We start from the raw sequence: 72,089 nt of genomic DNA on the forward strand, positions 1-72,089 counted from the left end.
TACATGCCATTATTTCATGGGTTTTCCAAATTAATTCATCTGGCTAAGAAGTGACCTGTCTAAAGGCAAATGCCAGCATCAACTCTATTTCCAAAGCAGCGTCCCTACTATGATACGGTATAAAACTGTATTTCTTAATAAAATTAATTTCAAGTCCCTGATGGTCTTATGAATTTGGTGACAACTTCAATTACTTCAGTAACCTGAAAGTTTAATTGAAGTTGTGCACAAGTACAAATGGGAATTGTAGCTAACTTATCACAAACCCTTGTGATTCTGAGACTAACCATAGTGAACTAAGCTCTCATTAGGAAAGGCTTGATTTTGCATAGCTAAACTTGGAAGAAGCTCCTGCTCCATCTTGCATGCTGAAACACAGGAGTTTTTCTGCATACTAATTAAGGCACAGCTCCAACATTCAGCCTGACTGAAGTATCTTCATCCTGAAAATTCTTGAGACAACCAGGAAATTTTTAGTCCCCTGGTGAGATTAAAAATTTACCTGGACATAACTGGCTACAACAGTGCCAGGGAAGCACCTTAAAGCTGATGCTGTGGGGGTTGTCCTCCTGCTGAACATCAGCAGCATGGAAATCCGTGTCCCTCCCTGCTTCAGAGCAGACACCCAGGCAAGCACCTGGATAGCCCACACTATGGGCTACCTGGAGGCTCAGCCCATCAGATACATCACACCTGTGTGGTATGACATGTGGCATGAAGCGCCTGCTTCAGCAGTGAAGACCACTGTTGCACGACAGGCATGGATCGACTAATGTAACACAGAGCTGCTTGGAGCCCCAGGCTCATCGCCAGCCCATCAGCTTTCCTTAAAGCTCAGGGCTGGAGAGGGTCTCTTCAGCTGTCACAGACCCATCTCAGGCTACTGCCTGCTGAACAGAAGATAAGCCCAGTCAGAAGTTCACAAAACACTATTCCTTAGTTAACCGAACTGTGCTCACTCCTGATGGCTGTTCCTGAAATTTTTTCAGCAACAAACAAAAGCCTCCATCTTTTAAAGGATGATGCTCTGTTCATGCAGTCACATGCTAACATACCTTTAGAACTAAATAAAACTATTCCTTCACTCCTAATGGAATCGGAAAAAAATCCAGACTTGTTCAGTACTTAAGATGAATCTTTTCAGGGTATCTTGCATTACTATCATTTTTGAGGCACAAGATACTACAAAATACAGGTAAAAGCCTGACGTCCCCTTCACACCAAGGCTGGAAGCATCTTGGCAGTCTATTAGGGTGCAGAAGGAAATGCTCAAAAGAGGCATTTGTCACTTGTCAAATGAGACAATACTGAGATGCCCAAAATATTTTCTCATTAACATATTAAGGACACTCTGAGGGGAGAGCACCAGCATCCTGGCATCAGACTGCTACCTTGGAGAAGGAGTCTTCCGGCTCACTCGAGAGAGGTATTTGAGTGACACGTAAGTACACCCAAGTTTCTGAGGTAAGTTTTGTAGACCTAAAATACACTGAACACTGCTGAAAGACTAAGTGAGGGTGAAAGACATTCTGCATGTGCCTAGAGCCCAGAAAAAGAGAACTTAAATGGCATTTTCCCCACTTTGACAAACCTTTCAAGCAACACAAGGCTGACTGAAGCTTCTGTAGGGCAGGAGACCAGCCTGCAGCTACAAGACTTCAGGATTTATTTATTTTAAACCTTATCAAATGCTGCCGCTGGACAATTAGGGCATTTATAACACCATTAAGGAGATAAGGTTTCAATACAGTGGCATTTTGAGGGAGGCGGTATATATTTAAATGGGAAATCTGTCAGATATAAAGTACTTACATCGTACCTGAAAATGATTCTTTGAAAAACAACTTATGCTTTAAAAGGCCAATACAATTATGTATTATTTTAATCTTAACGCTAAAGGAAGACAGAAAAAACATATTTACAATGTTAACACTTCAGCGAGAGAACTTTGTATTGCTATCCAATTACGTGGTCTGCCCAGCTTTCGGACCTATATAAAAAACCCAACATGAATCTTAACACACTTGTCCGCTGGGCATAACCACCACCCAGAGCCACATCAGCATAAACCAAGTTATAGGTATATAGCTTAATAGTATTAGACTATCGACATAGTACATACCACACAGAAGTATCATGATGTGGTTCACACTTGTAACAAAACCCTCAAGGCACTCTGCAAATCTTGTTCTCACCGCCTACAGTAAAAGACACTCCAAACCTGAAGGAACAGGCAAGCACTGTTGTCAACCGCCCCCCTGAGTAGCAGGGTATCTTCTGTTCTCCTTTTCAAGAACATGTAATGAGGTGAACATTCAAGGTGGCATGCCAAGTGCCACCGTGAAATCAAAGACCAGAAGACAGCCAGCACCCTTCCCTCCCAGCAAGTTTCAGTCCCCATGTCCAGGCCATCTTGCATCAGCTTGCAAGGGGTGGCGGGGGGAACATCGCTGGACCCCACATCACTCCAGTTCACTTCTAGAGAGTTTTATGTACCTGTAACCCTCAAATTATGCTGTACTACAATGTTTTCTAATAAAATAACTTAATATCCAATTTATCAAAGCAAGAAAATCACTTGTTTTCTTTTTCAGTGGACCATGGTGAAAAAAGGTCACTGTTTTATTCAGCATCATAGTTACATAACAGTTGTCTGTTTCTATTACTAGAAAGAATTTATTAAAATAGTCCTGAAAGACATCTTTTCTTTCTCCAATGGTTTCAAAACTATGCCTTTTAATGCCAATTCCACACAGCCATGGGTTTGATCGGTAGTAGTCAGTTATAGCAATTGTCAAGGCACAAGCTCAGCTCTGCACATCCGCTGCAGCTTGTATTATAAAAGAGATATGCCGGTTATGTCTTCACTTAAAAACGCATAATCCCTTTATCATATATTGCAACAGGAGAAATTAACATTAAACACAGACTACGAAAGGTAAAGGATTTATTTCTGATATGATTTGTAGAGTTAAATTAAAAACCTACTGAATACTTTATGTAGTAGATGAACATAACCTTAGTACTTACTTTCTAACAGTTTATTTAATGTCTGGAAGTGTACAACATGAAGTAGGCCTTACGTTTAATATTGTTCAATTTTGCTTATTGTTAGATGAGATTAAAATACAGTAGCCATCCCTTTAGATTATGCTGCAACACTGATCATGTGCCTTGATAAATAGGAACGATGATTCATTAAATAAATGGTGATGACATAACATGTAGGGAAGACTTTGGATTGTCTATTTAAAATGTCAACATAATAGGCAATTAAGAATAAAACTTCATTTTAAGTGCACTTCCACATGCTTTGTTTATAATATAGCAAAAACTTCCTATCTTTTTTCAAAACACTTCACTCCCTACTCTAAAGCTGTTCAGTTGAAAATGCACTTTCCCCAGTAAACTTCTTTTTTAAAAAAGTAACTACATTTTCTACCCTTTCATATGCTAAGAAATGTTTCCTAATTAAAAACACAATTTATTACAACACATGTGAAGACAACATATAGTGAAATGAATTTTAATTGTTGTGCTGTGACTAAAGTAAAGTTCTCAAGGCTGCAATTTAACATTCCGAGTTCTCCCTTCCATCTTTATTGATTCTTAAGATTTTGCACAGAAACTCTTTGGGGGCTAGAACAGCAGTAATTGCATCACACTGTTTTCCAAGACTTCAAGTTTCAAAAGCAAACTCTTCAAAAAGTACAGTTCTTGATTTGATTAGATACAGGGACAAAAATATAGCACATACTTGAAGGTTACATGGTCTACAAATGATGGCAATATTTTCCTTGGGAGAGTACAGTTTGTTTTCTTGTAAATACTCAAAAAGGCTCAACTTCAAGCAGTAATAAACACAAGCAAAAGTGATTTAACCCTTAAAATAAATATTCAGGAAAACCTCTCTGTACATACAAGTGAAAGAATATGTAACACTTTCACGCTAAAAGAAAAAATAAAGATTTTGTTCATATAAGCAGCTGAAATCTGCTGTTCCAGCCCAATGTCCCCAGTAAAGAAGGGAGGCACAAACACAGGTGACTACTGTAGCTCACTATCTTATGGCCTTTTTGGACAGGGACATCATCACCATCATTTTTTTAATCCCTTTTGTTATATTTATTACAGCATGCCAAATCCTTTGGCATATGTGATGGCCTTCAATAATCTTTCTTTAAGCTTTTCTTTGCTCGAGTACTCCGGAAGCAAAAGTACATTAAAGCATGTGTGAGATGTAGGTAACCTGTAGGGAAAACAGAAAAGAAGAATTCAGATCCAGGAACATGCAGTACATGCAAAGAAACACATCGCTATTTCACAAATCCAAAATAATGAATTTAAAGACAATCTACTTTGCTGAAAGATTCAACTTTCAGATTTAACTAAGTTAATAAATTAAAATCACAGAACTTGCTTCCATTTATAAACAAACAAGCAAAATGCAGACTATTTTTTTTTACCTCTCTGTATCTGGGCCATTTTTGGCTATGATCATCTTTAACTTTCCAAGTCCTCCCACAGGGGCTCTGTCTGTGCCTGTTGTAAACTGTAAGAATAACCTTTTCTGTTCATCTGTAAATGAATGGACTATTTCCCAGAATTCCCTATCAAGGAAGAAATCAAGAAGTAAGTAAACTGAAAACTTTCTCTGGTATAAATGAGACTTTCAAAAGTAATTGAACTTTGAAGGTTTAATAATTCTAGGCAGTCTTAACATCAGTTTACCAGTTGCATTCATAAAAACCAAAACTAACAGTAACGTATTTACCAATCGCTGAGAATCAGAAGTAAAAATCAGAAATATTACCAAAATACCACCGTTTAACTGTTTAAGTGTTAATTCAGCTGATAAGTGATCTGCAGATATTCTTCCTTTATTTTATTATTCCTGTTTCCTATGGAATTACACTGGTTCCACTACACTGTCCATTTCTACCACCTTCTTAAACACCACAGTAAACAAATGCAGCTGCCGTCAAAGGCTTTTTACCCTAGCAGGAACTAGTTAAGTAGCTGACAAAGTCTAGAGGACCGAAGATGCTCTGACCCTTGTCTTCAGAGTTCTCTAGTCAAAGGGGACAAGAAGGCAAAAACATTAAAACCATTTTCCCCTCATTGAATTTACTTGATTTCTAATTAGAGAACAAAGTTCTTCACATGTGACATATTCAAACAATTCAGTGTTTGTGAATTTTTTTTTTTTAAAAAAACAGAGCAGTGGTAATTTATTGAAACAGCCCTGCTTAGACTGGGGATTATTTAACTATATGGTAGAAGAGAAAGACAAAAACCCAGGGAAAAATCCCTTTTAAGCTTTACCAAAGTTCACTGGAAGCTAAAGACAATGCTTATACTATCTGCTCTTTTCTAACGACTGTACTTGAGTAAAGTGAAATTACACATAAGACACTTTCATCTCCAGTACTCCAAAAATACTAAATCTTACAATATTAAGTTCATTATGAAGAAACAGGCATATAAATTGCTTTTAACCTTTAAGAAATGAGAAAAAATTACCTAATAATAAGAGACTCTCTTGTATAGCCACCATCATACTCTGTAGTTTCTTCTAGTGCTTGAAAATCTAAATTCTGTAAGAAGATGACATTTTAAAAAATTACCACTAATTATATACTTAGGATCAAAAAAGTTCCACTTTTTCTGGTGTAAATTCAGGATTCTTACCCTACTTCCACAAATAAGTAATTCAATTTCCTCTGGTCTAAATAAATATTTCAAAGGAGATTCATTGGTCACCATATGGAATCCTCTCCGAAAGGCCTTGAACTGCTTTTCTACTGATTTATTGAGTATATAGTCAGCATACAGATTGACAAATTCCTGTAAGGAAACAACCCCCAAAAAAACCTTAGTACTTCGACACATGCCACTTGAAGTATCTCCCAAAAATAAGACCCCGAAATACATTTAACTCTATAATTCTACGTAGATTATCTGGGCTCAGCTTCTACTCTGCAATAATAAAGAGCAAGTCTCAAATATTTCTCAAACTGGTCAAACACCACACCCAGAAGCTACGTATGCATGTATCGATGCTTTCTTTAAAAGAGAAGCCTTTTCTGCTTACAACTACACTGTGCTATGGCAGTTTTAAAAGGCTTTTAAACTTAAATTGTAAGTGAGACCAAACTTTGTATATACAATCCTACATAATTCTGCACAGATTTTCTAAAAATTACAGATTACGTTAAAAAATTACTTGAGCGTACCTTTCTATTTTCATTCGTAATAGGAATTTTATCACCGTTTTCCTTTAAATCATGCATCATTGGATTGCCAAAGAGATCCGTATGAGATATTTGAAACGTTATCATCATATCATCTTCCACACTTCCTTCATACTCTAGTAAGTCTCTCAAACTCTGGTAAAGAACCTAACAGAATAAGAAATACATGTCTGTCATAAATAAGTTTCAATGGATTTTACTGAGTAATACCAGAAGACACAAAATAATCTGCCTCAAAAAGGGTTGTTACATTCTATAATGCAAGTCACCTAAGATCCCCCATAACAGTCCAAACAAAGGTACGTTAAGCTTAGTGTTTGTAAAAACAACCAATAGCAGATATTAAGGAAAGACAAAAAAGAAACATGGCAATGAGTGATAATTCCCTTAGAAGAGCCTACCAGCACCCAGGAATCTTCCTAAACGCAATGGTCAGACCTCTAGCTTAAGAGCCGCTGATTACCTTAGCCTCTTAACTCTTTTGAAACTGTATTTACTTTTGGCATCCAGGACATGTTACACTAGTAAGTTGAACATATATGTGTTAAAAATCAAAGAAAATGCTGTATTTTGTATCAGATAAAAGCCTGCTGCCTGAATTTTATCTCCTACATATTGATTTAAAACCCAAACAAACTAGGAACTAATCTTGAAGCAACACAGATAGGGTGGTCATTAAAGCAAAGAAAACATTTATGCACAAAAAAAATAATCACAAGCTAGGTCAGAATTTGCCAAGTGGAAAATGAAATTCCCTGTAAGAGTTTGCTCTACTCAAAAGAGCAACCAGCCTTCCGCCCTGCTATGCCTTAGGAAAAGCCCAAGACTCTCTTGGAAACCAAAGGTTATGCAGAAAAGGAACAATTCTTTGGCTGAGACAGAGGTGTAGGACTCAAGAATGCAAAGTGAAGGTAAAAGCAACAATTGAGTGCAACTATATTTTTATAGTGAAGTAGAAGTAATAAATTTCCCCTCAATGTTTTAATTATTGAAAGTTTACATGTAAGCCTCATCCTCTCACTATCTGCATCCTTTTGATTCTTCCACAGCACCTTTAAAAATATCTTGCATTGACAATGATTGGACATGGAACTGTTGGTGGTGAGGGCTGGTGAACACCCTATCCTCCATGTTCTATAACATTAGAAAAGGCATTGGGAGGCTTGACTACTCTAAATTTCATTTGATTTAAATTTCATTCACTTACTCTGAAGTAAGTGCTTAAGTCATATTACAATACGAAGAGTTTTAAACAGATTATTTTAAGAGAAGTCAGTGTAGGTGTCAGAGGAGAAATGTAAGAGTAGGAGAGAAAAATTAAGAAATGTCCTGCCTTGTTCCACAGAAATAAATCCACTTTTTCTGTCATAAAAAATTGTGAGTATGTAATAAAAAAATACAGGAAACTGGAAGCACTGTGTATTTCTCAACATTGTTTTACAGAGAAACTGTTTTATTGGTCAAAGCTGGCACGCTGTTATATACAGCCATCCAAAGCAGGCCGGATAACCTATTTTTCTGATTAATCAGAAAATGAGGTATGTGTAAACAAAAATAAAAGCTAAGTTCTTTTTAAACAGTATCATTTTACTCATCTTTTTTGAATAGCTGAAGATTTCGCATAACTGCTTATGAAAAGGGAAATGTCCCACCATTTGAAATGAAGTATACTAATATACCAGATAGCATGAGGGAAAGCTACTGGTGATCTTTGATAGATACTGGAGCAGGGCCAAGATACCCTGCATATATGCTTCCATGCTCTATCTACTAAAGCACGTGCACAGCTTAGTGTTTTGGTATAGCCACTGGCTGAGGAGGGGTGGGGTAAGATGGACACTAATCACTGCTCCCAAACTGTAGGGATAGTCATGAACTGCCTCATCTGTCTTTTGCTTTAGACAAAAACCATTATGAGCATCACACCTTTGCACATCTACTGCTACTTTCACATTTTTTGTGAAAACTACTTCTACAAATAGGTATAAACAGCCTAATTTTAGAAGTCTCTCTGGGAAGATACTATTAGTAATAGTTTATGCTTAATAGTGCTTAGTGATATTAAGCAACTGACTTGACAATTCTGCCTCCTCTAAACCAGATGTAGTAACAGGTTTTATCGCTTATGAATTTATTTTAACAAACACAGACTCTTCACACAAGTCTCTGGTTATTTCACTTCCACTTCTGACAGTGATCTTGTGCTTAATTTAAATCTAGATCAAGTTATCACATGGAAAATGCATTAATAAACTCAAAGAACATAATGAACTTACAGGATGAGAGTCTGCCAGATCACGGAAAGTTCCTTTTTTGCCCATTAGCTTCCTGTAGACAACCATGGGAAAATGTACATCCAGTATACAGTTATTGTAAATAGCCAGACCCAGTACTATGCCAATCAGTGTAAACTGACCCTCAGTTTCAAAAGAGGACGGATTAAACCAAAACAGTTTTGTAGATTCATCATATGTGAACATCCCTGTAAAAAAATTATGTTGAACAATTATGGTTACATTTCAATACAAATGACATGTAAAACATACCATTATAAAACCATTTGCATTGGATTGCCTCTAAAACATGTTTAATTTAACATTATACTGAATTTAATGCCAAAGAGAAGCTACTTACCTTAGGATAATTTGAGCTGCTCAAAATACTGTTACATTACCACTAAAAGCACGCAGGAGACCTGTGATACAACATCCTGCAGTGCTCACTGAAGCTGTGCATACACAACCTTTCATTCCCTTCCATTACTAAGGAAGCAGCAGCACATTGTCATCATAGATTGTAACTTTGATAAATGCAACAGTGCAAGAAAAGAACACAATAAAAAACCACGTGGATGAAATACTCACAAAGAACTCCAATTACTATAAAGTGATAGCCTTTCCTCAAAGGCTTTTCCAGGCCAGTTCCAGCAAAGGAACAGGACTAGATGCAGCCCTATTACTGAATTGGAAGCTATGATAATGGAGCAGGGATTAACCATCACATATGGACTTAAGAGTTAGATGCCTAACAGATTTTTTTGTTTGTTTAAAAATACTCAAAGTCCACTGAGTTGCTGCAGCTATCACATACATCCTAACTTGAGGGTAAAATCTAACGTGGGACTGTCATTTCACAGGAGGGGCTGCAATTGTAACTGCTGAAAGGGAGAGGTTTTACTTTGGTCCCCTACCCCTTCACCTGACTCAGCTCACTATTTCAGGTGACCAATTTCCTGCCAAGTTCACCAGCTGACTACCTTCACAGAAGGCTTGGACAAACAGCTGAACTGGCACATGCCAGCAGCTGGAGGAAGCAGATAGAACTGTACGGACAAAAGAAAGGCAAAGATTTCCTTACCCTTTTGGCTGTAGCAAGTCACTGGATTAGCTCTTGTTTATGAAACCAGAGTTTGTGTACAGGCTATAAACTTAAATGAGTCCCACGTTAAAATCCATTGCTTACCTGACTACATACTGAAGCAAGATAAATGCAAAACCCATAGACTTAAGGAGAGGGAGAGAGACCACCCTGGACAAGCATAGTCCCAGTGACTTGTTGCTTGTACAGCTAAGTCTCATGATTTCCAGCAGAACCTAAGAAAAAGTGCCAGGCTCCTTCCTCCCCACACACGAGAAGTTAGATGCATGTGGTCAAGAACATGAACTACCTTTGCCACAAGGACTTATCTTGTCAGCTCTTAAAAGATATGCTTATTTATTTATAGCCTATGGAGATGTACAAACTGATTACAAAGTCACATGAACAGAGCCACAAAATGACTCATCTGAAAATAAGATGTCACCTTCAGCCAAGAGGTAAAGCCTGAATTCTCATTAAATGTAAGGAAACCAACTGCAAACTCATTCAAGAGACTCTGGCTATTCCCCAAAACTGAAGATTATTTATCTCAGTAAGGTACTAGGACAGGGTCAGCTATTAGGGAAGCACACAAATAACAGACTAACACATCAGGTAAGGCAACTGGAAATCAGAAATGGATGAGGAATACAAGCATATAAAAGAGAAACATTAAATAGAAGCCTGCATTCCATTTTCTGAATTGACTGAAGTAACTTCTGGATTACTGGCACAATAAAAGCAGTAACTTGTACTTTCTGGAAGATGATGAAAAAGTTAAACAGTCAAAACAAACAAGTCCAGCAAATGTCTCATTATGAGGGACTAACAGTTTACCCAGATCCACATGTGGAAACATTTTAATGCAAAATACAATATTGTATTCACTGACCAAAATTAAGAATATACTACATTAAAATCATAATAAAATGCCAGAAGAAACTGGAAGCTGCAATAAGGGAAAACAATTGTACAGTGTTGCTAGGAATATTATATGAAGTTATTCCATCCTTCCTTTTACCATGGTGACTGTTGGTGATAAATCTATTATTTTTGTCTGAGTTATTGTCTCCTTTGAGTAAGACATTAAGATAGTTTAATATGAAAACACTTGAAATGTAATGACAAAGAAACTATTACAGCAATGAACATTATTCCACACATATATATCAGAGGACAGACATTTTAAGTTCCATTTACAGAATTTCCTTCATTTTCTCTGGTAAATAAAGTATTTACAAATCAACAAAAGTCACACTTGGTATATATGGTGTATAAACTGTTATAATGCAGTGCATATTAATAGGTGCAAATGAAAAGACAACCGTGAAAGCAAACTACATTTTCTGCTTTTACAAATTTATGCCAGAAGCAAATAAATGCCTTTTTTTTTTTTCCAAAGTTGATATGAATACAAAAAGTGTACTTTTTTTTTTGTATTTTGAATACAGAATACATGCATGCACATCTAATCTATTACCCATCTTTACACACAGGGAGTGTATATACACTGGCTGGATCTTAAATGAATCAGACTTCAATTACTAAATAGGAGTATTTCAATATAGGCACCCCACACAACTTCTCTTTAGATAAACTCACGTCAAAAATGTATTTTGCACTGGAAATACAACTTCGTCAGTCAAAGTACTAAGACTTCCTTATTTTTCCATACTCTTATTCCAAGTAACCTTGCTAATTCAGACTCCAAATCTCCAAGTGAACAGCAGTTTTCAGAGTGAGTAAGACTTGTCTATGGATCTGTATCGCTTGTTACAAGAACTGGCTTGTGTACAGCAACAAGCAAGTGCCAAGGTTCAGATCCTGTTACCGATTCTGGGGACTTCCTCTTTAACCTGGTCAAAATGAATTTCTGTGTTTCTTTCCACAAAACCAAGAACAACAGCCTTCTTTTCTTAAAAGAGTTCAATGAACCCAAATTAACTAATGGCTATAAGCTATTGAGCTTTTTTAACAGAAGCCATTACAGGAACTACAATGTGACATCATATTTCACATATACTACGAAATTAGTATAGGAACCTGGTAGGTCTCATTTCTATTCTAACACAAAGTATTTGTAACATTTTAATCTTTTCAAAGCAGCAGACAAGCTGCATATTAAAAGCAGCACATCCTTGCATGTATAAAAATGGAAGCATAAAAGACTGGTGTAGGGAGCAAGGGAAAAAACAGTAAGATGGAAATGTGAGTGTTAAAACACAAATATAAAACTTTGGCTCCAATATATCAAATTACTCTTAGTTCTTAACTAACTACAGTAAAATTTGACATTACTGCCACACTTTGGATCTGTACCCCTTTTAGATGAAATCATTAGAAAAACTGAGACTATCAGATTTTTTTAAGCTGGAGGAAGGGGAGGAAATAACTCAAAAACTCACCATAGTCCTACTCTGGTTTTACTGCAGAAGCTCTTCCTCTTTGGTTTGATTACTAATTCTAGAAGCTAATCACAAAGCAAAGCGAGGAGAAAGGTGAGAGAACAAACAAAAGGAACCCTGCAAAGAAACCCTATACTACTGATTTATATCTAAACAAGCAATGGTAGCTTTCACTAACTATATACAGTTATTCCTTTCATCATTCCTCCTTAGGAGGATGACTGATGATGAATACTGAGCCTCAGTGGGTCAAGTATTCTCATGATCACCAAGAAACCTGGAGAGCTTCAGAGAGAAGCGGCAGCAGATGTAGAAAGGCACTGCATAAACATAGAACAGCCCAGGTTGGAATTGACCTTGAAAGATCATCTCGTCCAACCTTTCATGGGAAAAATCTGATAAATCAGTAAATTATTAGAACACATACCAATATCTGGATTGAAGATTTCTTCCACAACCAGTTGAAAAAATTCTTTGGAAACACCTCCTTCATCTACCCCTTGCTCTCCTTCAAATTCAACATACAATTGCTTCTTCAAGTCTGCAGGATTTTCCATGGCAATCATCTCTAGCTATTGAGTGAACAGATAGAAATATTTCATTAGCAAGTCTGTTTACTAGAGGAGTCAATTGAGTATCAAATAATGAAATCAAAACTACCCGCCAAACCTAAGAAGAAAGCAAGTATAAATCACAACACTAAGATATCAGAAACCAATAGCAATGCTAAATCACTCTAAGCACGTATTAGAATTTGGGGATTAACACAGCAAAAAAAAAAACTTACCACAGATCTGATCTGTTAGCCAATTAAGTCTGTTGGCCTTTTCCATTTCTTTTCTTTTAAGCATTTATTTAAAATAAGTTAGCATTGCATTGCACAAAATTCACAAAAAAACAGTATGAAAACAGGATGTATTATTGGGATAATTAAATTCATCTAACAATGAAAAGAGACTGCAATCTGATCTACATGTTTGACAACGAACAGGTTTGTGAAGGGATTACACAGATATGTTTTCAGAACCTTCATGTGCTAATTTACAGTGGAAGACAGAAGACAAGCCTTCGACTAGTACTTGCATCTCACAAACAAAGACCTGGGGAAAAAAACCCCAGAAATAAAAAGACACTAATATCAGAGTCAAATCAATCCCCCTTCCTCTTGACTATAATGAATAAGTTTCAGAAATCTCTTGCTCTTATTACTTCAGTGCCTTTAAACAGATCTACTACATTACTTCCACAAAAGTGAAAATTCAGTTAAGGTCAAATAGAAGTTGTGACATTTCATAGGAAAGGGTTTCATGTCTGTATAAAGGCCATTACAGGTTTTCCACTTTTTTCCAACAAAAATGTATCCTTTCAGTAAATCAAAAGTTATGGAAGAATATTCTGCAGCTGACGAGAAATACGCCTCTTAAAAGCATAAACATACTGGTTAAACCTGTGCAGCACGATTACATTAAACGTGTACGTCACAAAGAACTCAACAGCAGTAAAGTAAGGCACAGATGGACCTGTACATTCCTCTGCCAAGACCGTATTACTGGCAAGATTTGCCTCTAATGCAGGCTAGCACAAACTGTATTTACCAGCAGGTGTCCTTAACATGCCGAACCATTTCTTTTTATTTCACTACCCTACCTTATACACAAACACATCAGCACATTGTTTACGTCCTGGAATTTTACTACAGAAGCATAAAGGAAAACAGAAACAGAACAGAGAGGATAAAGGCAGCAATAATGACACCATCAACTCACAAAATGACACCACCAGTAAGATACATTTTCTCCCATTAACCGCCATGTCAGCCAGACATGTTGCAAGCAGCACAGCAGGGGCAGATGGGTGACAGTGCTAAGGCGGCTAGAATAACGGATTTGAAGACTTTGAAGCTCCTCATGCAAAAGGAGCATGTGGGGAAAGAACTACACTAACTGGTATTGAAAACTAGTATCTGGAAGAGAAAGAGTGTAACTCCATAGCTTATAAAGCTCAGTTAAAAAAATGGAGGTAAGCCACGAAGACCCCAAGAATGAGAGCAAGCAAATTCAGATTAGCAGATTGAGATGTATTATTAAATTACAAGATTATGTGGAAAACTTAGTTATGTACTACCTAAAGCAGTCTGCCCATTTGGTATTCTATTGCATATAATTTGCAATGAACTATTTTTGCCCCTAAGGAGGCCAAATAACGTTTATTCTTTGAAATTCACTGTATTTTATCAACAATACTTCTGCAGCAAAAACATGTTGCAGTTCCGCCCCCACTGGTATTCTCATCACACGCCTCCCGTAACAGTGTGGTTTTGCAGCTTGCCTTTCATGTAAATCTTAAAATTATGCATCTTACAGATGTGTAAAAAAATTTTGTTCCTGAATAGGAGGACAATGGAGCTTAAGCCATGTTCCAAATACAACTGAGACTTTTTAAAAACAGAGAAGTAGCATTTATTTTAAGACCGTAACTACAGGTTATATATTCAAGCTGGACAGACAGATGTTCTCCTATTTGAATCCCTTCCACTTACAACTAGCACTAACAATACTTCATTTTTTTCTCCCCAGTCATGACTTTGTTGGCTTTGTAATATTTACCACCAGCAATTTATTATTTTGCAAGTTTTATGAATTTTGATGAGTTCTGAGAAAGCAAGTATTGCCTCTGCATTTCTTTTGGGACAGCAACCCTTTGTCATAGTGTAAAGGCTCTCTTGTGTCACAGAAATAGACTTACCTTAAGGAGAGTGCTCATATTTATACACATAAAGCAATTTAAAAAACTATGTCAAAATGATTTATTGGCCAAGAACTATGCTGCAACAACTGATGTAAAAGAAAAGCAGTATTAAAAAGGGGAAGGAAACACTCTTAGTTGAGCAATGCCAGCTGGGCAGATTGGAATGCTGCACTGATGTCTGAGAGGAAGTCAGATAAAGGATTACCAAAAAGCCCGTATTTTGAGTCAAAGCCTAATGTTCCTTGAAGTAGCTTCTATAACCATGACAATGTTGCTAAGGTGCTCAGCTGAAGGCTGCAAATTTAGCTGCTCCCTTGAACATCCATGTCTCTCAACACTGATGCTTCACAAGAAAACTGGAACTCAGTGGAAAACACAGCATTAGTCACAATCGTAGAGAGGCACTGAATTTTAGCAGAACCGCAGCATTGTTTCTATAGCAAGGAAGTATGAACTTCAGTCCAAAGTTGTTTTTGTTTTTTTTAAATAATCAGAGCTACCCCAATTGTGTCAACACAGATGCTACTAGATAAACGCAATCTATGTGTGTGCACGAATTCCCAAAGTTTTAGAAGCTAATATGTTTTCTGTCATGATGGTTTGACTGGCCAAGCAGATGAAGTAGTCATTGCATTTTTCAGGGACTTCCCAGAAAGCAAGTGTGTAGCGTATCTGGAACAGTAGCATCAAAAATTGAGCATCTAGAATTGAAAAGCTGAAAGCTGATATTATAAAGAAAATCTGTATTTTATTAGCTGAAACATGATATTGTGTCACGGAGTAAGAGATTGTATGATTTACTTCGCTTACAGAATAACATTGTGCTTTCCCGAGAGACAGGAATCTTCCATTGGATAACAGAAATATGACAACATTTAAAAACTTAACATAACACCAATAAATTTGTTACCTTCTTAAAATTGATACTAATTGAAATAATCTCTGTTCACTCAAAAATTATCAAAAACCACCTCAAGTTCTAGCAGTGTAACATAAAAGTTCTCCTTAAGGCAGTGGCAGGAATACTTTCCATACTAGAAAGCAAACATGATACCAACATAACTAATTAAAGTTTGAAATTACCAGTCACACATCAAGACTTAAGTTGGTCACTACATTTTCTGCACAACTGCATGTGAAGTAATACTTAAGTGACTAAGAAGCATCCTTTCAAGCTTTCCAGTTCTTGCATGCATCACCATAGTAAGACATAGTCTGCCTGCAACCAAGGCACACTGGTGCTGAGATTTTCAATTGAACACACATAAACATCGACTTGATCTAAGAGAACCTCAAAGCTCCTGGAGTACTTTGTTGCTAATATACTATGAGAGAATCTGCCTATTGGCTGCATGTGTCACATAAGAGTTTTTGCTCATCAATATATTTAGCAGAGTCATTTACGAGCAGGAGAGGCTTGCTGCCTGCCAGCCTTCTACATTCAACGCTAAATTTGTCAAAGTACGTTTCTAATTCGCAAGCAAATACCAGCCAGACTCTGCTGAAGGAATCCACCACATTTTCACCTGCAGAACTCGTGTGTGATAACTCACACCCTTTAAATTACTGCTACCTGAGAATAAATCCACATACAATCTGTGCAAAAAAATAAGTAAAAAGAGGAAGGGGATGAAAGACATAGCTGTTGCGGAATGAAAAGGCAGAAGAGAGGATTTAAGGATAAACTTCCTTTCATTACCACCATGTTCAGGTAAGGCAAGTACAGTTAACATCTCAAAAGAAACCTGTTAGACACAAAAACACACATTAACTACTTTCAAGAACTGCAAATTCAGCTACCAACTCCCAAATGTAAGGGTTCCTTAATAAAAATGGGGACTAGCACTTTACTATTTGCAACCCCACACCCCCAGTGACTTTTCAGACTAACATACATACAGGTAAGTATACAGTAAGTATGTAATACAGAGAAAGCATGGTTCATTAAGTCTATTTCAATAAAAAAAGAAAAATAAGTTTCTGATGCAAGTTTCACACATGCAGAGAAATCGAGTAATGAATGTATAAATAAAATTTCTGCTTAGATATATTTGTTCCAGGGTGAACTATGATTCTCTTAATAAGCAGCTTTAAACAAGCTATTCCTTCAAAAGTATTTACAAGTTATTGCTTCAAATTCTCAGTAAAAGAAAAAATCCTAAATTAATTAAAAAAAATAAAATCACTTACCAGTGCTCATATTGGTTTTAATGAAGTCTAAAAAGTGAGATGTACATAATGAATTCTAAGAGTTTAAATATTAAATATTGATAAGATAAAAACGGCTTGGTGATAACTTAATTAGCAGAGAAAGACCTGTACTTAGTCCATTTTCAAAAAGAAATTAGGAAGGCTGATCGATATATTTGCTTGAGAAATATCCAGCATCAATAAGGAAAATACGAGTAAGACCATCGCAACCTAATTTTAATCAATATTTCTGAAAATGCTTTTATCACGAAATTATCAGAGTATTGTCAAAAAAGTCTGCAGTGGTTGTTCTGTAAAGACATAGGTCTAGTAACATGAATATGTAATTACTTAGAATTCAAACAAGTCTATAAATACTCAGACCCCAGAAGTAAAAAAGTGCAATGCAAGGGTAAAGATATTGAAATCATAATTACTTACCTGTAATTTAAGCATGTTTGGAAACATTTTGTCACTGAACAGATCTAAGAATACACCTTTACTATTGAAGACTTATCTTGGCAAGATCTTTCTGACAGTTTTCAGTGAGACCCTTCCAAAGCTCAATACTGCACCCAAAACAAGCAATCATCATTAAAGCAAACTCATTCAACGCAGCTTTCTTTCACTTAGGTTTGATGCTGTCAGTGCTACTACAGAAGCACATGGTCCCCATCTTTGACCTGAAGTTCCAACTTTGACTACAATCACAGATAGAGCAAGTCACTGTAAGGATTAGGACATAAGGCTGAAGAGCTTCATCCAGACCAATTACAGGCCAATTAGGAAGTGGAAGCAAATCGTGAAATTTACTAAGAAAAAACCCAAAAACTTTTCAACCTTCCAGGAAGTACCTGTGTAACAGCAGCATGCAACTCTCACAGATCAGGCAGCCACTGAAAAAAGTGCAAGATGACAACGTGGAACAGTATTTTCCCTACGATACTTTTCCAGCTACCAACAGACTTGGCAGCTTAGGGACTTCCTGAGGTTTGTGTGTGGGTCACATCAAAATGCCTGTAATGCCCATTAGCTTTTGATGGATCTTTCTTTCATGAAGAGCTACAAGTTCTGGGTAATGACCTCCATAATTTTAAGGTAGACTGTGTGGAAAAAAATATGTCCTTTTGCTTATGTTAAGCTTATGTTACACTTATGTTACGCTTATGTCCTGATAATATGACTGGGTGCTACCAGTTGAGAAAACCCAGTATTTCCCATTCAACTTCTCCATGCCATCCTTTATGTCCTCTCAGTCATCTTTTTTACTGTTAAGAGGACTTTACAATCTCTCTGAAGAGACTCTGAATTATTGCATCCTTTTTGATATTAAAATGAGAAGAAACAAATGAAAAAAGACATGGGCACACCACAGTAAATAGAGACTTTGCATTGTTTCATTCGCTCCCTTCTTAACTTCTAACACTTCCTCAGGAAAATTTAAAATCTCTTCCTTAAACACTGATACTTCATATCATCAGTGAAAACATATCAATAATTAAAAAGTGACTTCTGTACCCACTACAGATATTTATCAACACAATTTTCTCTAAGTCCACATCATCTCACAACAGCTACTTTGCTGTATCTGTTTAAAGTGGCATGTACAGATCCCCTCCTCCAGCTAGGATGGTGAGTCTTCATTCATCCCTCATTTTACTGAATATAAACTATTTTCCACTTTCAAGAAATGCCTGGGCTGCACTTGCTCTCGTTGACTTACACTACAGTTCAGCTCAGACTGCTTGAATTTAGAACAATTTTTATCTTTTAAACTACCTAAATTTCCAACAGACTAAGAGTGTGCACAGCGATGACTGCTGTGGCCCCGTTGTGATACAGTAGCTGCACCAACCTGATGCTGCCCATGAGCTTTCTAAGCATATTTTTTTCTAAGCATTTTTTTCTAAACATATTTTTTGTCCTCAAAGATTTGAACTTCCTTCCACAACAAGCAACATGTGGAAGAATGCCTTTTCTCATGCTTAAAGATTTTCCTTCCTATCATCAGTATGAGGAGGAAGGTCTGCCTCTTCTCTGACATTAAAACGAACATCTCCCCCAAACTAGCTCTTATCCTCTTTTAGCCCATCCTCTCCTAAAGAGATAATACTGTCCCTCCCTTTTTTCCAGTATTTATGTGTCCCAAAGCCGAACAGAGCTTTGGAAATGGAAATAAACTCCATTACAATAATGTGACAAAACATAACTGGATAGAACTGTAAGTCTGAAAGGTAGTGAAATGACAAAGAGTATTCCTAAATTAGAAAACTGGTACACAGTAGGGTTTAGTCTTAGAACAGTGTATTTCTCATTTGCCTAATATAATAATTGGGTTTACAGACAGAAGCCATTTCTGCATTGCAATTTTATTTTTCCTATTGGGACTGAAGACAAAGGTTTTCCCTGTAAGTCAAAATATCAGCAATTCCCACGAAGCAGCTAACCCATCTGGAAATTCAGAAGTACACAGAAAAATCAAGGTGGGAGCTCATTTAGGGCTCTCACAATTGACCTTCGGTCAAATTTAACTAGAAGTAACAGCTGTGTTGAGAGGCAAAAAGAGGTACTTTCCCCAGAGTCTCTCCAAATACCTGTGTGGCTCTTCAGCAGCAAGCTTTAAAACTATGGTTAAATTTAAAATTTTGCAAACATTGTGCTTTAATAACAGAACACAGAAAAACGAGCTTCTGAAAAATAACAGCTTTAAGCAAAAAATAAAGAAGGGAAGAGTCCTAAAATTAAAGGACATATTTATGAAAAAAGTTCATTGTGAAATGTTCTTTATAGTTTGTATCCTGTATAAATTCTCATCTTCCAAAAATGTGTGAACAAATGGCTTTAAGTTTTACTTTAAGAAGCCAGCATATTCAGAAACAGGCTGCTCTCACAGTTCTCAGGTACTAAGAGGTCTTCTCCTTTCTCAGTCATACCAGTATTTCCACCAAACTGCAACAACGCTTAGAGAAGCGAGAAGTTCTACTTATCATGCAGTCACTCCACACACTTACATCTAGAAGTTCAGAAGTCCAAGAAGAGTACACAACCGAAAGGCTTTAATTCCAACTTCCATTCGAAAAACTCTACTGAGAGAAGATGACCCAAGACAGTCCAGAGGACAAAGAAAAAAGTACTGAAACCAAAGCTGGTCACTCTCACTATTTGAGAGCTGTACAGCACAGAATCTGTTAATAGGAAATAAGAACTATTTGACACTTTAAAACATCTAAGTCTGCAACCACTGTGTAGAAGTGGTTCTGCTGAACATATAAGTCTTCAGCAGCACACTTATAATTCAAACTTAATATGGTAAAGCTATTTGAGTTTCTTCTAGAGGAAATCTAGTACATAAAACTGCATTCACACACAGTCCTTTTCAGTTAGTCAAAGCCCACATAGCTCGCACTAGTCAGAACCAACAAACCTTAAGCTCCATGTTGCTGCATGACTTACCCGGACAAGCGCATCATCTATGATGTGATCACGTCTCACTTTAAGTCGCAAGTACGGGTTGAGCTGCTGCCCTTGAACTAAGCTGTAGAGCACAGTTATGCGTCTTTCACTGTACATCCGGATTCTATTGTCATAGTACAATCCCAGGTTCTTGGTAACAGCATTCAATATGAAGGGACAGGTCATAAAAGAGAATTTATTTTCTGTTTCTACTTTAAAGAAAGTGTAGTCTTTGTCCATTTCTAGAACATCATTCAGTGGTTCATTAATAAATTCTTCAAAAGGGATAAGTGGTTTTCTGCAATCTATAGTTTTAACACCAAGTTCAGTTTCCAGTGGGTCCACTCGAGGACCTTTTTTATTTCTTCTTTCCTCACCCAACAGCTCTTGAAGAGTTAGTTCACTTGATTCTGGGATAGGTTCTTCATCTTCCTCTTCATTATGATCTGTATCCACATCCCCTCCTACTACATTTGCATAGTAAACCATTTTCAAGCACTTTGAAGCAGCAACAACGGCATCATCATCATTCACTAGGTTACGACTATTGAACTCATTGCTTATGACTTTGTAAGTAATAAGCTGCTGAAATGTTTCCATCATTCTCCGAATTTGGTCTGCTCTGTACTTAGACCACAATCTGACCAGTTTTGCTTGAGCTGCAAGGGGTAGTTTGCTCATTGCTTTGCAAAACAATGGTAGAGCCATTTCCAGATATTCTGGGCTATGAAGATTGCCATTCTCCATAACGATAATAAACAAATTCAGATAGTTAGGATCCCGAGAGTACACATTATGGTAAGTCAAGTCACATTCGACATTAGGTGACAAGTACACAAGTGCATTTAAAAAGGCAGTTTCTATTTTTTCATTAGAAAGTAATCTATCATAGACCCGTCTGACTGCTTCAATATCTACAGACACTTCATCTGGGCCTAGTTTTTGGAGGTTATTATCTCCCTGTGTGTTATCACCTATTCTTGATGATGAAGATGACGATGCACCTGAATCTTCTTCCATAGCAGCAGCCGAACAGGCAGCTTTTTCCTTTTCATCTTCATCTTTGTCTTCATCCTTTCCTTGAAGAGACTTGAGCTCCTCCTTGGTGTGCTGCTTGGCTTTTCGGAAACTCTGTACCAATGCTTCAGCACTAGAAAACACTCTTCCAATCACCCGGATTAAAGGGGAATAATCCTCTTTCTCTCGACATAGTTCAAGAATTTCATATATCTTGTCTTCTGTTAGAAAAGTCACATCTATAAGAAGATAAAATATTAATTTTAAGATAAAAATTAAAAACATAAAATACTTTTAATTTGCTCTACTCAGGAAATCTGCATATCATATCACCATTAACACCGGGAAAAACAGTGTCAGTGCTGGATAAACTCAAGACAGGTACTTCATAATTTCATTAGCACGAAGAAACATGATTTCATGATTTTGTAAAATATTTTATTCATGGATGTTAATCAGAGAACACACTCAATGGCAAAACTGTTTTGCAGTCAATTAACTACATTTGGTAGTTAACAGTATTGTACCATCTAAACAAGAGCAACTACATCAATTATTAAGATGTTTAAACTTTAAAAGACTTACTGAATAAGACTGTGTGACAATACAGTCTTCTGGTAAATATGCAGTTAATGCATAAGTCATTAAACGCTACACAAACTAAACTGTATCAACCTCTTTTTTTCAAACATAGCACATGCGTATGGACTTCACACCCTCTTTCTCCCTTAAAAACAGATCTTGAAGAAAAGATTCAATAATTTGTTTTGTTGTATATTAACGGGAATAGAAGATTCCTCATTTCTATTTTTAATGCTTTCTGCAACTGTTCTTATACTAAACCGGTGCCTGAAAATCATCCCCAAACCCCACAATACATGCTCAGAAATTTATGCTGCCTTCTAAATTACACACACAGCTGGGCATGGAGGTTATTTCTTTGCACATTAGGCCTCACTGAGATAAACAACTTGAGTATACTCATCAACATGCTATTCAGGTGAACAAGCTGGTTTACACACATCATCTTCATGGCCTCCAAATGCCTGTCTGTCCCATCCGTGTCCCCCCGCCCCCAAACCCCTGATATGAAATAAGTCATTTGGTGGTCCATTTGTTATTTGAAATCTTCCTCTTTAGAAAAGAGAAGGAGAAAACATTATTTATAGCTTTCTATGCTACTTCTCAAACAGAACTCACAGGTGCTTCCACATCAGATGATGATTTAGGGTAGGATTACCACATGATCAGACCCTGAAAAGATGTTCTACTTTTAGCAGATTCTTCTAAACTGACACATAATTTAGAAATAAAACAGAATCTGTTTAATAGCATCTCTAGAGATCTAAAAAACACACATCACAGCACTGTATTCACTAACCACGCTAGAATAACTACCTCTGCAGAAAGAAGGAAAGCATATCATTTTAATAAAGACAGTTATATGTTAAAGTATTTTGACATGTGATTGCCTACACTAACATTCATTCCAAGCAGTCATTAAATTAAAAATACAAACTAAATGATGCAAAGACAGACAACCTATTGATATTTGCAGAGCCCCAAGCCATTCTTAGAGCACATATAAACCCAGGAAAGATTAAGCTTATGCCATGCCACTGAAATTGACTTCCAACCAATCTGAAGACAGTCAAAAAGCTTCAAAACTAAAATGTCCTGATAAAAACAACAGCACTGAAAATATTATGAAACATTTAAGCTTAGTGGAACATTTAATATTTTTATCTGTTGCAGTGCATGCTCAAGAAGCAAACTTGCCTAAAAGAAATTTAACTGCCAATACAGATGCTGTTCCATGCCATAGCTCCTCAAAATGAGGAGCATAGCCTCAAGTTCACTGACTCTGGATTGCAGAGGTTATTCATAGCATAAAAATTATCAGCAACATTGACAATTTAACAATATAACACATTTCAGATTTCCATACTTACAATAGGAATTCCCCAGTCATTCTTCTACAAGTTTTAGTATTTAAGGAACAAACCAGGTAGTATCTCCAGTTAAAATACTTAGTATTACCATCAGCAGTTTCAGAACAGTTAAGTCATATCCTGTGACCATCCTCTGAGCTGCCATAAGGGTCTGCCCCATTTTTACTTTACAGCAGTGAGAACAGCTGCAGAAATATGTAAGTGAAGCTTTCTTCTAACTCAAGTCAATTTTAGCTGACTTATGTTTGAGCGTGTGAGCTTTTACATACCTTCTCCTCTCACCCTTTCTACTGCAACTAAGTGATCCAGTGAAGTAAACATATCTCCTCTCAGACCTTGTTCTCAGTAATACTCCATGACAAACCTGTACATGAAGTCAAGCTTTAACAGTGATCCTTGACTGTGAAAAAGACTGCATGTGATCTGTATATTGCCAACAGTCGCTAATTAGAAAATTTATTAATTATCTTTTCATTATCTCTTACAGAAGCTTTGTTATGATCATGTGCTTACTGCCTGTCCACTGACCTTATCTGTTCCCAGTTTAATGGTTTGGTGATCAAAGTTGAAAATAGCTTCCCAGGTAATTATAATGCTGATTTTGAAATGGCTCGCTATAGGTATGACTACATTTGTAACCCATGCTTTTTACATATTTGCAATTTCTCTATTTCCTTCTTTAGACTGCCATCTAAGATATTACTGGATGCTGACAATGGTCTCCAGATACATTTTTTTCCCCAAAGGTAATAGTCTTAGGGTTTAGCACTACAGAAAAATAATTTAAATAATTCTTTCTGAAGGGCATTTCTTCAATTTATTTAGAACTTCCAATCTTATGTCAAGCATAAAAGCAAGCTGCATATTCTTCTCCTTGGCTTTCTTAAACTTAACTGCAGTTTTCCCAGTAGCTGTTGCTGCAGATGGACCTTAAAAATTTAGAGTGCTAAATTCCTTAGACATCATCCAATTCCAAAGGTAACTAAGCATCTCAGGTGAGATGTTAATGTTCTTAAAGAACAAATTAATGTTCTCTGTCCATACAGCTACAAAGACAGGTCAATACTTGTGATGCTGCAACAGATGAAGTCAGAAGAGTCATTGCTTTAGACAACAGGCTATCTCTGGAGACAGATATCTAAGAGTCTTCTCAACCTGTCTTGGGGAGAGAGGACGGCAGGTTCAGGGAGAAGGAGGAAAATCCTGTATGTGCATACCTCCATTAAAAATACACAAAACTAAGAGAAATCACAAAACAGACCTAATGTGCTTCTTGCCCGCCTAACACTACACTGGCTCCCCTCTCCCCTCCCTACCGTTTGCCTCTTTGCTTACTCAGATCATAAATAATTGGGGGACAAGTTTATCCTTGCATCAGATAAAGAAAGAACTGATACAGGTATTGATTGGAGCACTTTAGGTCCCTTATAACATGGTGCTATGTTTTATTGCCGATTCTGTAGGCCTTTTTAATTCTTTGCTGGAAATGGTTTCACCTTCTGTAGCTAAAATGAATGAATCTGAACTTCTGTGTTTATACCACTTACTGAAACAATACTTAAAAAAGGTCTGCTAAAGGTTAATTGCTTTAATTTCATTTAGCTTGTGATTTCTGTTTGCAGCACAGGTTTTGATGACAACTAAAGTCATTCTTGTATATGTATTTACTATTTTAGAGAGTTTGAAAAGCTAACTAGAAGTCAGAAAAGACATATAGAACAGTATTTCATTTTCATACACTGGCTTAGAAGTTACTTTGCTTAAATTTTTTTTAGCTTGGTAGATGTATTGCTTATTATCCACTCTATCATTTTTTTGTTCATCTGTTAAGTTTCTTAACACAGAATCTGGAATTAGTTAAAGTATAACTTTTATAACTCATTAACTGCAGAAGACTTATGAAACTAGCAAAACTGAAACAGTCGTACAGCAGCGCTTAAAAAAACTCTCCATATTTGCAAAACCAGTAATCTCAGAAGGCAACAAATGCATATGGATTTTAACAGAGATGTGGTAAAGATCCAGATTTGGAATCAGTGTTCAGCATTAATCCAGCCATTTTTCAGAGTCCATAGTAAAATATTTGATTGCCAAATATTGTATTTTACTTAATAACTCAGCAGAACACCACGACATTCAGCAGAATACCACCACAGTGAATTCAGTAGGGTGATACTCATGCATATGAAGTGAATTTTATTTAGGAAAATTCTAAAATAAAATCTTACCTTTAAAGTCATCTCTTGGGCCTTGCATCTCCTTCTTGTTCATTTTTCTGTCAGTGCAGGAATTGTTATGGGCACCTTTGGAATTGTTTTCTAGGTAAGCTGAGCTCGTTCCTTTCTTGGAGGGATGAGGATCACAGAGTTTTGCATTAATCTTATAAAGCTCGAGGGCCTTAATGGCTGCTGCATTGTTATCCATACGGAGAAAAGTTGGACAGGAAGCACAAAATTCATTCGTGCAGGCTTCATTTCCACAGCCCTCAGTTAACTGGTGGTAGTAGCGCTCTATTAGATGCTTTGCAGCTGCTCGCTTCCTGTAGCAAACATTCAAACAGTAAGTACAGGGATTAGTAGAGCTTTCACATACAAAGCTCATTCAAAAGCATCAGCAAGGCAGAGATTAGTCAGGCACTGAAACACGAGATTTCTGTATCAGAGAGGACACATCAGGAGATTTTTTTTAAATGCAGGACTCTCATCTTGACAAATGCAAATATATTTAACACACAATTTAATTTGTGGGTCCTATGTAAGTGAAAGGTAAATCCTGTTTATGCACAGTTTTCATCTTTACGTTCTAGTCTTACAATGGACACAATCTTGTTCAGTTCTGAACAATCTCAATTGTCACTGAAAAAGAGCAATTTAGATGCAAAGCAAGGCTACAAGTAAATCAGAACTGGATGTCATACAGGTGACTGAGTGATGTACAGTATGGAGGTATGGTTGTCACTGACAGAGGGAAGAAGCACAAAATACAAATGATCCAGGCATTTATTTCATAATACTATCAATACTACACCAATAGGATATAAACCCTTTAAAAATTTAAACCATTTTTTTAAAACAAGATTGAAGATGACTAAGTTATCTGATATTTAGTCTATTCAAATATGTAGGAAAAATATTCCTTGGTTAATTAAACTGATGACAAAACCACAATTAAAGATGAGCTCAAGGCTGAATATATCTCTCCTCAGCTTAATAAGGTATATGGTTCTCTAAAAAAAGCTATTTGCCAAATCCTCCCCTTTCTCCTGCAATTATACATGGCAAGTATGTATTCTGAAGAATTACAACTGTATCACTATACAAGTCAATATGCTCAGTACTATATATACACACACAAGCAAATTTAACCGGCCAATTAATAAGGTCAGACTTTTACAGAAACATGCAAATGGTAAAGAAATTGCCAGAAAGCTGCAGGTAATTGGGACAGAAGAAGCTGCATGCAGCACCAAGAGCACCATATTTCACCACATTTTGGAAAGAAACCCCCAAACCTTCACTTCATTTAAGAAAATGAGTTATTAATGAAAAATATCAACTATGAAACACTTCAAACATTTTGATTAGGTGTAATATGCAGGCTTTTTACCTAACTTTAGTGATACAGTACTGTAAAGATTAGAACATGGGAAGCAAGATTTTAATCAGAAATTGTGGTATTAACTTAAAGTTGCCTTTTCAGATGTTGATGCATGCACAGATTCTGTATAGAACAAGTACTTGAGAACTAAAGTGCTAGACCCACTGTTACTACTCAGCACTTGCTGCACCTAGCTGTTAATAGTCTGGTTAAGTATCAGAGTTTCAATGCAGCTGCTTGAGAATGGAGTATGTCCTCGAGTTCTGAAAGTAACTATTGAGGTGTATATTATTCAGCAAAAACACCTTTGCTCCTTCCCTTTCACCCTTCAAGATCTCACAATCCTAGAGAAGAAAATATTTCTTACAAAGAAAACCATTACCTCAATGTCCACCTGACCTTCCAAATGCCCCAGTGAGTTCCAAGACAAAAAAAATTGAAGAGAAAGATTTCCCTGGCACCTCGAGAGAGAGGTAGAAGACCATAAAAGAAGAATAAAGCAGCACCAGCAATACCATCAAAACCACTACTGTGTAAACAGGGAACAGCTGTATTCTGATCCAAGGAAAGAGTTCTAGCTTCTCCAATTTTTACATGCGGGCTTAGGAAAACCTGCCTCTCTCCATGTATGTATAACATTATAAGGGGTTTTTTTTGATCTTGTCTTTCATACTTCAACTTTTAGTATAGAGGCTTTAAAAAACTAACAGTTTTTTAATACAGCTTAGACTAGTACATAATTTCACAGACATGTATTTCTGAATGCCAAGATTTCCTGCTTTGATCATTCTTGACTTTCAATCATTCCAGACCTTCAGATTTAGAGTGCAGAATATTGTCATTTGTAAGCAGATATCATGTGAAAGCTTTTCTTTGTTAATACTGAATTTTTTACACCTGAGCTATAGCCACCTGTCTCACCAATATGCTCCTTATTTACCCCTCTTGCAGTCTTTCCTGTGCACTACCTCAATGCCTTCATGAAAGCTCTTTCCAACTCAAGTTAAAACTTACTGTTCCTTTAATTTTCCTCCCCATCCCTCTCACTGACCATGTTTTCCACAGTGCATACAAAACGGCAGTTATTTCATATACACATTATCATTTTAATTTCCTCATTGCATTTTCCTTCCATCTTATTTCTCCATTGCAGTCTACATGTAGATCACAATTTTTTTTGCCATAATTTTGGTGTTTTCTGACTTATGTAATACACCTACGGATGTCATATGGATTATTTCTCACAGCTGTTCTAAGTGTATATATATACAGGGGGGTATGCATGTATTTATTTACCTAAAGCATCTGGAGTTGTTATTCAGATGAAATATACTGTGAAAAGCTGATCTTGTGAAAAGCGGACCAATTCCCTAAGAAGAGAGAACTTACGTTTTCAAACTGGAGAAGTTTTTAGTCTTAAAGGCATGCACACCTTTCTAGCTTACATAACATCTAGTTTCAATAAAGTTATTTCAATGTATAAACACTGATATATTAACAACATTTTATCATATTAAACAACACTCCACTTTAGTCAGGTCATAGCTTTGTCTCCTGGCATCTCAGATAAGTTTAGACTTGTCTCTAATAGTTAACTTCTGAAGGACTCAAGTTTTTTTGCTTCTAACTACCAATTACCTCTTGAACTGTGCCATGCCTACAATAATGTTGTTTGTACAAACATTTTCATTTTGACTCATGGCTGCAGACTCACTGACTCAAGTTCTGTGAAATTCTATTAGAGATGGAACATTTGACTGAAAGTTAGAATTTTTTAATTTTTTTTTTAATCAACTATGGAACCAAACAATACAATGTACAACAGTTCTAGAATACAACAGTATTAGAATTTCCCCCCATCTCTCCCTGGCAGCTATTCTGCCAACTTTTGATATGGCCTCAGATAAATAATTTAAGTAAATAAAAAAAGGTGGAGACTTCAAGTGAGGACACAGACTTAAGAAGGTAGAACAGAATTTACTCAACCTTCCACAAGAGATACCCTTACTGAGGTCCATCCATGAAAGCACTTACAGAGAACGCAGTTCCAAGTAAGCCAATGTGTGATTTTACAGAACAGTAAGATATTCCATACCACATTCCCATTGGGGTACTTGAGGGATTATTGTCCCTGTCCAGTGCCAACAGCCCACACTTCTATATTATTCAGAAAAAAGTTCAGCATATTTTCTGTGCTCCAGAGGTGAAAACTTGATCTCTTACTACATTCCCCTGCTCATTTAGTATGTAGGAAACAGGTTCTTAGCCTGAGGCATTAAAACCGGTTCATCATGCAAGGTAACACAAACCCCCTATTCTTAGCTCATGCTATACAGTGAAGACTGCAGCTCCTTTTAAGTTTCTATACAGGGATCTAGTGAAGAGTAACTGGTCCCTTATAAACTCAATGACTAGTTTACTGTACGTTAGCACACAGACACCTCTTAGTGTAGCTAAGGCTGCAGTGACTGACTTGCAAAGACTCACACTGTTGTTGCACATCCGAGTATGAAACTGCACTGGTGTGGTTACAGCTGTAAACATTTCACAGACGTATCACAGGCATATCCTTAAGCCTTAAGGGTAACTTCCCACACAGTGGACCTTGTATGACCTCCTCAAGCAAGACTCACTACTTCAGGGAGGGGAACAGGCACCTAAAATAGACATAATTTTCCTTCCCCAAAGTCCAACAATTTCACAAGCACCTTTTTTTGTTTAAAAAAATTAGTATTCACTGACTTACTTTTGTAGTACTTAAGAAAAAAGAATGCCTTTAGACTTTTAAAATGTTCTTTAACCAATAAAAAGCCAGACAATAAGTACTTTGCATTTGTAATTAAAATGCTGCCAAAACTCTGGAGTATCACTAGAAACGTGCACCACTGATCCTCTACCTTTCTAGATACTTAAGCAAAGGTGCATTGGGCTGCATTTTGGGCTGTAAAGTAACATAGAAAACATACAAAACAAGGGATTGAATGCACTGGTTCAAAAGAGCCTATGTAACAGCATCTAATTTGCATTTCCCAAATATCTTAAACTAAATACAGAGAAATGCTACATAAAGGAAACTTTTGTGACAGAGAAAATCAGTTGTTTAAACATTTAAAGAATTTTAGGAAAATCTGAAGCATATAATTCTTCAGAGCAAAGAATTTTCATCCATGTTTCAAAACTCACCTGAAGTTAAAACTATCTGCATAAATGCATCATTTTTGCTTTAAGTTTACTTAAATTTTAGAAATATGTATGAAGGTTTCATACATGTCTGGAAATATCAGTATGAAATGATATACTTCTGAATAGTTGCTGCTTGGGACACAACAAGTTTTATATTATTTCTACACAGAAGTCTCACATTGCTCCAAGATGGCCAATTTTAGTAACTGGAAATTTACAACATCCTGTTTTAACAAAACTATTAGGCATTCAGAAGTGCCAAAATGTTCATAAGCCATTTTCTTAATGCAAAAAACCTAACAAAAGTATTAATGTTCATGGAAACTAGAGGAAAATTTATGTTTGTCTTTTGGATAGGAAAAAAACAGGGACCAGTTTTTTTAGTACTAATAGCAAAACAACTTTCAGTATATGCCTTCACAGACAGGAGCATAAAGACACTTATACACCAGCAACAGTTATACCACATTGTGGAAATAAGATAACCAACAGACCAAGAACTGTTTAAAAAAGTGTGGGTTATGGCTGGACATCTTTGTGAAGTTAAATACTGCTTTCTGAGAGTTTCATTTTCAAACCTTGCATGTTGGTTTTCTGCTTGTTTAGTTAGAGTAAGAACAGCAGTGCTAGAGAAGACAAGCTTCCTGCAAAAGCACTGCCTACACAGACCCTTTTGAAGTGCCCTGCACACACTCAACTGCCAAATGCTCCACCCAGAGCTGCAGCAGAGCCCTCTGCTCCAGCAGTGTCTTAACACCTTTTGCCTACCTCGGCCACTGGCACCCCAGAGAACATACGTCTGCAAATACACATGGAGCTCGCATTTTCCAAACCTCTCTCTTTCCAGTGTGGTGGGCCCCAATAGCTGGGTTACAGACTGTGAACTCCCTTGGACCATACTGGCTTCACCCAAGGGACCTCCCTCCCCACCATGTATTCTACCATCCACCGTGCCTCCAGAAACATCGTGTGCTGACAAAGTCAGGCACAGCACTTCCTCAGGAAGGGCAAACCTGAGAACAGAAGAGTTGTCCTGGCTTTATGGAGCAATGTAGAAAGACAGCTAGTTAGAGGGAGTCAAGAACATGGTCAGCACGTATCTCTTAATCTTGTCTCACAGACAAATTACCTTGCTACAGTCCTAATACAAAAACACCCTTCATTACTGCCCTTTCCTCTTCAGGTTATTAGCTCCACGATTCTACAGAGATAAATGGTATCCCACAGACCAGCTGGTTTCATGCCCTGGTTCCTATCTGTCCTTCTTAAGGCATGTGGTGCCCTGTCACCCATGCAATCCCTCCAACGTTCAATTAGCCAAAAAAATTGAGAGATGAATAATGCATCAATTTTACCCTGGCTTTTCAACCCAAGCAATTTCAGGAAAACAAACACAATTCCCCATCTACCCCCCAACATTACAGGCCTGAAGCCATTAAATAACTGATTATGGGGAAACAATTATTAGGCAATTGTTGTAAGCAATCAACATATGTAAATGGTAATGACTGTAGGCATACTTGACTGTGTTTTAAATACTATGCTCACATTTACAGAATCAGAGCCTTTTGAAAAGGCAGGGAAAAACAGAGCCTTCATAAAAAAGTCCATAAATTTAACAACAAAGAAAAAGTAACTTGAATTACTACTGGAATAAACTTAGTAGTAAGCTTAGGACTGACTATAAACTTACAACATCTTATTCTCTTTAAACAAATTTGTTATTCTTAATATTTTAAAGAAAAAAAGTACACAATTGTTATCAGCTGTTAAACTTCCAAGGAATAATCACATCTAACCACACAAACATTTCAACAGTTCTCCAAATTTTGTTTTAAATTCTCAAGTAAGGAGTCCTAAACTCTAATACTCTGTACTGGCTATGAGGCCACATAAGACCAACTTTGTCTTTATTGGAAAGAAATGAAATGACAGTAACTTCACATACTTGCAGGAATCCTTCAGTCTGTCTTTTATATTCAGGATAAAACAAATAATGAAAATTTTATCAAATATTAAGCAAAATACATATTCTTTAGTACCTCCCATATTGTTTTCCCTTGGTTAAAGAAATCCTGGCACTCAGCAAGTACAATTAAACTTCACGTTGTACTTTAACTAAACAAGCTTAAATTTGTCAAGCATGAAATTTATATACTGTATTCTGATCAGCAGCCCAAAGAAAGGAGATTAATATTAGCACTGCAGTGAGATATCAGAAGATACAGACAGTAACTTAGAGACACTGATTCCAGTTGTCTACTTCTGGACCACTGGAGTGTTTCAGTAGAAAGCGTGATATAAGAGACAAACTATTTCAGACAAAAATACTGATATAAGGAGAGGACTGACCATTGCAATATGTAAGATCAAACTGCAGACAAGAGACCTAAATGCTGATCAACCTTGTACTCTCCTTGTACAACTTGAAGAAAAGAGGCCAAGTACAGGAAAGGGACAATCACACAACTCTCTTTTCAAGTTATAAAAAAAATGTTCTGGAGTTTTTAAAGTTAGGTTTCCACAGTAGCATTCTTGTACTATGCCTTTACTCTGCATGATGCTGTCCTAGAAGGATGACCATGATCACGCAGAAACTAAGTGCAAATCACATGGATCATAAGACTTAAACACTTGAGTTTCCAGTTTAAGAACAGTCTAGCATTTGCAGATTAGACAGCTCCAGAGAGAAATATCTCCTCTTTAAGCTTTTTTTTTGTTTTGGTTTTTTAACTGGTAAATTTACAGCATCCAGCAAGCTCCATGGGAATCAAGGTCTATAATATATTTGCTTCAGTTATATTTTCTAGTGCAAAATCTGGAATTCTTCTTGCTTTAAATCATTATAAAATTCAGTCAGCTTATCCTACTGCACTTTTGCTCTTGGAAGCAAAGGTAAAACAGACACTTAATTGTAACTTGAGTAGTTGCTAAATTATAGAAAGTAGTAATTCTTGAGTAGAGTCAAGGCAGTCTTATTAACTGATGAAGTTTCCTCAAGGGAATCACTGCCTGGCTAAATGATGCATTGGAAGAGGCTCTGAGAAGAAATTTTTTAATTCATCCTAGACAGATCACAGTGTAACACAGTGCAAGGCTGCAGGTGTATGTTAAGATACTTCGTACATACTTTCCTTCTAAGAATGGCAATAAAACAAGCAGCAAATGCCACAAAATACCTGTATGTGGCAAGGTTTCATACAGAGGCCATGATCAGCATACCCACAGTTACATTATGCAAACCCAATTATGTTTTCAGCTATGAGGAAAGTAATTTAAGGCATTCTATGTCTAGAAAGCACTATGATGGCATCTGAAAGTATGTACCATGAAACACTATACTTATACAATTACTGTATGTATTTGCAATGGTTGTAATTTGTTTTTCTGGCATATTTTGAGGCTGCTGCAGAATTTTAATTTTGCCATTCTTTCAAGGGAAACAAACCAGCTAGCAAATCTACTCCAATGGGAGATGACAGACAATACATCAACTATAACTGTAACAACACTTTAAATGGAGGGGTGTTCAACGACTTTAAAGAGAGAGAGGGAAGTTTTAAAATTGCAAAAGCATCTCATCCTTAAAACCAGAAAGAAGGAAAGAGGAATGCACAGGAAGCCATCGTATCAAAATACTCAAACCTTTGCCTTGGTATGTGACAACATACAAATCACAGAGTGAAAATACATGAACTGGTAAGAAGTCAAGTTAAAGGAAACAATTAAAAATTATGTAGTTTAGTGCTAAAGACGTTTTAAGAAAGTTACACTAATCGAAGCTGGAAACAAATGCAGACCTGTGACAGAAGCAGACAGGAGAAGATGCTGATCTTAAAAAAACTTGAATGAATGTTAAGGAAAAGAGACTCCTAACTCTGAGCTAGCACTAAGGTTTTCATCACGCATAGAGCCAGAATCTGAAGAGCTTGGGATAAGCAAGTCTTATCCATGGAAGAATTTGCTGCATAAAAGTCTGAAAGAGTCAGTAGATTTTAATTCACACATGTGAAACATACGTGACTATGCTCTTGATATAAAGCTTTGCAATGCAAAACACAAACAAATAAAGCAATTATATCAGCCAACCAGAGCAAAACCAACTTCACCATTCATTGTGCAAAAAACAAAACTCTCAGGGAAGTCCCTGCATTTACCAATGAATTGCAGGCATGTAAATAACATAGTTAACTATTTTAGCTACACAGTAGGCTTGCAGGTCACACTGTATTACCGAGCCTGCCATTCCACCTTACGTGGCAAGAGCAACTACGCAGTGGGATTGCAGAAATTCTCTATAATAGGCTATGCACATGTCACATTGCGATACGGTTTAAAAAAAAATAGTTCTGCAAGTATACCATGCATTAATACTGCATAACTACTACTCAAACAAATATGTGAACCCCCACAGTTTGACTGGCTTATATCTGTTTTAGACAGATACCTGAAATCTACATAGGGCAACTCTGATCGTCATTCTGCACCAAAAAATAATACCCAGCTTTCACACAGAAAAGCTTGCTACTGTAAATTATTTTTTCAAGTTCAGTTTTAAGGAGGATAAAACACACACACACAAAAAGAATTGTCAAACTGCTGGAAGGAAAAATAGTTGTACTGCTTTTTCCTTCTGATTTATCATAGGTCTTTGCTTCACACCAGTCAAGATCCTCGTTTCTGACAGATCTTTCCTTACAATGTGTAAGAAGCAGTAGTACAACTGACAATATCCAGCGTGGACTACAGCCAGTCTACAGCCTGATTCCCCCTGTTTGGCTAGGCCAGGGAAACAAAAGAACACAACTCAACTTGCTGCAGGAACAATAAAACATAACGCAGCAGGGGCTGCTACTGGAGCAGGAGAAGAGACTACGGCACGGTTTTTGCCCTGCAACCTCTCTCTCTAACACATGTACATGTAGCGACAGCCAGTCACCTCTCAGGTCTGGATCCCTGCAACCTGTACTCCTAAGCAAGCAGCTAGGCAGCACTTCTGTAAGACATGGCATAACAGAGGGAAAAGCAAATTCGTTGTTCCAGGAGAAATGCTCCTCCTAGTGCAAGAAAAGACTTCACTGCAGCGAATTGCTAAAAACACACGGGTAAAGTGTTCCTTGTTTCCTTCTCATCACTTTTAAGGTTAGGTATGCAGTCCAATGCGGAGGGGCTCACCTCAGCTTTGCTCCTCCCCACGTTGGGCAGCCAGAGCAGAGAAGTCCTTGAGCAATTCACACTGTGTCCCTAGCCTGCAAAACATCCTGAAACTGGCATTCAGCCCACAGTGTGTAAAATGGTAGACCACTTGGGGGAGGGTGTGGAGGAGACAGTTTAAGGTCAGAGTAGTTTGTGACAGAAAAGAAACGAACCCAGGTCTTTTGAAGCCTCAGACAGTACCCTAACCACTGGGCTATGTTCCCTCTATTATTTTGGAATTTGTGCTGTAAGCCAGAAAAGCAGAGTTAGTGGTTTCCCCACTTGAGTTCTATGACAGGATGGTTTGAATAGCTAGAAAAGAATCTTTGATTGCTAACTCACAGAAGAATAAAGTCTCAAATAACTTTTTTCTTTTTTTTTTTTAAAATGGTCCTCTCATTCCTCCAATCATTTTGAATTTGAAATTGAAATGAACATTTCAGCCTATCACAATCTTGCTTCTAGTTAATCTTGGCTTCTAGGCTAATGAAGACAGACCAAAACAAGGTTCAGAAGTGTGAGCAAGATGCTACATGAATATTGCTTAGTGAAAGCAAGCTAGTTTTCTGTTTCTAGAAGTAACTGCTATAAAAATTTGCCAAACTAAGTCAGACCTTTTTTTCTTCCCCCCTCTTAGTTCAGCAATCCATCTGCCACAACAGATATTAGCAGGTATTGCACCTTAGTACTGAAGTGTCTTCATACCCATGCAAGATGTTAGTCAATAGCAGGTACAAATTACACCCCTGCTGTCAAGTTTGAATACAGGCCTGAAGAATTCTGACACTGTATTATGCTACCATCTACTGGTTCACATTGAATTAAACCTCCGAACTTTCCCTTCAATCCCTTCACCCTCAAAAAAAAAAAGAAAAAAAGAATCACAGTTTCTACAGAGGCTTAAAACTATTTTTCCATAGCAAAATACTAACTTGAAATTTTCTAAGGTAATTCCATAGTTCTACTCAGCTTTTGTCCTTTTTTTTTGAGCAGGTGCATGAGTAACTGTTACATATGTTCAAAACATTTTTAAACAAGATACACCAAACTCATCCACTCATTTACTTACATTCGGCTAGTTTCAATGTTTTCAGAGTGAGGTTCTCCTGGTGATCTGCGAACACAGATATAAAACCTTCAGCATTGTTTGTTATTTTAAGTCATTACAATAGGAAGAGTTAGGAAAGGTGGAAAGTGATGATAATGTATTATTGCCACTAAAAGCATCAACTTTTATGCACTTGCACATTTAATTTGTTTGACCAAACTCTAGAAGACAGTTTATAACATAAAACCTAACAATATAATTAAACCAAATTTCTCTAGGAAGGACAGCACTTTTTCCCCACAGCTTATACAACAGCAGCCATTAAAGGAGAGTTCTGCTGGCAATACTTCTCTATTCAGGTTGTATAGTGCACCAGTTCTGGGCTAATTCTTCATAACCACTTCTTCAACCAAAACTTACACTAAAAAGTTTATTAGTGATCAACTGTTACAAACAGATTGTCTGCACAGGTGGACTCTGAGAAGCAGCAGCTCAGAAGCAGGTCTCAACAGAATCTCAAAACAAACTTCATGTCTCTCTGTACTTGAATTTATAGACATAATCTCACAGGCAGCTTTCTCTTTCTTCCTTCCAGCCAACAGGTCAGCCAGTAATATTTAGAATTAGGTGTTATTGCCTGACATTTCTGAACACACAAGCAGCACCTGTGTTCAGCTTGCCAACCCCCATGACTTAATTTACAGAGTAATTTAAGGGGTATAGTTCCATACCAATTTAAGGCTAAATTATAGCTATTTAGCTCTTCCTTGTTCCCATCTTCTTCCTTACACCAGCACTGATTCAAGAAGCTAACATTTAATTATTTTTTAAGACAGATTATTTTTTTCCTCCCTTTGGGACTTCCCCCTACCCAGTGAGTTTGTAGCCAGATGAGAGTTCGTAGCCAGATGAGCCAGGAGACAAGGCAGTAAAAATGCAGTTTTGACTTCAGGATATGATTTCAAGGCAGCTTAAGTTGACTGAAGAACCTTATCCAACTTTCACTTGCGTATAGATTTTGGTACAGTTGACCAGAACTGCCATGCTGGATATACTGCATGAGGAGTCAAAATAGCGCACAGCCATTACAGTAAAACTCTGTAGCTTACATGAACAAAAAGGTCTTTCATGACAGAGCTTTCTCAAAACAGAATTGAGCTAAAATCTGCAAACAGAACTCACTTCGTAGGTTTCAGAGTTTGCTAGGGGACTTCAGTTAGCACAGCTAAGCAGGCTTTGCCATAGCTTTACCAGGAAAAACTTTGTTCATAGGAATGAAATTTCTGAATTTCTCTATTTACTATATGACTATTCTAAATGCTATTGGAAATCTCCACCTGTAGCCTGAAATATTTCCTTTTTTCCTATGTTTCATTGTGCTACCTTACTGGATGGTCCCTCCTATTAAAGCCTGGACTGTTCTCTGAATTCTCTACTAAAATCTTAGTTCCTTTACTGACATACCAGATCTTAGCAACTTTCTGGATTTTACTAAACTGTACTATATTAACAGACCCAGTGCTGCATTTAAGCAGTTGCATTTCTGGCAGTCAACTTAAAATTCCTAGGCTAGCTGGATACTATGCAGTGACAGATGAGGCAGAACACAGGAAGTTACTTGTTTATATTCCACTAAGTTCTAAAATTCAGCTGACGCTAGGGATGGAATTCTGAACTTACTATCCAACTAAATTTATGCTCATGCTTAAAATGCAAATACCCTCTAACTGGAAAATAACAAAGCTTGGCCAATCTCAAAATTTGATCTCTATTTACTCCCTCCAAATGATGTTTCCCCTACTCATTAAAGTTCAGGACTGATGAGACAGTTGCTGAGAAAAATAATGCTCAACAGCAAAACAAACAAAAATTTCGTTTCCCTTCAACTCCAGTCACCATAACAAGTCACTAAATACTTAGCAGAGAGAAAACAACCTCAATTATTTTCTTCCTAATTATTCACCTAAGCATGTAAGTGCTAGAAGCCATACAACCTGAGAGAAAGTGGAAAGAAGTGTTTATATTCATAATGGCTAGCTCCTCTATTCACAGCCAGGACTTCAGAAACTGATAGCAAAGAGCTTGGAAGTTGAGGCAGTTGCTATCTTTTAGTCATAGGAAATAGAACACAGTGAAGGCTTGGGTAAGAGCAGTGCTTTAAGTTGCTATAAAAATACAAGTGAAACAGTGGTGTTAAAACAAAAATATCGAGTATTAATCACTTTGAGCTTTTAAAATACACAGCAGTATGAAAAATTACACAAAAAGAGCAGATTGGCATCTAAGCTTAGCATGTAAAAAAGGTAGCTTGTTGATTTGCAGTACAGACATGTAAACATAGCTATCAGTACGTCCAAAATCTTTTCTATCCTTATCATTTGTGTGAGTTTTACCTGGGCTTTGAACGGACAGCACAGTTCAGTACATGCTATAGAAGAAGCCTTTTTTGCAGAATAAGGCAAACAATATAAGAGAAGACAAAGTTTCAGGAAAGTTCAGAAAAAACAAAGCCTAGCTGAGTGAAAAAATGTTTGGTCCTATAAGGTAAGTGGTTCTACAGAAAACAGGGATCAAATTCCTTCAGCTTATTGTTTTCTATAACATGAGCAGACCTACCATAACTATGATTTGCAGAACTATTAATGCACTTATTAACCCGATTTTAAAAGGTTTCAAATGACAATGTAAGCACCAAATAAAATGAGCTTTCGGTACTCATTAAAACAAGTGGAAGATCAATCTAATTACAGGAATTGTAGTTGTTTGCTGAGAAGCTATTTAGTCTGCAATACCCATTTGTTTACAAACAAGATACCTTGTTATTCCTCTGAGCAGGCAGCAGTACTGAAAAACAATTATATAGTATGGCAAGATGTCCTTTCATCATGCTTAAAATCTGAAACAAGAGTTCTGTTCAGAGAAAATCTCAGAGCAAATGCTCTTATAAATTTCAGCTTTGAATTAGATCGTAGATACTGATCACAAGACACCAACTAATCTGAATACTGCAGTATGAGCTAGCAAATTCAAATGGTGGCTCACTTCCAGTAACACAGGGAGCAACTTCTCCATTCTGCAAGCCACTCCTTTTACCTGCACTGTACTTCGCTAGGAGAGAAAAGTAAAGGTATGCAAGCCTACAAATTTTAACATCAAGCCTCCTGGACAAATACTTTAAAAAAATTGAACAAATTGCTTAAATAAGTATGCTAAACAATTTATACAGAATTTCAGTATGACAGTATAAAACCACCAGAGACTTTTAAATTATAGTATTGCTCTTAAGAGGAGCACCACAGTGCTCATATTTTAAAAAGCAGGCAGGAACAAGTTAAGTGAGCTTTGAAATCACTCTAAGCAAGAGGGTAAGTCAACTTTGCCAGCTGACTTATCTTAAGCAAACAACAGAACTTAATATTATTTATAAAACTAACTTCAAGCCATACAAATTAAATACTTTTAAAATAAACATTATACTAAAAAATGATCCTGGAGAAACAACACGATACACTTTATGCTTACCTTTTACAAGCTGTGGCCATTCGGTGACATCAGGGTGATCACAATTTTGAGCCACTGATTAAAAACGAGTTGTCACACCAGTCCTGTATCACGCTGGGCTAAGCATAAGCTTAACAACTCTAAATAAGTAAAAATAATTTAGTTAAAAGTCCTTACAAATTATTTTCAGCCAGTCCACTAAATAAAAACTGTAAAACAGAAGAAAAATATTCATGTTAAGCATTGTTTTATCTGCAAGATTAAGACCTACCATACAAAAACTAGTTCATTTTTGAATGGCATTCTAAGACTTCTAGAGTAACTCACTACAGTACACTCAACTGGCGAACTTGAAAGTTCATGAACTTATTTTTAGCCTCTCCAAAAAAACCCAAAACCAAACCCCATCTCTTGGACCACTGGAAAGCATCTGATGTCAAGACAACAAGCATTCAAATATTTGGAAGCATGTGCATAAGTATGAACTGTAATTTCTAAGTACAATAAAATTCCATTAGTTGTTTCCCTGCTACAACTCAATTAATACTGGTTCCTAATGAGGCTCTGTGCTCCCAGGGGAGCAACATTTAACATATACTTTGCTGTGTGCCTCTTCCCAAAATGAAGTAAGCTAAAGCTACGTAAAAGTTTCAGAGGAGCAACCTTTGCTATCTGTGGCCAATCTTTTAGGTTCTTTGCTCCATTTACGCTACGTGTACTCTCTCCTCTCCCTTAAATTTTCAAAAGTGTATTTTACCTGTCAATTGCTTCCCGTGATCTGGCTCCACTGGTATAAATTGAAGGGTTGGTCCTTTACTTTGTCACGCAGGTGGCAGCCAATGATCACTCAGCAATACTCGTGCCCAGAGTGCCCTGGGACCACCCCAGCTGATTACTTCCATGGCTGAAAAGGAACCAGTTAGTCTCTTACCTACTGCTATTATCTACTCTAAACTAAAAAGTTAACTGATAAAATATTTCCAAACATAACCCTCAACACTCAATTCACCCCATTCTCTGTCCCACCCAAGCTCCTAGGTGAACTGGACAAAGATCGTAATGAAAAAAGGCCTCCCTTGGAGAGTCAGATCAAACAGCATTATTCACTTTCTGTTAATATAAGGTTTTGATTAAAATTGAAATGTTATTACTGTATTTAGTAAATAAAAAGTTATCTCACTTTCTCTAAACAGCTGGTAGCTAGGAAGACAGACCACTGTATAGTATCCGAGAAGTTTATTCCTGTGGCTCTAACCCAGATGAAACCCCACATTTGCAGGTTGCCGTGCAGCAGAAGCCTCATACAGAAGCAAGGTGCACAAAGGCTAGCAAGCTATTGAGGGCACACCCGCAGCTCTCTGCAACACCTGCAGTCATAATGATCTGGTGCAAATACTACAAGAGCACATCGGGCAGCTTTAAATGTTTCAGTAAAGAAAGCTTTTGTGCTTCAGTCCAAACTGTTACAAGAGTCTTTCAGTAAGGTCTTAAGTTTGAGGAGCAATCAAGCATTCTCAATGCTAATTTGTATCTGTTGATTTATCAGAGATATGAAATTACTGATCAGTAAGCAAGGCCCATGATTTTCTAAAGTTTGTGAGAAAAGCTGCTGACTTTTGCCATTCTACTACAATTTGCCATTCTGCTACAAACTCCGTAAGAGAACAAAATTTGTATTAGTTTCAGAATGATGCTTATTAATTTAATCGGCTACATTCCTTGAGGTAGGAAAAGTGCCATTTAATTAACATCAGTAATATTTGAATCTTCTCATCTAAACACAAGTGCAGTTGACATAAGTAAAAAATAAGCAGGCTACCAAAAACCTCTGAAACAAAACAGAGGTTCTCTAGTACCTGTGTTTTACAGGTGTAAATTGTCAAAGTTTAACTGAGTCAATGCCAGGACACAGTACAATGAATAGTAATCAGTTTGAAAGGTTCCTCATCTGTCAACATTAAATGATAAATATTTTCAAATTTATGTTTGCTGACCAACAGCTGTACAGAAAAAGCAAACAGCAAAACAAGAGATGCTGATGCAAAACTAAGCCTTAAAACACTGTTTATGACATTCTGATTGTTTAAGATCTGACAAGATCCACTTTCAGGCAAGCCTTAGTTTTAAAGAAACAGATGCCTACTCTAAGGTAGTGCTTTCTTCTAAAGTTAAATCTAAATTCTTGCTGCATTCTGAACTGATGTGAAATGGCTCTGTAAAAATGCATTTAAAAATTAAACCCCCTTTCTAGCTCTTTGCTCAAGTAACTTTTAGTATGCTCATCAAAGAGGGCAGTAGTGTAATCTCTAATGCCTCATTGGTTGGGAAACCTGCATACTGTCTGACTGCTGGAAGAACCAGCTCAGGTTCTGGAGCACGCCAAATCAATCACTCCCTACCTAGACTTGTGTCCTGTATCACCCAGACCACAGGCAAAAGCTAATTACAGTAGTCTTCCATTCAAATGGAAGCATGTTAGAACAACAGGTTGACAGCAGCCTTAGCAAAACAGGGTTTTCCTGAGGCTGTTTCATATGGGAGGAGAGAAGTCATGAACACAACTGTCAATAATGAAGGAACACATGAAATGTTGGTGCTGGATTCAAAAACCATCAGATTTTGGAATGTTAACGAATGTGCACTGAGAAGGCAGCTCCACAGTCACGGCCAAGACAAGTTTGTGCCCAGGCCTGACACAGATGCACTCTGTTAGTCAGATTTACCACACCACCAAATGTAGCATCTACAGCAGCTCCGTGAAGAGAGGCAGTATCCAAACTGCCATGATTCTCACCAAGCAGAAGTTGACTCATCTAAGTTTTGCAGTGAAATTTGTATCTACAAATTGAATTTATGCGGATCAGAGCTTCAAGTCAGGAAGTTGCAGCATTTCTAATCTGGTACAAGATACCTTAAAACTATATTTACTGTACTGGGATCTAAAAATCTCATGCTATTTTTCAACAATCTAGATGCAAGAAATCTTAATGAATAATTTTCCCTTTACCTCCTTCTCGGCCTACCTTCCCCACCTATCCTTGCTGCTACTCCTGTGGGACAGAATATGATTGGCAAGGATTCCCTAGCACAGATGAAAGAATTCCTTTTTCTAAAACCTTAGCCATTCATGCATCAGCGGAGTACTGTCTGCTGGCAAAGAGTCCAGCATGTTGAAACATGGAGTGGGTTCTAAAGGAGACTACCATCAAAGATCCCTTATTCTGAATCTAGTTTGAACAAAGGACATTTTGAATGCTGGTTCCAAACAAGGCAGAAAGAGAAAATGGTAAGAGAGTCAAAGGACACTATTTGATCAGGAAAGGGAAACCACACTGATGAACAGACTAACATCATGGAAAAGGGGATTATGAAAAATAGGAAACTGACCTAAAACAGCTGCTTTTCTGTCACAGGAATTCCTTTACAAAATATCTCTGGATGTAACTTACCTTCTAGAAGGCAGGACCCTGAAACAGAAGCCGCAGAACAAATATTTATTCTTAAAGCAGAGTTACTCAGATTTCTCCAGTCTTCACTGTCATGGTTAGCATGGCTTACAGTTTAGGCTTTCACAGACACACAGAGCAGCTGAAGGTATCAAACACAGTTTGTGCCTGTGGAATATGTCTGAGAAACCTGAGATGGCTGCTAGAGGCTTTTTGGGACTGGGCAGGCTCCAGTACAGACACATCTACATCTGCCTAGTGACTATTTGAAAGAGGTATATTCAACCAGGACTCCAGCAACCCCTGTTAAAATTAGCAAGACAATACACAAGATCTGTGCCTTCAAACCATATATCTGAAGAACCTTGTATGGGATGGAGTAGCACTCATTGAGAGGGAACAGGATAAATAATGTTTATGCAGTAGTTCGAGAATACACCCATTTCTCCAAGGTGACAAAAGTACAGATTTTCTGAAAAGAATGTTCCTATCAACTGAAAAAGGGGGAAGAAATAAATAATAAATCAGTGAAAGAATAAGAAGTCAGAAGCCAAGTTCAGGTGCACAAAAAGGGGCTAAAAACCAACTTTGTTTTATAGCCTGATGAGATCTTCTCTTTGCACATTTCATCGTGAAAGTCTGGAACCACAAACACGAGCCAAGAAGAGGCCCCCTGTTTCAAAACACAGAACCTAAAGCTACACCATGGAGAACATAAGTACCTATCTGTCAGCAATCAAAAATAAAGCCAAAAAACTTCCAGCTACAAATAATTTCATTGAAATTTGTTACTTACATGGATTTCCTATATTTATTAATTTCCCTACGTTATTTGATGTACAGGCGTTCAGTTTCTGTGACAGCACAGCTATCTGGCAGCTGACACCCAGTATCTGAGGTCTAGGAAGATCCTTGAGTGAAGAAAACTTTTCTTATTTAAACTATGACTTCTTATTGACCTTACTGAATGACTGGTGCTCTGGGAGGTGGCATTTTTAAGAATTGAAGTTTCTTTTACAAAAGAATTTAGGTTTATACTCAAGCAATCTTTGATCCAAATTGTTTTTAATATTCTCTTTTTGGCAAGTGATCTAATGAAAATGGGGGTGATTCACCTGTACAAAAGAAGTACCATGACCTTCTTTACCTACCAGTGCTGGAATCTGAGTTGCTTAATTAAAAATAACCGTCTCTCAAGATACAACTAAAGACAGCTTTTGTATGTTTTCTGAAGAATCCCTCTGAATACCCCAAGAATGAATGCTTTTCTCAAATCTGATACATTTCCAGTATAACTTTGAGTACCATGATGAAACAGACAGTGATCATCTATACAGTAAAAGGTGCCCTCAGGACTACCCTGGCCAGTTTACTACTTCGAAAAAGGAACTGCCAACTAATAGGCAAACTGGCCGCTTATAACTTGAGATTGATTCATCAAGTGGCCTGGAGGAAATTGTAGAATATTCACCAAATCCCCAAGTTCAACCTTAACTGTCACTTGCAGGAAAAAAAAAAAAAAAAAAGGTATGCTTGAGACTTAATTTCCTGATAAGGTCGGAAATATCAATTGCTTTTGATGCCTGCATGCTGCTTCCAACACAGAAAACATGAAACGACTGAAGATTTCAGAAGTTTTCTTCATGCAACTAACAGGTCAAATTATCAATGATCCTAAAGTAAAATAAACCAGCCACTAATAAAACCCGATTACATAAATCCCAATGGAGCTGTAAAAAAACACTAATTAAGCATCTATATGAATTTTTTTCCACTGCCTGGTAAACCAAGCCATTCAACTAAAAACAACAAATACAAAATCACATACTTAGAAGACCAAGAGAATTGGGTTCTATCCTGGAAAATGCCAACTTAAAGTGACTAAAGGCAGTCACAATTGATGAGCAAACACACATGTGCTCCCAGTATTAGAGCTAGAATGACAGATATGACTCATGAAGGGTTCCTGGAAAGGTGTCTGTTCATCTGCACAAAGTACTTCAGACACGTTCAAAACTTGAGGCCAGTTCTCCAGTTATTCACTATTCTTCAAAAGTGTTCCAGAAGTAGCAGAGAAGAGCCACAAAGTCAGCGTGAAGGTAGGAGAAAGTGCATTGTGATCAGATAATGGAAAGAGTTCAAAGTTAATCAAGCTAACCAATATGGATACTGGAAGAAACTAAGTCCTCTCATAGCATGGAAAGAATACGCAAGAAAGATCCTCTAATTAAAAGAAAGCATATAAAACCCCCACATGACTAGAAACTGAAGGCTGACAAAATTACTGTAGGAACACAAACATGCGGATAGCGAGGACAATTAACACTTGAATAAATTACTTGGGGTGGGATCTGAATTTACTACTATCTTCAAATTAAAGCTGGTGCCATTCTGGAATTTACACTCCAGTAAAAACACAATTTACTGAGTTTAATAAAGGTAGAATTTGGTGCAACTCAATATACAGACATCAACTATAGATTTATATAAAAGCTTCATCCTATAATAGCTGTATGCTTACTTTGCCTTGATGTCAATACTCCACAAATCACACAGTAACAGAAAAAGGTCTAGCGCTTGCTCCCATTCCCTCCCCCCACCTCAAATCTCAAGGCCTATGTGTTATTTTAATTTTCTACAACTGCCCCTGCAACTCTGGACACTAGATTTTCCTTTCAACATTTGTTTTTGGTTTGGTATTTCAGTAAGATCATAGATATACTTTATTCACCTTTGTAAAAGAGGGAAAGACCTGAAATTAGCTTCTGAATTTTTCACTTAGACCACAGCTGATTTTTCTTCCATAGCTGATTTTTCTTCCACTACACACACTTATTTTTTGTAGCAGAACCATTTGTTTCTATCTCAGTTGTGCCTGCTACTTCAGGCTCCCTCCAAAATGATATACAGTTATGAATGGAAAGCCCCTCCTACATCAGAAGGTGAAATCCAATCATCTACTTAAATTTCTTCTAGCAGCTCTCCTTTTACTGGCTAGGTATCACGTTAAGTTATTTTCCAAACAGGTAAGTTTTACAGCTTCACTTCAGGTTTAATATTTAAACTTTTATTCCATCTGTCCTTTTGCTTATGCTTCGTTATTTTGCTTTCTTTTGCCACCCATCTTCCACACAGCCTTCCATGTAAAGCACCTTTCTGTTCACCAAGTTCTCCAGTATCACCAGCATGTCTGTTTATATATAGTTCATATTAAGACCATGCAATCATGCAATTCTGTAGCATAATGTTCAGCTTCTATGATGTTCTGTTAGTATTCATTACTCAAGTTGTGGGAGATTAGAGGGGAATTCTTGTTCATCAATTTATGAAGCACATACCATTACAAAGAGACCACGCATACATACAGTGCCAAGCAGTTAAACATTCAGAAAAAAAGCAGCCAGCAGAAATAATGGCAATAAAGAAATAACAGCTTAGGTTTGAAGAAGAGCCATCATACACACAACTGGTATTGAAACTGGAGAGCAAGAAGCAGGCGGGTGGTCCCAGTGGTGCTGTGGGTGCAAAAATGAATATACACTACCTGCCAGATGCCTGCTAGAGTAAAGGACCAATCTATACAATTCTCTCAGGAACATCTGGATTGTGATAATGTAACATTATGGCTTTTTAAGAGATTTACAGTTTTTAATTAGCACACACTATACTTAAAGTTTCAGCTTAGAATTAATCATTTTAGCTCCTGTCTATAGCTTCCTACAAAATAGAACTTAAAAAAAAAAGACACCCAACAACCCTTCCACAAGGTTGAGATATCGAATCTTTAAATATATACTTATGTTAAGTATCTTCAAAAGAAAAATCTAGACATAAACACACAGGGTATAAAACTTGAAGTTACTGAGATCTTCCCCACATTTGAAATGGGGTTAAAGAAGAAAGTACACACATAGCTTAGAAAGTTGTTGAAGTAACCACGTACAATTTTATATATGCATTAACAGACCTATTTAATATGGCAGAAAAATGAACCTAAACAATAATTGTTTTTCTGAATGCAGCAATGCAAAAAGTTTCAAAAATTCTCCATGTATCAAGTTGCAGAACTATAGAACTTGAGACACTACAGAGTGGTGCAGTTATTCTGTACTACCAGGTATCTCCACGGGACTAGACCAGAATCAAGTTAGAAAATAGAAATTAAAATAACTACAAGTTAAGGTTCCAACCTTGCTGTAATGCATGTACGTATTTTTAAGCTGGCTGGACATTTAAGAGCCTAGACAAAAAGAGACAGAATGTGCCATGGGCTCATGTTAGCACTGCTACTGAAGGTTACATTTCTGTATTTCCTAGCATTCCAATTTGCAAATTTGACTTACACCGATGTTCGCTTAAGTTTTCTAGTAGTTCTGAACTTACTTTGCAAGTCATACCTAAAAACTGTACAAGCCTTACTGTAAATATGCTCAGCAGCAAGGAAAAAACCTTTCAGAAACAGCACTGATTCTTATCCAATCCATGGAGAAATGGTAGCAGCATGATGCTGAGTTTGTAAAACAAATTAAAAGGGGATTCATCAATGTTGTGTCATCAGTATTTATTTTCCCCAAGAAAAACCAAGTAACTCAGTTTTCTAGAGAACTGTGCCTAAGTAACAGACATCACAGTCAAAAAAGATAGGGGAAAAATGAATGCGTGTGTTTCTTCCTGAATGTATTTTCAACTTTTTTTTTAAATCAGGGAACAAAAGTATAAATATTTGTTACTATGATTATTAGCATACATATAATATAAAAGAATACATAAACATACCATATCTTTCCAGAGCTGCAGAAACTTGTTCTTTCAAATTCTAAAGTGGACTTCTACAGTTCTTGTACCTATAATGCAAAACATTACAGTTAAATTTTCACACTATGCTCCATACCAATCTGAAACTCAATGCAACTTCAAAATGATACATTCAAGAATGGCCATTCAGTTAGTCGCAAGTCTGCAACTAAAGAAAACATATACTTAGAATCATAGAATAGAATATCTCAAGTTGGAAGGGACCCATAAGGATCATCAAGTCCAACTCCCTGCGCCTCTCAATAAACCATACTTCCCATAAAAACCACAAGAGAAAATACTTAGTACGTTAGGGAAACTACAAAAAGCAGAAAGTCCATAGACACAACGTTCCCTATTCTTTCCTCTCTCCTCTCTAGTGATGCAACAGAGTTTTACAATTCCATTCATCCAGTTCATTACAAATACCCATTTCCTTACAAATATCAATTTCCTTCTTCTAGAAGGTTCTGGCAAGGTTTCTCCCCCCCCCGCCTTGTTTTTGGAAAAAAAAATAATTGGTATTTACAGTAAGAAAAAACAACACTCAAAAGAAGTCACAGAACGACATCTTTGTTCTGGATGAACAAAACTGGAGTTTGATAAACTTTTCTAGAAATTGTTCATTTTCAGGAAAGCCATAATTAACAGGGGATGCATGACTAAAACATACTCCAAACATTTTCAACAAACACCTAAAAGCACAACCAATTTCTGGGGAAAAAGTGACAGAAACAGGCATATAAGCATACAACTAAAGAAATCTAGTAATTACTTTCCAAAAAGTTGTTCATTTGGCAGAGAGTATCACATTTTCAGTACTGTGAAGATTTAATACTTAATTTCTTGGTTCTAAAACTCTATTAAGAACAAACAAATCCAATGCAACTGATTTAGGCTGATCTCCAATACAGATCAGAGTTCCCATGAAGGAAACCCCGATCTGGTTACCTTAACAGTACATTCAGGTTTGTCTTAAAAGATGTCAAACCACAGAGAACCCATCCAGTACCAAAGGCCCAATTATCAGGGATGTGAAATGGGGTGATCCTGGACTGACACAGTTATGCCAGTAAAACTCTACAGCACTAGCAGTTTGTACACAATTTTTTGTATTTAAAGAAAAAAATTAAATGGGGCATCCTACCTGTTTCATGAAACAAGACTGCTATTTCAACAAACAATTATGATAATTATGTGGATTTATGTACAATTAGGATTAATGAGTTAATGTTACACAACTGCATCAAAACTTTACTACCATTCAGAAGAAAAAAAGAATAAATTTATCTGAACAATATGAGACAGTAACTGATGATTTTCTTGTTCGGAAGTGGCACTTCCACTCCATACAAACAACAGAAATCTGGAATATCTATCTTGTATTTTATTAAAGAATAATTCTTCATTCACCATGATGCCATTAGGCAAACTCAGTTAAAAGTATTCTGACAGATGTGACCAATATTTTCACACCTTGTATCACAGGACTTCCAGCTTAAACTCCGATATATGTATTTGTTCATGTACACACAGAGAGCAATGTCATCTATATAAAATTCACTCACTGTCCTCTAAGGTAAAAAGCATCAACTTTCAGTGTGCACAGAGTACGAGCAGAGCACAAAGTACAGCATGAAGAAGTATCACAACTACATCTATCGGGGATCTTATGATTATTGCCCAGCAATAGGAGAAAACAAAGGTTCCCAACATAACTGAAGCTATGTAGTTTGAGACAGTACAGTTTACAGAATAAACAAGACCACAGTGGAGGAGATGGAGACAGCGGATTTGCTTAATAACACACAGCTAGCAGCAGAAGAGCAAGTAATTCCAACAGCACAAGACTGAAGCTCCTGGACTTCCAGTTCTCTTTCTTCAATCTCCCCCCACCAGCTACCACCAAGGCAGAGCAGGAGTTCAGCAGTCTAGTAAAAAAATTTGCTCAAAGGCTACACGAACAACAATAAAATGAAATATGAGATTGTAATGCTTGTCTAAAAGGAATGAAAATAATTTCATGAAGTCAAATGTGCTTCAACATTCACCTTTAGTATACTTATTAATCAGCATTAAGCTGCATCTGCCTAAAAAATGCATATGGCAAATGTGACTAAAAGCATGGCTAACACTATTGCTTCCACTCAACATAAAGAAATCTTGATCTGTCATATGGTCAGAGCCAAAAGAGTTGTTTTTTTTAGAACTATGTCATATATTTTCAATAAGAAAAACAGACTTCAAGGCACACTGAATAATATTAACAAAGATGGTAAGCTACTGACTTAACCAAACTGTAGCATACAGAACCACAAAATATTTAAGAAATTAATAATAAATTACGAAAAATACTTTGCAACTCTCATGTCTGGCCTGATGAAAGCCATCATGAAGACACCTCTATCAGGTGCTTAAATGATGTTTTCCACTTTTCTTTTTTTGCAATAACTGTCACAAGACAGGAGTAGAAGAAAAAATTCTGAGCACACTACGCTAAAGAAAGTGGTAGGTATTTTACCTAGTATTATAGATTCTCTCTCACAATTTCAAATATGTAAGTTCAAATAAGAATAACTTTCTTCTAAAACTGACATTCTTAATATAATAACATTAGCCAAATAAAAAACAAATATTCACAAACATTCTTCTTTCAATAAGATACTCAGGTCATAGGAACCATGCAAATGGAGTATCTATCACCACCTTACAACATAAGGGGCTCAACCTTTGCAACCAAGAAATACCAGTATTTCACAGAAGTGATACACTCTCTTAAGAGCTCCCATGCCCTTGAACTCTCATGGGACTTGCAGGTTGTGTGGACTGTAAGTGTGTATTCCTATGGTCCACAATAGGCAAGTTCTGCTACAACAGACGAAATACATGTAGGTGCTGCTACCGCAGCCAGTGTACGCTAGCATACCTTGGACTTTCTAAAAATAAAATAGGGTATGTATACATATTAAACCACAATTTTCATCACCAAGACTTTGAACATGACATTTTACTATGAAATAAAAAGCAAGCATTATCTGAATATGGTTGTACAAATAAGAAAGATGAAAACACCATATTGGAAATAGAAATTCTAAAGTGGTGATAGACCTCTTCAGTATTACCTAGCTTTGTAAAAGTTTTTGATATCTTTTAAGACAACAAAAAATACCATACTGTAAAATGAAAATATTTTAAGCATCAATCACCTCAACAACATGACTAACCATAATGCATAAGAAAAACGGTCTACATCTATGGTAGCATTTCCTGAAGTATTTTGACCTGCAGCCCATTTTAGAAGTTCAGCTCCTTTAAGAGCCACTCCACCACCCTCTGACACTCCAAGCCTGCTGAACTGCAGCTGCTCCAACCTGGGTCCCACAGAGCATACCAGAGCAGGAGTACACAAGTAGTGCCAGAGCCTGGCTGCCTGGACAAGTCTGGCATCTCTCAGCACCACACAAGCTTGGCAACATGTTACAGATAACTCTTGTGCCTCAGCTCCTAAAGCTAAGGGAGAGGGGGTGTTTATTTATCATTCTAATCTCCCCATTTCACCAATTTCTTTGGTGTAATGATTATCAAGGAAGTACCAACAAGTCCAAAAAGGGGTCCACCAAAGGGAGTAAGAGCATGGTCTCCTCTATGAAGGACAGGTTGAGAACTAGCTTCACACCTAGAACTCTAGCTTGGTCAAGATAGCAGAAGTCCTGCCACAGTCCTCGCAGGACACCAGAATGAAAAGCAAACCGTGCAGACTAATCACTGCCAGACAATTATGCAACAACCAGCAAACCCAAATACAGGTTCCAGGATTTTCTGCTTGCGAACCCACCGGTTGACGCAAAGCTCACCAAGACCAAATTTCCACTGGGTTTCAAACTGAGACACTGTACCTTACAGTTTTTGAGACACTTAAATTTTGTGTTATTTAGTTACTTAGGCCACAGCTTTGAAATTATGTCATACAAGGATTGAACATGAAAAAAAGTAGCACCCTCCATATCAAGCAGCCAACTGGTACATCAGTTCAAGTTTGTGCTAAAACATCACCACTGTAATTCACCTCTGGTACAGTCCCACTGCTGTCATACTACACATGATAAGCATGACTCTCAAACGTAAAGTGTGTTAACATACAGTATGTTTTTAAAGGTATTTGGATGGATGCAAACAGCAACACTTTTTGATGAAAAGTCTTTAACAGCTACATACTGTGAATATCCTTTTCAAACCACCAGATTACAAAACAAACAAACAAAAGACTCCAAACCTCTGCTTCACTAACTAGAACTTTCTCTTAAAGCACATACACCTCTGTTCTAAGGAAAGGCAAGTTGTTTCAAAAGAAGCAGGTCACCCCTCTTACCTAAGCCAGTGAAGTGAGGGTCCAGAGGGAAGCCACCCATTTAGTTCCACTCAGCTGAACAACTGCAGCTTCTCCTAATTCTTCACCACCCTGTAAAACATGGGTAAAGAGCCATGCAGGATGGTAACGGAAAGAGTATCGGTAAAGACTGACTTGCGCCCCCTTCCTCCATTCAGCAGTTTGCATAATACAGGGAAGCAGGCTCAACCTATTAAAAGTAAGAAGTAGTTAATACTTCCTTTAAGAGATTCATTCATAAGAGTATTTGTGAGACAGAACACTATGGTAATATTTAATTTATAATGTAATTTTACAACCAGTAAGTTATTTTGTCATCAATAAGTTCTGCCACTCCTAGCCACAAGAAGGTGGAACTATTCAAAAATAGCCATTTAAAGTGCTATTTGTTCATGTTATACTGCCAAGCATGAATCTTGGATCTCAACATCATTTGATTTTATCTTTTTTATATTTCTCCTATGAGGTTATTTTTCTGAAGAAATGTCTCACCAGTTGGTATAGCTACTGAAGTGTTGCTTCGTTACAAAATGTTACCTTTAAAAGCTGTATTTGCTGACTGTCTGCTAACCAACCAGATACATTACACACATTACTATTCATATGAACTAGCTTTTTTCCAAAATTTCATTCATGGGCAATACAGCCTTATGAGGCTGTCAGGCACTGCCTGTAAATACAGGAAGTTAATGCAGTAAATGTTAAGGTCAAAGTATTTAATGTGACAAAAGTCGCTTCAAATATGTGATTTGCTCACTGCTGTTGTCTCTGGGAACCAACCATTTAGCAAAGCTTACAACACTCTCCTGGGAGGGAGAGAAGAGATTATTTTTTAAAAAAAGTATCATATCCTAAACTATTTTTTACAGACCCTGATAGCAAATGTATTCCCCCTCTCCTTCCATGTACAAATCAGAATTTGATTAATAACAGAAAACCTTTCAACACTGCTTCTCTATAAAACCCATAGCTACCTTAAATACAACGGATAGTTCAGAAAACGTGTAAAACATACCTCCTTTGTTTAAAAATCAATATCAATTCATTAACTGAAGTGAAGCAAAGACCTGGCCCACAGTACCAGAAACAAAGATTGACACTGGAAATGAGATACATGCCTACATACTTTAGGAATTCTCTCCTCTTGTCCCTCAATTACATGTTCTGTTTTTAAGAATTAGTGGCTTTTACCTTCCAGTGAATGAATACACTGGTGTGGGGAGGGAGAAAGACATTTCCTGCATTTAAAAAAAGATGAATTCTCTCTGGACATTCACTAAGTAAACTGAAACCAAAAGTAGCAGAAGCAAAAAAAAAAATTTCTTTCCTGCATAGCAAAACCTAAGATGATGCATATTTACAACAATGTAAACACTAAATTCGTTCCATGATAAGTGTCATATCATGTACTACCCTAATTATTGTTTATATAAAGTGTTATATGCTTAAACATGTTCACAACTAAACTTGTTTATGACTATTAAAACTTGACTCAAAGATATTCCCCCCCCCCAATTATATATTTGGTTAAGTAGAACCTGTGACTTCATAGAGAACTAGTGAAGAACACGTCAACAAAGCACATATTCATAATGAAATAAGCATGATTTTATACTGGGGTACATATGTAATTTCGTATTTCCAAAGCAGGTTTCCTCCTACAAAAAGGGAAGTTAAAACAGGTTCTCTTTATTTTCATTTATTTTCTCAAGTTGATCAGAACAGAGACAAACTGAAGGTGCTCTAACAGGGACTCTAACAAACTGAGAACATCCCCAGATGTTTTTAACAAATACACACAGTTTTAACTTCCATTCACAAAAGAATCATCATTTGCATATGTCTTTAAGCAGCAGCAGTAATTGGAAAAAAGATCAAAAGTTTTGTTTGCTATTAAAAAAAGGATCAACCCCACACAATGTTAGAGTTCTGAAGAGGACTTGGACTGAGAGATCTAGGCTTTGAAACTCACTGCTGTTAAAAAGTTAAACACCTCTGCTTTTTCAAGCCTGCCTTTCCTTCAGTAACTTGTTGGGTTTTTTTTTTTTTGGACATAAAGTCATACAATCATACTCCTAAAACCCCCAAACAAATCAAACCATTTATTTTGCCATCTAGCTTGGTGATTTTATTTCTAAATTCTTGGGAGACACTCAGGATACTCCAGTGAGGAGAAATAGCAAACAACTGTGGTAAACAGAAAAAGAATTTCTTAATTCTAGTATGAAAGATGCTACATTAATTAGCAAACATTTAGAGTGGAACGGAAGGTATTCATAAAAGAGAGATGAAGTATCTGTAATATTGCATGGAAATAATTTCAATTAAAGATAGTTTTCCACCCTGTAAACCTAAGCAGTGGTCTAGCTTTTCTTCCAAGGTTTGTCTGTATTGAATTGACAGAACATTACTGTTACAAAGACAAGTCATAAGCACTGCAAACTGCATCTGTTTTAAAAGACAAATGTATGTGAGGAAAACTATCGTCTCTCCATAGCAATTTGGTAATGCACATATTTTCAATTCAACACACTCATTAAAGTCTGAGTATCACAGTATTTTCAAATTAAAAAAGGTACCTTTAGCTGTTTCCAAAATGAAAGAGCACAGGGTATTTAGTGCCACCACCCAAACCAAGCAGTTTGTGAAAACTGTAAAGTCCATTTTCCAGCAGTTTTCATTCTTATCAAGAGGTACCTCTCACCATCTCCATTATTTTCCCACCCAGTCATAGATGTCTAATAACGCAGTTAAACTTAGAGCTGTGCTTCTCCCTTAGCAGGGAATCTCTCTCTAACTGGAAGCTATTTACATGTATTAGGAACTTAGTCTTACCTTTTAGACCTCTCCCTTTCAAACCAGTGGAGAAAAAAAAAAAAAGATGAACTTTTTGCTTCCTTAGGAAATCAAAGCTAAATTCAGGTAGTTTCCCACTGAGGAACTTTTTTGTTAGACATGCAAGAGGCATGGTAAAACTAATCTGACAAGCTGATTCTCACAGAGCCTCACGTTTGCACAGACGCCTACTGAGGTAGGGAAGTTTCCCTACAGACATAGAGGGACCATCCCTGAAGTGATGTGCAAGACACATGCTTTGTCTCAGAATTAGAGCATGGCTTACGCAGAAGGAAACATAAACAAGTACTTCCATTAACTGGAGGAAAAAAAGCATAACTAGAAGTCTATAGATTACAGGTTCTTGCCACCTAAAAGAAAGTTGTGGAACATGTTTTGTTTCCTAAGCAGTAGCAACTTCTGAATGACCATGTCATATCATCTTAAAGACATCTGATTTACAAATCGGCTGTGAACCATAACAAATCACAGAGTTCCTTTGACAGAAAGGAACACTTAAGAACTGAAACCTAGCAAGTCCTACAGTCAGGAGCGATAGATCACATTTATCAGCAAAGCAACCTGTTCACAGGTTACCAGATCCAACTCTTCAGACTGGATAGGAAGTAACACGAGCAAGTGAACATACCTACTTTGTTAAGCAGGCCTTGCACACTAGTTACGCACCCTCGCCGTACTTCACATACTCGTACCTCCCCAGCTGCCACAGCTGGCCATGCCGAAGGCACCGAGGCGCTCCATGCCCACAGCAGCCCCGCGGAGCGGGCACCGCCGCTGCGCCGCTCGGCCGAGCCGGGAAACTGAGGCAGGGGCAGGCTGGGTTCACCCAAGGTCGCCCAGCAAGCCCGGTCTCCCCGGGGGGCGGGCTGAAGCCCGGAGCCACCCGCCTGGCCGGCCTTCCCGCTTCTAGGGAGGGACGGGGCGGCCCCGCACCCATGTGCCTCACGAGAAGGGAGAGGACCACCGAGGCCACGCACCCCCGCCGACGGCGCCTCCCGCCCGCTCTCCCCACCCGAGGTGGGGATCTCCCCGGCGGAGGGAAGCGGACAGGGCCGCCTCCCGGCCCCCTCCCCTTCAGGGCCGGCGTGAGACGGGCGCCATCCCCCTCCCTGCCCTCCCCCGGGCCGAGCGCTGCGCAGCGCCTACCGACCTGGGCGCCGCGGCCTGCTGCTCCCGGTCACTCCCGCCACCGCCGCCCGGGCTCATGCGGGGGCCGCGCCGTGCTCGGGACCGCGATGCAGGCGAGGAGGTGGAGGCGCCGCCGCTGCTGCTGCTGCTGGTGGAGGTGTCGGGGCCCCAGAGCGGAGGAGACGGGGCCGCGGCCTCGCGGGGCGGGGAAGGGAGAGGCGAGCGGCCTGGCAAGGCCGGCGGCACGGACGGGAGGGCGGGCCGGGCCCGCGGGTACGCCTCCTCTCGCGGACTAGCTCGCTCTCAGCCCGAGCCCCGCGCCACCATCTTGGGAGCAACGCGGATATCGGCGCGGCGCAAGCTCGGAGGACTCGCGGCGGGCGGGGGTGGGGTGGGGGGGGACAGGAAGGAGGACCCACTGTGTCCCGGCGTGCAACGCGGGCGGGGGCGGGCGGACGAGGCGGCTGCGCCACACTACCCACCGCGCGAAACCATAGAGTTCCCGGGCCGGTTCCTTCCTGCCTTTTTCACTCGCGGCGCCCGGCGGAAGGGAGCCGAGGAGGCGCCTGCGTGCCCGCATGCGTGAGGCGGGAGCCACCATGTTGGAAGAGGGCAATAGGGCGATGGGTGGGGGCGGGCGCTACCTCCCTATAGAGCAGCGGTCAACCCGGCGTGCGGGGTGGTGACGCGCCAGGTAGGGCGGAGCTCAGAGTCGCGCATGCGCGAACACAGGCTCCCGGGGGCGATCCCGGGGTGGGGGAGGGAGACGTGCGGGTGTTGGCGGGTCGCGCGGGGCCGCTGGCGGCACGCGCCTACGCGTGCATATCTAAGCGTACACGTATACGTGTGTGCGTTGATGGGCACACACGTAGATACCCCCATGCATACAGGCATACATACAGGGGGACACACATAAACAGGCGCCTGCAGATGGACGCGAGGGCGTGCGTGTCCACGTGCAGGCACATACGCTCACATACATGCACACGCACACGTTATATGCACACACATGGGCGCGCACCTCGATACACAACGCGAGCGCAGGCACGCGTGTGTGCCCACGCAGATAGGCGCGTACAGGCCTTGGCGCGTGCAGGCGACCACGCTCACCTCCCTGCTCGCCCGCCCAGGCGCCCGCAGCCCAGGGGCACCCGCGCAGCCCAGGGGCGGTGGCACGGCAAGGGGCCATGGCTGCTGCGGCGGGGAGAGCGGCCGCTGCCGCCTCCGAGCCCCTGGGCGAGGTCCCCTCCGAGGCCCGCCGCCGCCAAACCCCGCGGCAGTCACGCGCCCCTCCGGCGGGCCCCACGGGACCCCGCCCGCGGTGCATCAAGTTCAATGCGGGCGGGGGGCCGGGGCCGGGGCCGGCCCGCGGGAGGGCGCGCCGGAAGCGGAAGGGCCGGTGACCGCCGCAGGGGAGCCCGCGCCGGAGCCATACGCTGCTGCTGCCGCCGCCGGCCGAGGCACGCGGGGGCAGGCAGCGCCCGGCCTGGCCGCCCCAGCCGTGCCGGGCCCTGCCGCGGCGGCGGGCGAGGGAGGAGCGGACGGGCAGAGCGAGGGCTGGGGGCCGGCTCGCGGCGAGGCGCAGGGAGGGCCTCGCCGTCGCAGGCCGCGGCGGCGGGCAGGTGGGCAGAGGGCTGCCACGGTGTACATTTGGGTCTCCAAGAGCCCGATGTTATTCAAACCGTTGATGTGTTCGCTCTTGAATAACTGATTTTCACTTGCAGAATACGCACCTAGATAAATACTTAAGAACCCCAGTGCTGGGGGGCACAGAGGGCAGAACTGGCGGGCGGAGCGGGTTGGGAAGCGGGGAGGCCCAGGCGTGCGGCCTTGAGGGCCGGCAAGAAACCCTCTGGTCCTGCGCAGCCCTGCCTGCTGCCTGGCTCGCTCGTCTGCCCCTGCAGATAGTTTTTATGTTGCCTGTCAGGTCATAGAATCACAGAATCGCTACGGTTGGAAAAGACCTGTAAGATCATCAAGTCCAACCATCAACCAACACCACCATGCCTATTAAACCACAATGCCACATCCACATGTTCCATTTCTTTCCTTTCCCTCCCCTACCTTCACCCAGCTCTTGTGCGTGGCAGTTATGCTTTTTGAGGGATTTCAAAACCAGAAGTAAAATTTGCGTTTTGGCAGGTCAATGTTGAAAGCAGGTTGATCAAACAATTTCAAAGTTGGGCAACGTATGCAAAATGTGGCTTTTTGGGGTGTTGACTTTTTTTGGGAGCTGCAAGTGTAGAAGGGGGGGAAGGAGTGAGTAGAAAGAAAAACAGATCTGAATCTTTTTCACATTATCTTTTAATAAAGGGAATTAAATAGAGGTGGTTCTACCCTGGCAGAGAGTATACTTTTTTTAGAAAAAGTGTAATCTAGAAGCATGAGAAGTTCTTCAATGTCAGAATAAGCTGTTAAAACCATAAACATAAATTCTCAAAAGCATGTTACTGAAGCCAAGTATTTGTTCTGGGCCAGGAAACGTGTGTTTTATGTACATTGCAGTTTTTAGCAGAATTTTGGAAGACCTAACGTTTATGTTTTAGGGTAATAGCTGGTAAGACCAGTGGACTTAAACTACATCGTTACAAATCAGTGCAGAGGATCCTGGTACTCACAAAGAATATGGTGGGCAGGTGTATAATTGAAATAGTAAGGCTGAATGAAGTACTCTTGTGCTTCAGTGTGGTCTGAAAGCAGAGTCCATTACTGTGCTCAGATGGACATCGGTATTTATCTAAAAATAGTCACTGGAATGAACACAGACTTCTGCATCTGGAGGCTCTCTCCCACACAGTAGCAAAACCTGCCAACTTCGATGTATTATGATTTCAGATTCAGGACAAAGTTTATTACGCCATGAGCTTTCCTGTTATCTCAGAAATAATAATACTGAGAAAACTGGATCTGGAAGATGCACACTTTTTCTGCTTTTCCCTTGCTCTGTTGCAGAGTCCCCATGTCCAGTCCTTATCTCCTGCTTGACTATAAGGATGCTATGGGGAAGCATGTCACAGGCAAAAGTCCAAGCAAGGAACATCTTCTGCTCTCCCCTTGCCGACAGAGCCAGTCTTCCCATCACAGAGGTGCTCAGGCTGGTCAGGCATAATTTGCTTTTGGTCAATCCATGCCGGCTGTTCCCAGTCACCTTCTTGCTCTTACTGAGTCTGCAAATAACCTTTTAGAGTTTCAGGTGAAGCTGGTCAGCCATAAGGTCCCGAGGACCTTTTTGCCTCTGGCCCTTGGGGACGTCCCATGAACACCATGATCATTCAGAGATGACAGAAGGTGGCCTCACAATGACATTGGCTGTCTCTCAGTGTGCTTGGTTGCTTCCCATCTGATCCCATGAGCTTACATACGTCCAGTTTATCTAAGTAGTTCATAACTTCATCCTCCTCTTCAGTGAGCAGCACCTTTCTCTCCCAGGCTTTGCTACTACCCACAGGGATCTGGGAGCCCCAAGACCACACCTTGCCAGTAGCGACAGCACTGACGTAGTCTTTACTGTGTCCTGTGCCACTAGGTGCTCTGCCCCATTAAGCAGCAGCGCCACTATTTCCTTAGTCCTCCTTTTGCTGCTGATGTACCTACAGATGCTCTTACTGTCCTTCACATCCCTCACCAGTTTCAACTCCAGCCTAGCTTTGACCTTCACAATTTTATCCCTGCATGCTTAGATGACGACCCTAAAGCCCTTCCTGGAATATATCCCAGTCAATCATTGGATGGAAGCTGTCCTCATAACTTTTATCAGGACATTTGGTCATCTTCTTGCATCCTTATAGCAGGAAGGACCAGGACTGCTCAAAATTTCCAAGATAGGGACACTGTGGATTTGTACGATGATGGTCTTTTTTATCCCTCTTTCTTTCCAAATAGTAGCTGACACTTGGTTCAGAGTTCGGTTTTTTGGCCCTTGCAGAGCGTCAAGTGCATTTTTTTTCCATGAAACTATTGATTGCAATCCTGAGGTCTTGTCCCTGGTGAGTAATGGGCAGCTCATGGCCCATCACTCCTCTGAGGTAATATTGCTTAGACATGGCACAGCTTTTCCTCTGAAAAAAACAATACAATTGTGAGGAAGAGGCGGATGATAGCAGACGGAGGAAATGTGCAGGATGGATCCAACTGATGTGGATGCTGGGGTTTACATATTGCACTGCTGGATGCAGAGGTATGGGAAGGAGACTTCTCTGAATAGGATACAGGTATGAAAAAACAGCCTGCCTTCTGTTTTGAGGAGGTGTGGGACAAATCACCTTGGCTGTGGACATGCGAAGAATGATACATTAAGGAATATACGTGGAGCAAGTTGCTCTATGGCAGTGGTGCACAGATGACCAAGCTGCATGGTAGAGTTCACTTTGATTCTGCTAGGGATAAATTGATATTTTGGAGGAAGTACTAAATCACTTTTAAGTTTCATATCATATGTTTGCAACTTTTTTTACATTGAAGTAGCTTGATGTGCCATAGATTAACTGCGGCCATTGGTGTGCCCAAGTTGTTTCTGTTACAAAGGGGATAATTGTACTTTCCTGCCTCATTTAAGTATGTTGCATATTCTGAAGTGCTCAGATACTAGGGTACAGAAATGCTTTTGCTGCCTTGAGTGCTTTCAGCTACTTTGTGTTGGCATAGCCAGCTGCTGGAAAGCAACTGGATCTGCCCAGCTGAGCAGACACCGAATTTGGAGAAATCTGCTTGGAATTCTCTGTGGAAAAGCCACCACTCCCTCCCTGCTTCCTCGCTAATCCCTGCTGCAGCTCTAGTGCCTGGGTGTGGACTGCAGCTGAGGAGAACAAGTGGTTAGACTGTGTTTTGTAGCAATCCCCTCCACAGAGCAGGCTCCAGTGACGTGCATCAATTACGTGACTGAAGCAACGCTCGGTAAAAAAGTAAAAATCAACAATTGTAGCTAATAACCTGGTTGCTACGTGGAAGCCCTGCAGAAAACCTAATCTTAGTATCTGAACATTTCGAAACAAGTGTCTTTTTTTAACTGCTGAAGGGGAACAAATACAACTTGCCTCATACACAAGTTGTATGGAATAGCAGCGGTTTCCAGCAGGAGGAAAAGGACATTAAAAATAGAATCCTAAGCCTCGTTCACCATTTACTTGTGATGCTGGACAAATGCCATCGTGAACCAAATGTGCTGCGTATTAATTTCAGTAGATGTTGATGTCTCACTTCAGAGCTTTGTAGAAAATTGTTTCCTCTGGAGAGGTCTTCGTAAACACATGCAGAACACTGCGTATTCTCATTTCGTGTGAAAACCCCCATACAAATGACCTGAGAATACTTTTTTTGGTGTTGATTTCAAATAATTATGTGAGTGAAAATTAGATTGTGAAGCTCTGTAAGTGTATCCCCTAGATGATAGGCATCTTTTTGTGAACAATTTACCTTAGTTAATCCTCTTTAGACAGGAGTACACTGAAGTGTTATGAGCCTTTGGGAGCCAACCCAAATGCTTCGGCTTGCTGATAACTGAGTCTTTATGCCTTCCTTTGCAGATAAAAAGATAAGGAAGGGGAAAAGATCATCAGCAATATAATGAAATACTGAGGTTCTGAGTTAGAGCTTAGTCTTGGCAATGGGGAGATAAAACCCCCCTGTAGTGACTGGGTGATGATGAAGGACTGTGGTGGTCTGTGCTCTCATCTCTTCCTTTTTCCCTGGTAGAAATTTAAAGGTGGGGACAACACTCTTGACTCAGATCTCCTCATTTTCGATGCAGACAGGGGGACTTGAGCTCTTAAGGCTGTCTATAGGGGACTGCAAGTCAGTTGGCTTAATACAGTGTAATCCTTATCTTAAGCAGGCAATGAAGCTAAGACAGTGTGGTGCAAGCTGCATGGCCAGGCCTTGGCAGGCAAGCGAGATGCTTTGAGCTCGAGCCCTGGATGTAGGAGAAGGTGTATGCCTTCACCCACAACTGGAGTGGGTGTTGCTTCTAACCTTTTCTCCTCTCATTCCTGTCGTGATGGTGAGGAGTTAACTAATTTAAAGTGGTTAGTAATGTGCCTCCAGAATCTTAAAACCTGTCCAGCCCCTTCTGGCCATTCCACCTTTTTGCCACTTATGGCAAACGTGACCCTCCTTGTATTGAGACCTGTGGTAAAACTCTTAGTGAAGTCAGATATGAGTGAAGCAAGTGGAAATAGGGAAACAGGCACTTCACTTTTCAAAGTCCTCTGGAAATGGCCCAGATAAGATTCCCCCCACCTCCCATATGTTTTTATACAGGTGTGGTTTTTTGCCAGTGTTGATTTTTAATGTCTGAAACCAGTCTAGCTTTTTTTACTGGTTTGGTGTGTAGGAATAGCAAGGAGAATGTTTAAACTCTACCAAATTACTGCTCTTTTTATTCCCAAGACAGAAACAGTAGTTTGACAAATACAGAAATGAAAAGCAAGCAGTACTCAGAAAAGTTTATTTCATTCTTTGACTAAACTTGACATTCACTTTTGTGAGGTATGCCTCCAATTAACTTAAATTCCCCCTAGAGAAAGAAAAGGTGATGAGTGATCAGTGAACATACTATCGAGAGCGGTTTTCAATATTTCATTCTAGGATCTGAGCTACTTACCTCCGATTCTTCATTTTAACCTCAAGGACTGAACTTTTCCAATGGCATTTCTGAAGGGCTGTGCATGCTTCTGAGTCCTGAAACGCATACTTGTTCTCCCCTTTCCCCACATGAAGAGGTGAACTGGTCTCTTGGTTAAGGTGTGATGTGGAGGTTTATGTTATCTTGAAGCATTTCCTATTTCTGTCCCGAAGACTGATCTTGTGATTTGAGTGAGGTTGTTTCAGTTCCTCCCTGCAAGCTGAGGGAGATTTCCCACTGCGTTTTGCTGAGATAAACTTGTCAGGGGAGAGTCTTCTTTCCCTGAATGCTTTGCTTGACACGGTGGCCTGTGGAAAGAAATAGGGTGAAAGGAGAAGCAGCTCATGCACACCCCTTTCTCTCCAAGTCTAGTGTACCAGCTTTCTGCCAGCCTTGCACTTACCTCCTCCAGTCTCCTTGAAGGAGTAGAATATAGACATTTCTGTTCTTCCCCATGGGGTGAGAAGTTTGTGCTTCGCTGCAGGTCTCTGTATTTCCTTTGGTCACCTCTGCAGATGAACTGGAAATGCTCCTTTTTTGGCCATTCTGCATTCTTTCTGGTTCTGTGCTGTGAGGATGCCAGCACTGCAGGGATTTTCAACCCTTTTTTGTCTGCTTTTTTGCTCTCTGCTGTGCTGTATCATGCACTTTTCTACATTCACAGCCTGGCCCTGGTTCCTGACATGGTGTCTGGTTTCAGAAAGAAGTCTCGAGCAGTTGCTGTAGTTGTGAAAGATGCTTAGGAGCAATGCTTTTGTTTACTTAGACATTTCATGAGGACATCTTGGTATGTTCTGCAGCATGCAGCACAACTGAAACTGTCTTACGTCACATAGCTATGCAGGTTTGGGTTAACTGTTGTTTCGGTTGTAAAAGAGAAGCCTGACTGACAGCTGTTTTTCTGACCACATGCCTACATTATTTTTCCAAGATATATATATAGAAGTCTGACTTGCTGAGCAGAGCAAAATGACTTTGTACAATTAATGTGACATGCTTAATAATGTTTGGAAGGGTGCAGGCATCTGCATTGATCAACCTGACATTGCTAAAAAAAAATCTGACAAGCAATCCCAGTGCAAACACAGCACATGTTTTTCTAAAACAAGGGACTGCACAATGCCCAATTGGTAATATTGCTTTTGAGATGAGACACTCTATTTTTCGTAGAGAAACTTGTGTCATGCCAGAAACCCACTTTACCCTTGGGTTATACTACAGGGTGACAAATTCAATTTACAATTTTTTTTTTCTTTGGCATTTTAATGTCATGATTACTTTCCTATTTAAACAGCTTATTCCTTGAATACAAAGTATGGTTTGGTTCTTAGCACTGCAGTGGCACCTTGGTGAAATCAGGTCCAACCAGCTATCCATATTTTTTCCAGTCAATAAATGATTTTTAAAAGGTCATCATGACATAATTGAAAAGTTGAAGGCTCAAGTAATTTGCATACAATATGCAGCTTTCCACACCCAGTATTTTTAGACAGCTGCATTAGTAATACTGTTGTCTGGGGAGGTTTTAATTTGAAAAGGAGGGCAGTCCTGAGGGGTGTCTGCTTGAAGATGAAAACTTATTTAGCTTGAGAAGAAAAAGCATTCAGCCACAGCTCCAAAGGTGCTAGAAGATGTTAGAAGAGAAGCCCGGCTCCCCTCCTTTCCTCAGCAGCAATACTCATTTTACTGTAGCTCTTGCTGCTGCAGAGACAGCTATACTAGCTTCAACCTCCTGTAGCTAATGGGACCTACCCTGCAGTATGTCCTCACCCAAAAGGTAGAATATACAAGTCACAACATTTTTTTGTCAGTATATAAACACCAGATGCTTGGCTGGCTGCCCCTTGCAGGAAAACACAGAAGTAAGAGGGGATGGGGAAGAAGAAGGGAGAATTTAAGCTGCCTCACATGCCTTGTCCCAGTGAATTGCCTGGTGTTAATATTAGGTGGAAATTTAATTCCTGTGTTTTGGGTCTTGATCTGCCTTACTTCCAAGGAGTGTCAGAAGAGGGGGCAGAAGGACAAGGACGTGAGAGGCATTGACCATTGAAGAGCGTAGCTGGGGAGAAGGGGATGAAAATGTTAATTTATTACCAAAGTGGGGATGAATTGTGTTTGAACCCAGAGGTTAAAAGCATTTTAGCTTGTTTTTCTCCTGAGACTACCGCTATCCCCAGTGCTGAGCTCACCACAGAAGTGTAGGATTGGGAGACGCCATACAGATATCTGCTGGAGGATGTAGTTTTATGCTTGGGGTCCTGCTAGAGTGTGTTGCAGGCTGCATCTGACCCATGTGCCTGCATTGCCTTTCTATGGAAACTGCTATATAATCTCCGTTTCAGCCCCATGTGACATTGGCATATGGCCATGTCACACCTCTTGACCCCAGAGCTGAAATACACTGTGGACTGGTAATACCCGTCGAGCAGAAGAGATCATCCAGGCCATTATGTACCCAGCAAATGCATTCAGTAAGTGTTTTGTCTGGAAAAGCATTGACCATCAATCCCATACATGTCAATCCATCACTGACCAAACATAGATGTACAGTAAGGGGTCTTCTTCACATTTGTGCTTTTGCTTTCACAGTTTTGCTTTCTTAATTTTACATTTTGTAATATTAGAAAATAATGCTTTCTGTCTGGCATGCTGAAGAAATACAGATATTTTCACTGAGAAAGTGAAATCCTACATGACAGAGGAGAATCCAGTTGAAATACATGGGAGTTTTGCCTGAATAAGTACTGAAAGCTTTGGCCCTTGGGATGGAAATAGACCCTGGAGTTTTACCAAGGTGCTTCAGAGCTCCTTGTTCCCATTGCTTTTCTCTTTCAAATATGATGACTGGAGCTGTCTGGATGCAGAACTCATTTGAACTAAAAATAAGTCTCTTTTAAAACAGGATCTTCATTCTTTGGTCTCTCAGGAAGTCTGCTCAGGTATGAAACAGTGTATTGCTTTTGGTGCTGATTTTCTAGGTTGGAGTTTAATCTGTGTGAACTGTGAAATACTGAATTTATTTTACTTATATGGAAAAGGCCAAGCCTGTGAGCAAATTATTGTGTTGCTAAAGATTGGACAAGCTCCTTTGAACTAGTTACTTTACTAACCTAGAGTGATTGTTTATTGCAGGCACTTAAAAATAAAAACCAGCTACTTCACACTGTTTAGAGACATTGAAGAAGAAATAGAGTGTTCTTCATGCACATGAGAATCAGATTCAAACAGATACAATAAACATTAATTGTGACTTCTTGTCAGGTTTTCCTTTGTAAGCCTACAAGTTCCCTGACAGCCTTGCAATTACGGAAAGAAATATTAAAAAAAAAATCACAGAGCAGATGTGATTCAGTGCCCAGGGATTATTCTGTAACCCTGAAAGGTTGAACTGGCACCGCTTTTGCAAAAGGAAGCAGCGGGTGAGTGCCTATATGCTTTTTCACAAGTGACATTTGATTTAAGAAGTACCTCACCTGGTATCCTCACTGTTCGAGAGAGGGTATTGAAAATTAATACAATCTCACACTTCTAAATTGATCAAAATTGATGTCATTACAGACATAAAGACATTGTAAAGATGGATGAGCACTCATAAGACATAACTTCAAGGGTAAGACCCTTGTATGATGTAGATTCTGTAACAGTGGACATCACAGCGTAGTCTGCCGGTTTTCGGTTTCTTGTTCTTACTGTATGAGCAAGACTGGATGCTTGTCTGTTATTTAGGACTTCTTATCTGTAATGACTGTAAAGGAGGTGAAAAGGTACAGTAAATTTTAAATTGGAGCCACAGTCATAAGAATTGCATCTTTGAGACTCAATCACCAGTGTGAACTTCCGTGTTAGAATGGGAACTTTTCCTTCAAGGCACAAATTACCCTCTCCAGCTTGGAGTGAACAGCTGGAAATTGCTGAAGGGTCTGTCCCTCAGAATGAGAGGAAATGTGATAAGATGCATTGTGTGGGATGGGGGTTTATCATTAAAATATCCACGTTGATGTTTCAAAGGCTGGCATGTTCCTCTCCAGAAGGAACATCCTTTCTATTCATCTTATAATTTTGGTTAATTCCATGCTTACAGACACCGTTATGCTCTCCACTGTTCAATTAAACAAATGAGCTCCTAAATGTAGCAAGTAGCCCCCCCCGCTTTTTTTTTTTTCCTTATCCGTAAAAACGCTCCTACTGAACCTGAAAGCAAGATTTACACAAGAAAATCTTTGCCTGAGGGTGGATACTGTGGTTTGATTTCTCTGCCAAGACTCCAGGCTTCTCAAAAGCTTAGCTATAAGCATGTAGGGTCCTCAGCTAAGAGTTATATAGCATAGTAAGTGCTTGTAATTATTTATGAACTGGCATCAGGGTTGTAGAGTGATTTCTGATGCTATAATGCTTGTAATGCTGGAAATAGTACTTTCATACAGTGTGTCATAAGTGCATCATACACTTAATTGCTAATTAAGACATAACTAGCCAAAACACTAGCTCTAATGCCTAAATCTTTTTTTTTTTCCTTCAGAATAAAGTGATGCCAAATCTGTAAAATCATGAACTGAAAGTAGTTGAAAATAATATCAAAATTAGTGTCAAAACACTCAGGACTAGATATGAGCTCTGAAGTTTAACAAGTGAAGTCCTGATCCTCGGTCTTCTTGTGGCAGTATGCAAATATTTGGGTAAGGTATACAGAAGAAACAACAGCACTATACTTCATGTTGAACTCTCCTTAGAAGAACAAAACACCACTAATGCCGTCCCATCACAGACACAGAAGGCATGCAACCTTTATCTTCCTTCCACAGACACACGTGTTTATGGTGAGGGAGAACTGGCGAGGCCACCTCACAGAGTGACACCCATTGACTATTCCTTTGTGCTCATATTTCAGTTTCCATTCTCTTAAATAATAATAACAAAATATTCTTAGTGTAAGAGAAGCCCACTCTCCATGCTATTTAAGCCACAGACTATAGGCAAGTCATGTGAATGATGGAATATTCGAACTGCAAAGTCTTTCACATTACATTTACATTAAACAACATTCTAGGCCAAGTCTTTCCTAACCTGCTTGAGCAAATAATTCTCTTGTGTACAGAGATCATGATTTATCTCATTTTCAAGTGTCTGTTGCTAGCAGTGGTTGAGCTAGAAAGTATTATGTTTTCCTTAGCTTTTCTGTTTGTATTTATCTCTGTGTGTGTGCATGGGCACATTGATGCATGAAAAGACAAGGCAAATGTATGATAAAGGCTAACATTTGAAAAGATTGTTTTGAGTATTAAAACGTATCTGTATTGGGATATCCTACACCTATGACAAAGACAATTTTTATTACCCTGATAAGGAACTCGTAGGAAAACAACAGTGGCATATTTTTAATAGAAAAAAAATGGCATGGTTTGAATGACTCCACATATTTTTAACAGAAAATAGGGATAAATGAAATAAATTGCTAATTGTTTATATAGAGGCATTGTAATTCTAAATGAGCATTCATAAGGAATGACCTTACTGGTAAGACCCTTATATGATGTAGATTCTACATCAGTGGTTATCACTGTGTAGTCTGCTGTTTTACAATTTCTTTTTTTAACCATATGATGAAGACTTGATGTTTGAAAAGATGTGTGATATTGCTAGCTTTGTGGCTGTGAAAATGTTTTCAGTCAAGGCAGCATAGATAAAAGGGCTGCGGGGAAGGCATCAGGGAGGGATGTCTTTGCTCCACAGGTGATGGCAGAAGCTGCTTATTGAAACAGAGTTGCTCCCCCAAAATTTGTGCCAGGTTCTGGTAGCTGGAAAGAGTGATGATTACTGTAGGGTTGTCTGTGAAAAACTAAATTTTATCTGTAGATAAAGCAATTATAAATGTAGCATATACACTGCTATAACAGTACTAATTTCTTACCCACTTGGGAAAGTAATGCGAGAGGTTTTGGACAGCCCCTGTTGTTCACAGGGAAGGTCATACAAGGCACGTTTTGCAGGTTCAGACCTTTGTACCGTTCTTTGCAAGAAGAGGGATTGTAATGTGGGGAAACCTTGCTGTAGATCCAAATTCTCTTTCAACTGTCTCATGATTAGAGATCTGAAACCTGATTTTTCATATATGAATTCATGAATACTATTAAAAAGATCTTGTATCTTCAGTAGAGTTCCTTATGATGGTCTTATAATGTTGTATTTTCTCCCTACTCAATGGAAGACATCTCAGGTGTCCATCCCAGCTGGAATTTCAGCTTCCATTTATATTGTAGGAATATGGTTAAAATCAATAGGCTGATTAATTTTATTACTTTGTTCTTTTATTTGATGCAGCTATATACCACCTCCAGATACACTTACACTTAACACAGACATAAAGTGAGCAGCAAAGTTAACTAGCACAACATGTAAGCAAGTATGAACTAAAGGTCTAAAATACCCCTCAAGCTCTCTGGCCTTCTCAATAACACTCTGGAGATGGTCTGGCTAAACAACTAATTATCCTCAAGGCATCCTCTGAAGTTGATTAAACTTGTCTTTCCCAGGGAAAGGGACTTTGAATGGTATATCCTCTGAGACATGAGGCAACTATCTGGGCAACCATGAGGATGCCTCTGAGCTGTGGTACCTGCACCCTGACAGCACGTTAGAGAGAGAGCCAGCACGCATCACTCCTCCCCCACTGCCTACCCTGGTTTCCACTGGAAGAAAACCTGTAAGAAACTCAAGGAAGAATCTGTGGTGGCCTCCATCAGTCCCGTCATCTGGACATTGAGGGACTGAAACTTTGGGACACAGTGCAGAAGGCATTGCATTTGCCACATCGTTCGTATGTAGCACCAGAGTCCTCTGGCTGATGAATTATTAGGCTGAAAATGTGGAGAAGTGTTTTTTAGATGTTCAAAAAACGTGTAGATGTGGCACTTTGGGACATGGTTTAGTGGGCATGGTGGTGTTAGTTGATGGTTGGACTTGATGATCTTATAGGTCTTTTCCAACCTTAATGATTCTGTGATTCTGTGATTCAGATAGAGAGGACTACAGTCATAAGCAATTTGACAAATCAAAGCAAGGTACTGGATTTGGACCAGAGAACTGAATTTGGAAGCCAATGGAGTTTATGCAACATGGGAGTAGTGTGGCTCCAGGGGACAAACCTGGATGTACAGCTACCTTCCACCCCCTCTTACTTCTCAGCTGCCTGAGATCTGATTGAAGCACAGAGTAACAGCACTTGCGAAGTTGTAGCAAAGTCCACGCCTCTTAAGAGAGGCTTCTAACTCCTTAGCTAACTGGACAGACAGAAACAGCCCTGGCTACTGCTGCTAGCAATCACATCCTGAACCCACGTGGGATTCAAGCAGGAGATTTTACACTTGGGGGTCAAATTCTTGAGGGAATGTAAAATGGCCCCCTCGTGTCTTCTGCACTGGGGGTGGATGACTCATCCTCGCTGCAGAGAGTTACGCAGCGAGCATGGATGGGATTTTTCAGTGCGTTCAGCTCTGACCTAATAGCTTTCTTACTGGTGTCAAGCAGAACAGAAGCAGGCCAGAGCTAACCATTTATTGCAGCTATTTAAGTAAATGGTGCAAGTAACACCTCGTATGTGAAACTCGCAGGAAGTCCGAGGGCATCGGGATGGATGTCTGAGCCACAGGGAGGGGGAGTCACAAAGCAGGAGTTTCCTTCTCAGCTCTCCTGGCTTTTGTTCTCAAAGATTTAAAACAGGTTTTGCCTGGATAAACCAAGTGGCTTTTCCCAACTCCGTCATTTAAATCTATGGTGCCCAAACTGAATGGCCTTTAACTTCAGTCTTTAAATCTTTTAATGTAGTGATTAAACGTGACAGGGATTAAGTCCCTGTCCAATAGCAGCTCACCTGGGTGAGTTGTTGGTTAGGTGCAAAGCACAAAGCCAAATGCTCTTAAGCACCCAAGCATACTGCTGTTTCAAAATGTAGCAAGCCCCGTCATGTATTGTGATTAGGAAGCATTTCTTTTTTATTGAAGATTGAGTGGAACAAAAAGCTGATAAAAAGAAAGCCTTCCAAAACAAAAAAACAGTTTGTGGACAAAGGTTAGAACAGAAATTGAAGGGTTTTATCTTAAGTATTTTTAAATATATATATATGGTATGGTTTAGATATATTTATGAGGTACCTAGTCTAATGGAAAAAAGAACTTACAAAATCATAATTTCCTCATGTATCCAGGCTAGTGACTAAATTACGCATACAAGGCAAATCAAAAATGAGTTTGACACAAAAACCATTAACTAATAAAAACATTCTTCTGGTTGCCAAGTCGCCTAAAAATCTCCCAGGAAATGACAGAAAGAGGGTGCCTGTAAGAGCCGTGGAGCCTTTAATTATATCAGCAAACGGCTTATTCATTCTAGCAGGCTTTTTGCCTCAGTATGTTTTTTTACTTCTCATCGTTTTATGTGGGTCTTAAGGTTAACATACAGTTCATGCATGATTTAAACCCTGTTCTGGAGACAACATCCTTTGTTTCCTCATTGGCCTTTTCCTATGATGTTAATTACTATAGCAACTGAGGGCTTCACATGTCTTTATTTTCATAACATCTCAAAGAGATGAACAGGTAGCATTACTGCACTTTACAGATTAACAATGGAAAGTTTGAGGTAAAAAATGAAGTAAGTTTATTCATTTACTGAGGGAAAATGCAATTTCAGGAAAATTAAATTGTCCATTGACAGATTTTGCTTTTACCTGGAAACCCCTCTGGGAAGTGTGACTGTGTCACTCTGGAAGTGTGATGCTTTTGTTTTTTCCTCCAGAAAAAGAAAAAGAAAATATTTTCTTTCTACCTGCTTGAATATAAGAGGAACACAGTTGGGTTTTTTGCACTCTCCAAATATTTACTTTGAAATCTCTTCTCTTAAAAAGAAGTAAACTCGGTCGGTAGAGCAGAGTCCTTGGCGAGTTGTGTCTCCTAATGCATATTC

General features: G+C 39.0%; 1 protein-coding gene across 2 annotated transcripts; it reads right to left on the minus strand.

The window, feature by feature from the left end:
- Positions 1 to 2,518: 2,518 nt before the first annotated feature.
- UBE3A (ubiquitin protein ligase E3A) lies at positions 2,519 to 56,561 on the minus strand. Of its 2 annotated transcripts, none has more exons than XM_059818874.1 (13): positions 56,535 to 56,561; positions 48,124 to 48,191; positions 39,923 to 40,041; positions 36,422 to 36,466; positions 25,605 to 25,915; positions 20,408 to 21,663; positions 12,444 to 12,588; positions 8,531 to 8,736; positions 6,237 to 6,401; positions 5,692 to 5,847; positions 5,524 to 5,597; positions 4,467 to 4,610; positions 2,519 to 4,249 (listed from the first exon to the last, which is right to left on the minus strand). In XM_059818874.1, exons 3-13 carry the CDS (start codon positions 39,940 to 39,942, stop codon positions 4,129 to 4,131), a joined length of 2,643 nt encoding a protein of 880 aa, XP_059674857.1. In that variant the 5' UTR covers positions 39,943 to 40,041; positions 48,124 to 48,191; positions 56,535 to 56,561; the 3' UTR covers positions 2,519 to 4,128. The 2 variants fall into 2 exon arrangements, with proteins under 2 accessions (XP_059674857.1, XP_059674864.1); XM_059818881.1 differs by lacking the exon at positions 56,535 to 56,561 and adding an exon at positions 52,511 to 52,542.
- Positions 56,562 to 72,089: the final 15,528 nt, after the last annotated feature.

This window comes from Gavia stellata, chromosome 1, assembly GCF_030936135.1.
Source record: "Gavia stellata isolate bGavSte3 chromosome 1, bGavSte3.hap2, whole genome shotgun sequence".
Classification (NCBI taxonomy): Eukaryota; Metazoa; Chordata; class Aves; order Gaviiformes; family Gaviidae; genus Gavia; species Gavia stellata.

What these genes read in the sequence shown, in the direction of transcription:
- UBE3A (XM_059818874.1), bottom strand. Translation starts at nt 39,942, where the DNA reads ATGGCCACAGCTTGTAAAAG. An exon ending in AATCTTCAATCCAGATATTG is followed by an intron (nt 8,737 to 12,443) that starts GTATGTGTTCTA and finishes ATTTTTTTACAG; the next exon opens with GGATGTTCACATATGATGAA. An exon ending in AATGGCCCAGATACAGAGAG is followed by an intron (nt 4,250 to 4,466) that starts GTAAAAAAAAAT and finishes TTTTCCCTACAG; the next exon opens with GTTACCTACATCTCACACAT.